Raw genomic sequence first — 72,089 nt, 5'->3', positions numbered from 1 at the left:
TTAATTTAACCAGTCTTCTAAGAAATTGTATTTCTAAGTTCCACTTCGTTTACTCAACAAATATTTTTACAGAGCTTTCATACTTCACATTTTAATAAGCCTCACTAAGAACTTCAGGGGAAACTGGCTTATAAATAAGCCGAGCTAACAGCAGCTCATAGCATCAGCATGAGTGCAAGCACAATGGCGGATGACTGTTTTCATCGCCTGCGTTAGATCAAACACTCGCCATGGTTTCCTCTCTAGTTTGCCTTCCATCCACATACACGCATGAGAGATTTTTACAATGCCGCCATCGTTTGCTGCTTTGCTACCTCCACTCCGAAGCCTTTAAGCCACTTTTCTGCTTCCCTAACTGTCCTCTCCGCCGTGACTGGCTCGGCGCCCTCAGCCCGCCCAGCTCTCCCACCACCATCTTGTCACTGCCTTGTGGGGAAGAGAGACGCGATACTGGAGAGAGCCAATCTCTTATCACTAGATCACCAGAAATCAGAACTGTCTTTTTTTTTTTTTTTTTTTTTTTTCTTTTTTGCCTTCAAAGCCAAAAGCCATCTTTGAACTTTTGTCATGACCTTTGAGCACAACAAAAAATAATTTCGAAAAAGCACACTTCGCCAGCCAGCAGTTGCCCACGTTAGAAACGACGCTGCTCACCACTGCTGGCCTCACAAGCCCAGGAGGATCACCTAGGCCTCCAGCAAGCATCAGGGCAGAGTAAGAATCATGTGCCAGGCTAAACTAATGTATTTTTAGGGATTTTTGGTTTCCTGCTGATGGTTCAAGTTGTGGTGAATGATACCTACCACAGAAGTGTCCATCAGCTTCTGTGCTGAAAGCCTCGAGGACCAGGAGGGATTCCCTCCCTCTGTGCTGCAGCCAGGAAGAAGAGGTGCCCACAGGGCCCTTGTCCCCCAGCATCGCTCCTATCCCTCCGCCTTCACCGTCCTCTTTCTCCTCTGGTGCCTCCTCCTTGTTCTGCTTGCATCGGGCACCTGGGGACTGATCCTCACACAGCACGTGCTCAGCTGTGACAGGTCACTACCCCTGTGTACTGGACAACTGCAGCAGTTTACCTTTCGGTGTAAATTCCCTTCGCTGGAAAAGCGAGGTCAGTCACACCTGGCTCACAAGGAATCCCTCCTCCACAGCGAAGGGCAGGGGTGGCCATTTCACTGGCCTCCCTCCCCTTGGCAGCCATGGCACAGGGCAGCCATTTTGTATACGGGAGGATTCGCCTGCTGGAAGCCTTCCCTCATGTTTTCATGAAACTTTAAAGAAACTCTCTAGATCTGCAGCAAAACAGCAAGTTCTGCTAACACTGGATGCACTGTGACTTTTTGGAGTGCATGCTTTGGCAGAAGACGGTAAATGTCTCTGAGAAAGTTCAGGTGCTAGCTTCAGAAATCTCTGAAGGGAGCATGTCGTCCGTCCCCAAATGAACGCCTTCCTCCCACGCCCAGAGCTGCAGTCTCCAGTGTCCACTCTCGCTTGCCTCACCCAGCACAGACACAGGTTCACCCGGTGGCAGGAGAAGGCGGCTGCCAGCTGAACTAGGTAAGGGACCTGTTTGCTGTGACTGCGATCAGCACGTAGCCACCAGACCTGTCACCCAGCCAGTCTGCCCTTGCAAAACCTGCTGAGGGAAGGGAGCAGGGATGACAGTGGAATTCCTGTGTTTATATGGGAGCTATTTAATCGAAAGAAAGTTTTGCTGTCATACCTTCCTGTTCTCAGAAGTTATCCAGCCTTTAGCTTCCTAATCAAGAGAGATGTGGCAGCATGCCATAGAAACTGGGCCTTACTTCCAGCATGTAGCCCAAAGTATTTTCAAACCCTGGGTTGCGCGTGGAAACATGTCTTGGACAAAAAAGAAAAATCACTTTAACACTACATTCATTAGGATGTACATTCATGCAAAAGACCTGTAGAAATACCATGTACATGGGCTGACATACCACTTCGGAGAAAACCCCAACAAGGAGCAAGAGAAGAAAGGCGCTAAAGAGGTCCTCTGAGTCCTGTGAGTGGTGATGTGAGTGCTCCTTGTCCTTTTATGCTTAACCTAAGGGCAATAGGAAGCAAAGTAAAATACCAAGTATCCTGGAAAACTAACAATCTGGCTTAATTTCCTGGGGATTAAAAAATGAATTAATGTTCCTATAGATTTTAGTTTGAGATTAAAAATCAATAGAGGACGTAGAAGTGCCTGTCAGCAATCTAGTTACACATTTTAAAACTTTCATTTGAAGGAACTGAGTATGCCTGACGCAGAGTCTGCTGAAGGCTTTTAACAAGGTAAACTATATTGGTTTTCTCTGCCTCGCAGGAGAAGCAGCAGGCTCCTGACTGGGATCAGCTTGCTCTCACGAGGAATGTGGAAAGGGGCAGAAAGCCAGGGGTTTGCTGCTGCTCCTTTCACAACACCAGGAGGCTGCTGCGTGGCTGTTGTTGCTGAGAGGTGGCAGCGGTTGCCTGAGCTGTTGCTGCTGCCCCACGCCCTGGCACTCACCTCTGGCAGCAGCAACTGGTAGCAGCTCTCACAGCTCTAGCAGACTGAACAGTGAGGCCGTGGCCATTCAGTCGCTCCAGCACTCTTGTCGGGGGCAGCTGCTGACTGCTTAGGGCTGTCACTGTCCTGGCTTTGGCATAGCCAAATTTGGCAAACGATTCTTGATGTTCAAGAGCTCATCATCAGAGTGAATTTTCCATGACCTAAGAAGAGAATTTGACTGTGAAAAATAATCCACCATATTTAGTAAAAAGGCATGAACTCACTAAAGTCAGAGGCCTTTTTGTTTTAATGGTCACGTGAATTAGAGTCTAATCATCACAACCTGATCATTCTGTGTTGTCCAGGATGTCAGGGCTAAGTTTCACAGCAATCCTTTCTGGTTTTAACATCTATGAATCTACAGCAATTCAACTGAATATTTGTTATAATTAAATGTCACACTGGGGTGGATTTGGCTTGAATCTCAGAGGACAGTTCTAGATAGTATTGAAGTTCAGTTGTGTATGTGAACATACATGTGAAACTTCAGTTCAACCGAGGTCATATGCACAGAGCAAAGGCTGGCAAACACTTTAATCCCTCCTGCCTTGCGCTCTGCATGAGTTCTGGAGTCCCCCTCTGCATGCACCGAAGGTCAGCTGAACGTGATGGCTTATAAGCAAATTTCAGGCTGCAAACTTACAGCGCTGCAGTCTACCTACATAGCTCATTTCAAAAACCCATTTGTGAATGCTGTGGTTTCTACAGATGCAAAGTGAAATATTCATACGAAATATTCATACAAAAATATATACCAAACACTAAGAGTCATTTTATCTAAAGCTGACCATGATCGTGTTCTGAAAAGTCACCTTGCTGACCTTGGTATCTGGATCATATCTGAGATAAACATCACTTTATGGATGAAAACATTTTCCTCATAACTAGTGATGGGCATCATGCACTTTTTCACTTCCTATCCTGGTGCACATCCAGGCATTTACATCTTTCCAGTCTAGTGGGAAGTTGTATTTTAATCATAGGGTAAGTAATTTTTCTGTATTTTCACTCTTTTATTGGGTGGTAGCAAATGCAAATGATGGGCTGCTGGCTTTTTACTGCAAGCAAAATCAGTGATCTGGAATCTGTCTGTATATTGTTGCAACTCTTTCTATCTTTACTTGTTCTTCTCCTTGAATACAAATGCAATGCATGTGGTGCTCTCTTTCAATAATATCAACCTGAACATGAGTGAAAAGCTCTTAGGAAAATTTTGACTCACAAAAACAGTATTACTAAAGCAAAGACTTCATGCCTTTACTGTCTGTCACATCTCTCCTTAGATAATTTTCATTAGATATCAACAGCATAGCATTTTTTCCAGAACTGAAATCATATCTGTAAATTTAAAAATAAAAATAGGAAGAAAATAACATATTTAACTAAACCTCACTTCCTACTCTGACTGTATCAAGGTGTAGATCTATTCTGTTTATTCATAGGAATCCTTGAGGTGTAAAAGGTCTAAGAAATGTTTCTTTTTTAATCTGCTAATGAGGAGACTATCTCTTCTGTGCAGTCAAGTGAAATTAAACATAAATGCTAAGCCAACCAACTGGAAAATCAATTATTTGCACAGTGCTATATCCAAATATATAGGATCATATTTTTAAACCTGATTAGTGAGCATAATTGTGTCCATTTTTGAAATCATAACTTGTAACACCTTAGAAACTGGATTTTTGAGGAGCTTTAAAAGAGGTGCATCAAATAAGACTCCTAAATAAGTGTTCATAAGGTTGTGAAACCTGAGCTATAATTTGTGTCGTATTTATACATAGAAATTAGACAAATAGTTTTATACTTAATGTGGAGAGTTTTTACATGGTTGTTGGATCTTGAACACTGGAAACTTTATTTCACTATCTGTGAGTATAGCTGCATCAGACTGTTTGTCCACAGTTACTCGTTCTGTGCCACTTGATATTTTTTCTTTCTAGATTTACTTCCCAGCTGATGTGACTTTTTCTACCTGCCTAGAAAAAGATTCCAATTTGTTGTGTTTTCCTGTACTTCACAGCAGTCCTCCAAAGCTATCCTGTTCTCTGGTACCTTCCTGCATATTTGCCTATATGCACCCTAGTGATTCCTCAACTTTGCTTGTTTGGGGTAATGTTTCAGAGCTCAGGATTGTGAAGGACAATACTAAAGAGATGTGACCTGGATGCTGACAAGGAGCTCTACCTTGAAAGCCGATGTTTCTTGCTAGCACAATAACTCATCCTAAATGTTGAGGACATCTGTATGGACATCCGTGGAAGGTGCAGTGATTCTTTAGCCATCTGAACAATCAAAGGGAAACTTTGCTTCAGTGCAGAGCATGAACAACATGGCAAAACTGTAGAGCAATGAGGTTCATTATGAGGCATTTCCAGTCCAGTAAGATTTTGGAGGAGTTTGTCTGGTTCAACATTATTGCATATCTCTTAATCTGCATTTAGTCTTGTGAACAATCTTTTCTGATTCTCTTAACCCTGAAGATATAATATCTGACATTGTAAGAGCTGCCTATGGACATGTAGATGCAATTACTGATCTGCTCCCATCCAGTCCACTCTCCTATTGCCTCTGACTGAAAAGCCCAAGCTTATGATCTATGGATGCTTCATTATTTGAATGCTAAATATGTCCCACTGCACAGTATAAAGACAGATGCTGGTGTTCACTGGTCCAGACCATGACTTCACACAACTGAGGAACAGCAAATGGTTCATTACAGCAAGATTCGTAAGCTGGCACAAAGAAAGCATAGTTTGTCATCTTCTACTAACTGATGGAGACTGATAAAGGATAAGTTAACACTCACAGCTAGATTTTTCATTTCCTATAAACAGTATAAACAAAGTGTCAAGACATTCAAGGTAAGGTTTGTTATTATCTGTAAAGCATTGGCCTAACAATGAGTAAGAAAAATGACAGAAGAGAAAATGGACCAGAAATCACCTATTGATGTATTGATGTCCCAGAACAAAGTAAAAACAGCTGACATAGGAAAGAAGGAAGGAAAGAAAGAAGGAAGGAAGTTAATTGGCTGGTTAATTAAGCAGCTGCCTTGCTGATTACGAAAGTTAAACTGATTTGCTTTCACTCTGGCCAGTGTTGTCCTGACATGACAGAGCATTTACCTACTCTGGAATAGTACCCAAGGGGCAGAGATAGACACAGTTCTTGGCGTTGGTGAAGAGACAAATGATTTTGCAGGAGTGCAGGTTTTTACTGTCAATTCCTCAGAGACCACAGTAGCCTGAGGCCGTTCAATGATCCAGACACGTACACAAGTTATTGAGAATAATGCCTGCTTGGAGCAGAAATTCTCTGTACAGCACCTTCTTCGGCACATCTGCAGTGCCCTTCAGGGCAGATAAGAGCTGCTGGGGGTAGGACATGACCCTCTGCTTGAAAATTCTGAGCACAATACTCAACTTACAAGAGCAACTGGTAAGTAAGAAAGCCTGATTCTCCTCAGATCCTTATCTTTTCAGTCATTAAAAAGTTTACACACATCAGATGACGGTAAGTGGATTTTGTTTGTTTGATAAGAAGTTTTCTGTTAACAACTGATTTGAGTCTCCTAAGGCAAAGTATTCCAGGCTGAGAACACAATAAATGGCTTGAAAAAGCATTGTCCTTCATGCACGTCAACAGAATACAGTGCATACTCTTATCTCTCCTGTTAAAATATGCCATTCTGTCAAAATTAATTCCCTATTTCATAAAAGTGTAATTCCTATGCTTAGAAGACTTGATGCATGAGGTCACTTTATTTTCATATGCCATGTAGGAACACAAGCCCTCTCTGAATTTTTATCCTAGCCAGTTACTATCTGCAGAGGAACACCTCTCATTCTCAAAGTCTGTGCCCTCAGCTTCCATGAGAAAAGCTTTCCTTTGTTCTCATAAAGTAGATTTCATTGAAACTACAGCAAGCAAGCAAGCACTCACAAGGCAGATACTGTTCAGTGTTAGCCACTTAAGTGCTCCTCCATCCCAATTCAGTTCTTTAAATGCATACTCCACTGTCAACTTCCATATTCTTAGGATAAACAAATACTTCCTATTATGCAGGACTCCAGTTAAAGGCTTCAGGGGTCAGGGGAATGGCAGTAAGCTGTATTTTCCAAAACAATGGCAAGGATTGGAAAATTGTGAGCATCCCTTGTGATTCTTGAAGCAAATCTCCCAGCTTTTTCCATGTGTAGATGAGTGACTGTAGTATTGGAGAAGGTATCATGCTGTGCAACTAGGCCATCAAAAACTAGATAGAAATATCTCTTTAGCTACATTTCTTTAGAACACTTCATCCTGTTGCAGCAGGGAAAGTGTAGGCACATGAGTCCTGTTAATACATCAGTATCACTTGGGAACAAGTGTGTGAAGCCACTAAGAATATATAATGGCTTTTATGTTTCATTGCGCATGTGGTAAATTCATGCAAAGCTTATCCTTCAGTGATAGCAACCTTGGGGAGCATTGTTCTATCCTTGCCAAATTGTTTTTTGCGATCTAGTAGCACCTGGAAGGAGGGACTGTTGGAGACTCCTAGAGTCATGGCAGTTGGAGGAGTTCCCTTGCTGCTAACTGACAGCAGCTTGAAAATGCTTTGGTACACCAAAAGGAGATGATCCAGTGGAAATGTGTAGTTTGACCATGAGTCCTGCAAATCTAGCTGATTCCAGCTGGCTCTGCTAATATAATTATAACACACCACAAGAGAGGATCCAGAATACAGATAGCAAGCTCACCATCTGGGAGAAGCACCGCAGGATTCCTGCCCAGAACGCTACGTGCTTACTTTGAAAAAGGCCCTTGCTGTCTGTATGCCACTGTTGTAGAAATGAAGTATGAAACAGCTGGCCCTGTGGACACAGTTATTGCAGAATATCATTTCTCTAATGGAGTAGGAAAAAAGGTCACTGAGAAAGTCCAGTGAGAAATGAGCTCTCCATATGCACATGACTTTGTCGTCTTGCAACATCCGTTTTGGAGGTGGAGCTCAATTGCTTTCACTATTGTCTTTTGCTTCCCCGATAAGTTAAACCCCAGTAGCAATGTTAAGGAAATTCTCCCACTGACTGCAGGAATAATAATGGAAGATAATAATGTGTTAAACTGATGATTGTGCATTCAGATGGCATTAGCCTTGTCTAAAGAGAGAACTGTTGCTCAGGGCAAACTAGTTTTTCATGTCTGAGCTCCCTAAGACAAAGAAATTAAACAAAGCTAGCCAGCCAGGATAAAGTAAGTTATAAAACAAAACATTTTTCTTTGGACATTTTGGGCTCGTTCAGAGAAGAGCTTGTTTCAGCTCTGTGTTCTGAAGGAAAAGTCAAAGTAGAGTAGGAAGGAGAAAGTGCTGAACTCCTTAGAAGAGTAACTTAACCTCAAAGAATGCTTAAGTATGAGGAAACTGAAGCAGGCGAATATATACAGATGGCTTATTGTTGTCTGGATTTGGATATCACTTATGCTACCAGAAGTAAGGATTAATAGATTTGGATCTTTTTCAAAGCCTGTGTCTGTCTGCTTCCACCATCATGTGTCCCTGAAGATATGAACTGTAAGTCAGACTGCCCACAAAAGGGAACTCTGTGAAGGGTTATGCTAAGACACTGGGGAGTTTGTGGCTGCTGTACTAATCACAGTGTCTAAACTCATGGACCACAGGCTTTCAAATCCTAGAAAGGGGTGATTAGGTACCCAAAATCAGAGGGAGGAACAGAATAATCATTTTACTATTCTCAGTAACCTCAAGAATGTCCAGAAGGGGTGGCTTGACCAGTTCTATGACACACATTTTGCATAAATCTCATTTTAATTTACAACCAGCCCCTTCAATTTTTTCTTCTAATTTGTAATGATGTAAAAGGGATGCTTGCAAATATACAAATGTGGAGTCTGATTTGCAGCACCTGAGATAGGGGTTTATAGTTGCAGAACAGAGCAGTACTCTCTGATCAGTAGTCAGCAATTCTCTGTCTGAGGAGAAAGAACTGTTTTTCTCCACAGTTTTAAATTTAACTCTAAGGTTGAATTAGAACAGCGTTACTGCAGACAGACAGGCCTGCCTAATTGCTATAGAATGTGCTTCAAATAAGAATTAATAAATACGCAGCAGATTTAAGAAATAGCTATACACTGAAGTCCATGCTAAGTCCACCCTAAATGATGCCTGGATGATTTGCATGCATTCCCAGAAGATAAAAAATAGATCATTATATGCTTAGACCCAGATATTTATATGTGGAAATATTAATCAAAAACAGACATTTCCTTACTCAATCAGTGTAAATACTTATTTTGTGCAAGCAATGTATGTATCACACTTCTAACATTAGGAGTATACAACATGTGCACTGTTTCTGTAGTCTCATTTTTTTAGTCCAGCTTTTTAACCATGCATAATCTTTGACTGCTGGTCCATCTGACATTCCACTAAGAACTTTGGAACCTGTTGGTTGATTTAAACCATATATGATAAAGGGACAAAAATTACATTCCTATACATTTCCTGAAAATCTATGCATTAATGCCACCACCAAGAGAAATGCTGCAGTGTGAGTTCATCATTCTTCTGCTCTGTTTTGCCTCCCAGCTGATCAGTCAGCCTAGTTGTACTGTCTGGCTTGTCAGTACCTGTTATGAATGTATTACAACGGGCACTACTTTCTGCATAAGAAGACATTAGAGAAGGTGAGAAAGAGAGAAGGTACCCTGGAAAATGTATAGGATGCTTTAAGGCAAATAGGGGTAAAAGAATCAGGATTATTTAAAGCGTAGAATAGCATACTGCATACTGCAGCCAGTATTTATTAGTTTCATGAAACAAGTTTTTTAAAAAACTAAACACAAAATAGCCATTAGTTAGGATTAATTTCTGTATTTTCTACTGTCTGATAGTAAACAGTCTAGGTTGCATTTTATACAAAGCAAGCCTCCTAGACAATCTAAGCTATTCCACTTAGAGCGATATACCAGCCCTCTATTAGTGCTGTGGGAATACATCCAGCAGACAGGAAATAATTTCTATGAGAAATGGTTAGCACTTCAGTTTGATTACGGGTAGCACAGTCAGGGTCAACTTGCTTTTGCATGGCCTGTTCTTCGGACTATCATTCTCCTTCTACTCACATGGAAGTGAGAAGTATTTTCTCACTGTAAAATTATGTGAGAAATAATCATCTCCAAAATTCCTCCTGGTATGCCTAGACAAAGACTTCTTATGACATAAAATGCTGGCAAAAATCAAGCTGCATTGCTTCATGTCCACATATTCTTGAGCAAGCTCTAAATCTGGCTTAAAAACAGTTATTTCTATCTGAGTGTGGAAGGCCTTTGTCAGTCAGGTTTTGCATCTCTGGTTGTATTCTGCTCCAGCTGTGTTAATGAAATAGCAGGAGGTGTTCTACATACACTTCATGCTGCAATAAAGCAGTAAGAGGAAAGGGAAATTGCAAGACATTTTGCAGATCATATGGATATCCCAACAATGGAAATCCAGCCCAGCAGTGCTCTTACTCCCATCCCCAAATACAATTTTTCAGAACTGTACAGAGTCACAAATGAATTGGAGCAGTGGGAAGTTGACAGTGATCTGCCCTGGGACAGAGTGGTGGCTCTGGTCATTGCCAGGTTCATACTGTGGTTGTTATAGTAATGAAGTATTTGTCTCTCAGGAGAGCTGTATAATGTATGTCATGCTACAGCCTCTAATTTTTATTTTTTTGCTCTTAATGTTAGGTGTATTATACACCAGGCAACCTTAGCCTAGATCTACTGTGATGTTTTTGCATAGGAAGCAAGTTCAGAGAGCCAATATTTTGATTGTGTGATGGCCCTTTTACACAAATTGACTAGATAATGGGCTCTGATCTGCCTTTCAAAAATACCCAAGACACAGAAATATCTGACAGAAATATACTGAAAATCCATCACAGAAAATACTGGGTTTTTTTCACAGCTATATAACTCCGTGAATGCAGTAGGAATTTGGCATGAATATAGATCATGATTTATGTTTATCTCCATAGCTTCAGGGCACAAAATAATCACTACTAACATAGATTGGGCTTCCCATTATGCATTATTTCTCAACTTTCTTTAAATTATCTGATTAATGCAGAACACAGAGTAAATGCTGTGAATCTTACTCAAAAAGGCTAGCTTCTTTCTCTCTTTTATTACTATTCTCCTGCTGAGTAATGCATATGTATCTCACTAGACATGATAAAAGTTATGATGTCTTTCAGCAGGGAGAGTCACCCTTCCTACTTGCTTTTCCTATCTACAGCTGTAGAGCTTCTTTGATACTAACCCAACATCCACATCCAGGTTTAAAAGTGAAACTTGTCTCAAGTCAATTGGGCAGATTATTGATTTCGCTGCAATTACAAAATTAATTGTTGGAGAGGAAAAGTAAAATCCCAGACAAATTAATATTCCTTAGTTTTTGCCTTTGGCGCAGAATACCAGTGGTCAGATAGCTGGTGGCTTTTCCTCACCTTTAAAAATATTACATATCCATTTATTTAAAGTTGTGCCCTTTTTTGTTTAATCTGAAGATTTCCTCAAACTAGCTGTTAGTTTGAAACAACCGAACAAGGGTCCACTTGTCAGCAAGCATTAAACAAAATTCTCAGCAGAGACCAGATCCAGCAACTGTCCAGGACAGCTGCAGAAAACTGAAGAAGCAACAGAATTTTGCAGGCCAGGTTATGCTCTCCACGTCAGCAACATAAATCCTAAAAATTGTTTCGACTGGTAATGTTTAGCAGTTTCATAAACTCTGTGCCTTCCAGAAACGCTAAGTCCTTTTAGCATGTACTCCGTGGGCCAGCAAGGCCCGTGAGGCACTTACTTCTCTTCTGGTTGCAGCAATACTACTTGTGTAACTAAGGATTTGTAATCAAAAATCTCTTGAATGTGCATGTAGGAACTTAGATGTGCTTTGTGAAGTTAATCCAAATAAAAGTGACAAATCCTGTTGCATGACACTTTTACTCTCAGTCAGCTCCATCAATTTCATGGAGTTAGCATGGATAAAAATAGCATTCAGCACTGTAAAAATTTGGTAATAGAATATATGATTTTTTTCTTAATTCTCTTTGGTTAACAATGTATTTTGCAGCATCCATTTTTTATGTCAGTTCAATTTTTAAAATCTCTGTTGGAAAAATCAGCTAAATTATTTCTCACAATTAGAGAAGGCTCTAATTTCTCTGCAATTTAGATGTGGCTGGATATCATTAGCTTTGCTTGTGCTTAGGTGCTCCTCAAGAGACCTATGGGAAAACTCATTGCTGAGTACTTTTCACCTCTTCTGTTTCACCTCTATATCAGACCAACTGTGGGATTTTGTTTGTGAATTCAAAAATGTACTTCTCTCTTTTTTTTTTTTGGTGAGTTTTGGATCTTTTGAGACCAGAAAAGAACATTAGAAAATACCTCTTGTAAACAAGAAGTAGTTAAGTATTTTGCTTGGAGACAGAGTTCCTACGTCTTTGGAAACAATGTTGCTTGAAACATTTGTTATCACTTCCTCTTTTAAACAGTTAAATAAAGAGAACTTAAACCAAAGGTTCACAGTGATATTAGCAAAAGGTTAAGATAATATTTTTAGATTTTTTTTCATCAATGATTTCAAAGAGGAAAAGCAGCATAATTTAATTTTAATTGCTGGTCCATTTTCCACAGAATGGTGTGTATTGGTAAAACAGATGTAATCACACCCTCTCTGAACACTCTTATACACCATAGTGGTTGACAAGGTAAATGAACCAGAACAGAATAGGAGGAAGTATGGGTTACAAGAAAACACTACAAAATGGTGTATAAATACTTTATCAGAAACATGCTTTTACACAATGCTGTTTGAATCAGTTGGAGGTCAATCCCCCAGAGATTAATTTCAATCACTCCCAGTCCCAGTGAGACAGCACTTCAGGTGTGCAGGAGCTCTGCAAGGAAGTGAAAGGCTCAACTGCGTCAGCAAATTATCTCCATCTTCTCTCACCTAGGGCTGAAATGGAGGCACCCTGAAGGACCTTGCAGAGCTTCAAGGTTATTTCCAGTTGGAACAGCCCCTCTGGGCCATTTCATAGGCAAGGACTGCTAGAGTACAGCAAAGCTTTGGCCATCCTCTTTCAGCCCTGATTTACATCTTACTCTGGGAACTAGGTCCGTCTCAGTGCGGAGTGGAATGGTGTCTGTAATCAGCTGCAATGTCCTCTTGACATTTAGAAAGGAGTGGTGTTTTGTCCTGCAAAAAAGGCCTTGTATCTGTGGCTTTACTAGCATAAAGAAAAGGTTATGAAGGATGGAGAACGGGGAACATGATAGTGAAAGAGCAAAAGGCTATTAGGAGAAAAAGATAAAAGATCCAAGACAAGTAATCCATGCAGCCAAAGAAACAATAATCCTGGGACAAAGTATGAAGTAATTTACCAAGATGCATTTTTATAGTACTGGAAGTTCCTGAATAATTTCTCATGTAAGAAGCTGTTTTTTCCCCCTAGAAAAAAAAAATGGGAACTTTTTAGATGTTTAATGAAAGAATAGGATTAACTAATACTATAATATACAGACTAGCTCATGTTTTATTAGTGGTTATTTAAATAAACTGAAAACTCTGGAGAGAGAGCAGCTGATTCAGACTGAAATGAAATGAAAACAGGGTTTTTTTCCCCCAGCAGAAGATCAAAATCAAAAACTCCAAAATGTTTCAGGTCATCCTAAAATGTACTGCTTACCACAAGAGTAAATGTTTCATTTGACAATTACTTTGTTCATTTTTTCCCCACTTTTCATCTGGAAAGTGTTCTCTCCAGCTGCATAGCTGATACAGGCATTTGACCTACAGGGTGAGTAGTACATTTAAAAATAAATCCAAGAAAAAAGCCAGGAACAAATGCTGAAATACTTTCTGTCCCTTCTGTTTATCCTCCCCTCAGATAACAAACCCAAAGCTTTAGGAATTCTACCTAGAAATCCAAAGAGAAAGCTATCTAGTCCAAAGAACTAACCTGACATCTTTTTCAGTGTTTCAAATCACTGCTAATGCAAGTGTGAAAAAGAAAACCAGGTATTTGGAAGCGCCTTTAAAAATGACATAGTGCAGGTATTTGAAAGTGCCTTTAAAAATGATATAGTGGATCTGTTCTCACAAATGAATGAATCAAGACATAGAACCGGTCTGAAAAATTCCTTATAAATTTACAAGTCACAGTAAGGCTCCATGGAGTTAGATTTTGAGCTGTAAACCTGTCCAAAGTACACAGATCTAGGCGGTATAGACAATGTTCAGGAGCTGACAATTTTCCACAACCAAGACGCCTCTGATACTGAAAACCAGACCTCTCTGGCTTTTTATCTCCTGTGTTATATCACACTTAGTATAGGCTTAAATGTAAATGGATAATATTAGAAAGAGGGAGAATTCCAGATAGTAGTACAAAACCAAAAATAAGTGGAGTTGTTCTCAACTTAACAAACTTAGGAGGGTTTCTTCCTTGTTTCCTTTGGTTTGCAAACTCCTGTAGAAATGATTTAATGTTCATTAGTGTTTAAGATATATTTCGCAAAAATATTTATCCTTCCTTTTCCTTGTCCTTTTCCTCTGTTTATTTCAATGCCAAATGAAAAATAATGACTCCAACTTATACTACCATTCAAAATTGTTATTATGAAATGGGCATAGGCAGCATGCCTGATTACCAGCTCAGTGCATGGGTTTATATTGGATAGCATCAAGCCAACAGAGCAGGTGAATGCTCAACACACCTTTTTATTCTTTCCATCAGTAGCTTTGTCCTTCTGTCATGCTCTCTATTGAGGTCTCTCCTATTTAGTTATTTATTTGCTTGAAATTTCTGGGCCCCAAAAATCTTTCAGCCCCCCATCCCTCTGTAAAGTGTTGATGAAATTAGCCAGCTGATTCAAAACTTGCCATGGATGAATAAACTGTTGGAGTGTGTAATTCCATTCCTTTAGTAAACTGGGCATAATGAGGTGCATAATTACAGAAACCCTGCCTTAAAGTTTTGTCTTGCTACAGAACCCTTGGTTGAAGCTTTTGAGTATTTTTCAGCAGAAAATGCCTGGTTAGGGAAATACTATCTTAATATGTTTGCCTTGCCTCCGAGTAATTTCTTTGTGTTGCGTGCTTGAAAACAGACTTGGTCAAAACAAAAGGGGTTATCTTCCCTGCAGAAAATACTTTTTTAAAAAAAAAAAAAAAAAAAAGAGTAACAGAAAACAAATCTATCAGTACAAGATGATGTAACAGTTCTTCGAAAGTTTTGAAGTAGATTATTATGAGCAGGGGCTGGCCAGACTTCTATCTCATGATGTTCTGTTTTTCCCTCTGTGAAGCACAATGTGCGGTTTATAAACTCTAGAAAAACTTTCAGATGTCATCTGCTCTGAGAGGCTTATACTGAAAAGAAAATGTTGTAAGATAGCATCATAACATATTTGAGAACCGCCAGTTAAAGCTATTGGGACTACCTCAAACTGAAGGAATGATTTTCAGGTGTTTTTAGCAAAATACTTTGTTTCCTCTCAGAAAATACATTCTTTTCAAACAACATTTAGCCAATAATTTTCCATTGAAAGTAGTACTGGTGAACGCTTTTTAATCCATACCACTTACAAAGCTTTTCTTGATCTTGGTGATCACCAAGTTAGGGGGAAGAACAGCAACAAATATGAAATATTTGAAGAAGTTTCATAACTTGGAATAGGCCTTGGAAAGATGTTTTTCACCATCAAATGCATTTTGCTTTGGTAATATTACAAGTAAGTGTTTGTGAGAAATTTTGCACATATATCTTAATACAATCTTATATTCCCATACATGTAATATATAGTGATATATTCTGTATCATATGTATTAGAGCTTATATGTATTATATCTCTATACAATGATGGAACAGTGGAGATAATTCTACTAAATTTATGTTGGCAGATCATGTCTTGAATAATTTCTAAAGCTTTTCCTTCATTCCGAGAGCTTTATTTTCCCTTTCTGAATACTACAAACGCTAACGAGGGTTGTGAAAAGAGAGGTGGTCAGGGAAGAGAAGAGAAAAAAGAGCCATCACTTCCCTTAAAAAAATATTGTTTCTCAACTATTAATTTTCTCTGCAAAAAGTGCAGACTGTAAATCTATATAGGAGGCATGATTCTTACAACAAAGAAAAGCGTTTAGCCATAACCCTTTGAAAATGACACATAAATGCACAAACTAACTGTTTCCACTGTACAGTTAATGCATGTCTTTAATATTTCCAATTTATGGTATAAGCTAAAAGAAGACAGTGTCGAGCATGAGAATGCATTGATACAATTTGGCCAGGTTAGTTAAGTCACAGCTAATGCAGTGTGTAACTGGTATAACATTACCCTGTTGATTTTGACACTGTAACCTTGATAGCAAACTCTTGGCTCTGTTAGCAAAGTGAGGCTTCCTGCCTCCCCTCTGCGAAACCAACCTTTCTTGGGAAGCTTGAATTAATCCAGTTAGCTCTGCAACCACAAGGGAGCCTAAGCAACATGTGAAACCTGGAGCACTGCAGCAGTGTAAATGTAAAGTAAACGTGTGGGTATTTAAGTTTACCGTAGCTGCAGAGCTGAGAAGTGATGTTTTGCATGAACACCTTGCTTCAAATTGCTTTTTGAATACAAGATTTAGTCGGATAATGACTTTGAGTTTATTATCTCTGCAGCAAGGTTAGTGGGCTTTGGGACTCCAGGATATAATGATAGCCGTACACAACAGCATAAAGGAAATGAATTAGGATCATTCTTTACTTTTTAATGAAAGTTGCACATGAGTTTCAATATTAGTATTGAATTTGGGTGAAAAAAATCATTTCTCGTTTTCTTCCAATATTTCAAACTTTCTTATACAGTTTCCTTGCTGTTTCCACCTAATTTCTCTTATGGAACTGATATGCACTTGTAAAATAACCAGCGAAAAGAAACTGCTTAACAGTAAGAGGAAACAACAGTCAAATTTTTAGGGTAGGGAAGGAAAAGGGTTGATGAAGAGGGTTTTGGGACGGACCTTTTTTTTTTGGGGGGGGAAGGATTTCTATTCTCCAAATGACTAGTGATTTTGGATGCCATATTTGTAGGTGGGCCTGTCTGAGCCAATTTAAAGATCTGATTTTCCCAAGGTTTTACCATTTCCCAAAGTCAAATTACCCCAAAGTATTCCAAGTTAGGCACCCTTGAACTGAGAGATTTAAAATCCCTGGTCCCTTTTTGAAGCCTTGACTGCAGTACCTGGAAGTGTCTTAACCCAGCAAGACTGTTTTGATATAAGTCATGAGGATTGTCCCATAGTGAGGTTCAGTATTTAGCTAAATCAACAGGAGAATGAACGAGCTTTATCAGATGTCCAATCTGTCATGGGACATATCCAGTTACACAGAGTTTTAGTCAAAGAACTTAACTCTACGAGGAGAACTGAGCTGGCGTTCGGTCAAAACATTAAAACGTTCTTTGAGAGGCAGCACTGTTCATTGCCAGTACCGTGCTCTGTGGCTTTGCCAGTGTTTGCACAGGAATTTTTTACCTTTGTAAAATCATGCCTAAGAGGCAGTTACCATCAGTGTTCAAAGACCACCTCTTACAATATGCCGCTCATTGTCACCTGAACACAGGGCTACAGGTCTAAAGATACTACAGCCAGCTGCAAGCGCTACAGACCTGTAGGAACAGCAAGAACTGTGCTGGCATCTGAGAGTACGTAAGGGTGTGCCTTTGCCTCCTCCGGCTGCAATGGTACCATCCTGTTAACATTAGTCTGCCAAGTTGGATACAATATGTTCTAGCAGAACACAGACTCCTAGTAAGTACTTGTTTGACAGACAATGCACTTTATTTTCAACAGATGGTCATACGTGGTTGAAGAGTGCAGTATTACAGTGCTGTGGATTTCAGTCATTCTTCCAGGCTGGAAGGGTTAAGCCAGCTATTTCTACAAAAATATGTTGAAAATGTCTTAATGAAAGTTGTGTTACCTTTTATGAAAAAAAAAAACACACGACACTGTGTGGAATTCACTAACTGATAAGTGGCATAAGGAATGTCCTCTAGAGGAATGCAGTTGATGTGTGGTTATTACTTATATGACCACTGTGAACTGGAAATAAAATCAAGGCCTCAGAGTATGAGGGAAAGGTATTTCTCCCCAGCTAGCAATCTCAGTAGCTGAAAACAGAAGTACAGAGGTGAAGAGGCTCAAGAGCAGGTCAATGACAGAAAAAATGGAATGCAGCACTCCTCAGCACGGCCTGCTGCAGCCACAGGAACGGCTCCTGCGCCGGAGTTCAGTTACCTCTGGCTGCAGGGATGGCTGAGGCTTTTTCTCCAGGGCTGGCTAATCCAGGTGGACTCTTTAAAACAAGACAACAAAAATTTTTAAAACAGCTTTAAAGAAAACACCTTGGAAAACTAGCAGGCAGGCAGAAGAAAAGGAGGTTAGGTATGGAGTAGAGGGACTAGAGAGGACTATGCAGGAAATGGAGGGAAAAAATGACCTCAAAGTGAAAACAAATGATGAAAGGAGGGACTACAGAAAGCACTGACAATGTAAAGCGGTGAAATAAAACACGATCTCTTGTACAGACGTTCATGATTACGAAAGGTTATTTCTCCTTCATTTTTATTTCCTTGGCAGAGGAAGGGGAGCTGCAGGGAGGAGGAAATTAAGTGTTTGGTGCTGGTGCTGATGGAAACTTTTGTTTCAGCTGCAACTCTGGCAGGGGAAGAATTTCAGGCTGGTCAGGCCCAGGTGAGGGGTTAGAGAGCAGTGGTGTCTGTGTTGGAGGCAGAAGCCCTTAATATCTGTATTAATTTGTCAGGTTCTAACTAAGGAAAGCAAAGTTAATGAGGCCTTAACATACTTGCCACTGCCATGTGACAGGCATCTATAAATATTCAAGGAATGATGGGATCACTTCACTCTTTCTTTGTTTCAACCTCAGCTCCCATCCCAAAGTGAACTGGAAAAATTTTTATAGACTTTGGCTTGTCTCAGTTAAATTAACCCTCCTCCTCCGCCCCACTTTCTATACCTCCTTTCCTGTCTACTTTTTCTGAATCACTCTCTCGAGCTGTGTCCAGGCTGCTTTCAGCTCTGGCGTTGAGCTGGAGCTTGTCACTAAAGGCATCCTGGCATGTACATTAAAGGGATCTGGAGATGAAAATGACCACCAGTTAAATCACCTCATCCTCCCTCTAGTCAGTGCGGGTTTGTTCCTGCTGCACACTCCCCAGAGCTTTGGGTTTTAATGCCTTGAGCAACAGAAATTCAGCCCCCACCCCCTTTGGGAGGGGTGTCTGAGAGCTAATAGATCACACTCTTACACAATTTTTCCTGATACATAGCCTACATTTTCCTTTGTTTGATGTCTTTACTTCGTTATTCCTATTTATAACTAGTGCTGGGTGAATCCCAGGTGGTACTGAGGTTTATTTCTGTTTAAGTAGGCATGCAAAAGGGCAGGGACTAGTCCACATTCATTAAACCTTTTGGTGCCTTCCTCACAGGCTCCATTATTTCTTACTTAAAACTGCCCAAGTCCCGTAGAAAGCCTTGTTTCCCTCTATCCTAGGAGGGTAGGAGGTTGGATCCTGGCCAGTCCTCTGCTCTGGTAAATCTCTTCTGAGAACAGAGACCACATCCCTGATCTTCTCTATCTGTAATACACCTTTTTGATGCCCAAGGAATGCACATGTACTTCTTAAGCTGTTGTTCCACTTGATATCCCATAAAACATTATAATAATCAAATGGGAGCAAAATGGGATCCTTTCCTCTCTTAACATGAAGAGATTTTGCATGAAGGGATTCAGTCAGGAGCAGTGAATGTTTCCTTTTGACTTTCCAGGAGAAATGTGCTGCCTAGGATTCTCAATAAAAGCCATACTCCAAGGCTATCCAAGCAATAGTTCAATATAATTGTTTTTTACTGGCAATCCTTCCTTTTCAGCAACAGCATATTATACATCTACGCAAATTCATTGACAGACAGTGCTGTCAGGGCTCTGTCTCTCTAGCTGATTCTTCATCAGCTTTCTGTTTCTTGAGGTTTCCCAGCCACTAATCCATTCCTGGATTTGGGCATCTAATTTGGCCAGTACATATAAATGACAGAGAGGGACTCTTCTCACTGATGTTCTTTTAATCAGTAATACTTACCAGGGTTGTAGGAAGTCTCAGATCAAATATTTCTTCTGCTTGATTTGAACAGTAGTTTAAGTCCAGAAATTCACATTCCTGGCAGAAAGGCCCCTAGGCTATGGTATATAGTCTCTCTTCTTACTCTTGCCTTTTGAAAGCTAAATAATAAATGAAATGTTCTGCTGCAGAAAGAGAAATAAGAAATGACACATCCCTGCTGTGGGCTGGTAGTCTAGGCATGCATTTAGGTTTTGGGAACATTATTTTAAAATGCTTTTACTGAGGCATTTTCATTTTTTTATGTAACAGTATATGAGTTCAGCAAGATACCAGTTCACAAATAGCATTCATGTTGAGGGCATCCCCTTAGGAAGCAGAAGAACTAGGGTCCTATCCCTGATCCAGCTCCAGCAGAAGAGAAAACTGACACTGGTTTTCCCTAGTCATGACACTACTAATCTAACACTAGGCAAGAAGCAGGAGGAGGAGGGACCACAGCTTGGGTGATGAAGAAGTAAGCAGTTGTGAAGCCTGTTGGCTTATAGACAATGCAGTAGCATTAGGTATTTGGTGGTTCACTTAACATGTGCTAGGAGTAGAGCAGGCTGGGGAAGCTGTCTGCTCTGGTGCTGTGAGAAAACAGGTAGGAGAAGAATAGGACTTCCAAGGATATGAGTTTCCTATGTCCTCTTATGAATCTAGCAGCTGAGCCTTAACAAACATATACTCCAGTATACCCCAGACAGTTTTCACCATCAGCCAGCACCTATACACACATATATATATGTATAATTTGAAAGCAGAGGCATATTGTGTAAATTGAATGGCAGTATCAAGAAGCAGTGGAGAGTGGTAATAAAGCAGTATACAGTTAGAACAAATAGCTGTAGTGGACCGCATAATTACTGATAGAAAGGGAAATAGAAAATATTTGTTCTGAAACAAATGACTGAAGGCCATCAAATCAGCCATCAAATGACCCAGGAAAATTTACCAAAAGTAGCATATGTACACAGGGAGACTCTTCTGCCATTACAGGCTGTAAATTACGGTTATTCCTAGGAGGTAACAAAAGAGGTTCTGTCAGCTGTACAATTACTTTTTATTGGCAGTGCTCTTTTAAGTCAAGAAAACATTGGCTGAAGTTCAAGACCAAGATCTGGCTCAACTGCCACCATAATTTTTGAGAAATGTGATGAATGTTTCTCAAGAAATAGTTTCCTCAGAAAGCCACAAAAATGTGTCCAGCCAGGTTACAGGATATCTAGAATGATATCCAGAAGTTGCTTCCCTTGAAGATCAACTGCTGTAGGTAATTGCAGCAAATGAAATTTTTACCTGGCAGACTGGCTGATACTCTCAGACAAAAAGGTTCTTAATACATAGGAGTAAACTGTTGCATAAATAGTGATGTACATACAATATTGTGTATGCATGCACAATTCATCACATAACTCTCAGGCATTCATTTGGAAGAATAAACTATGCAAAAAAAATTTTTTTAAGTCATCATAGCAGTGGAAGAAAGTCCTTCCAGTATGGAGGTAATTAAATGTTGGGTATGCAGTAATAGCTTCAGGGTTATACACTGAACATAAATTCAGTGTATACGCATGCAGTGTATTTATGCAGTAAATTCAGTCAATAAGGTCTCATGCCATACTCCCAAGCCCAAGTGAAGATCTGATTTCATTGAAGACAAGGAACTTTTTTTCATTGCCATCAATGAAGGCAGGATGTCAAAAGTTCAGATTCTGTTGCCGTCCCTGACAAAGTATCCCTGGAATATAACAGCAGTAAAGCATGTATGGTTAGTAATCTCAGTTCTAGCAAACTGTGTTAGTAAACATTAATAAACTAATCTTTAGTTTACCCTAACTAGGGTCTTAAATTAGCTGCAGATGAGTCATGTGAAGTGTGGACTTCTAAAGGAATCACTGAAGATCTTTAATGGTTGCAGCGGTTATTCAGAACACAAAAACATACTTCTATATTTTTTTCTATAGTTCTTTATAAATAAACATTGGAAAATCTCTAGGTGTTTCCAGAGAATTTCTGTTTATAATGTGATAAAAATTTATGACCCCTAAGAACAAAACAAAAGCCAACAAACAAAACCAGGAGAAGTAGTAGTATGTGTCTATGCAAAGTACGTACAAATAGAAGCGTATCTGTGAGGATGCAGATTTAAAATGATCTGAATTCTAACATATATTGGGAATGTTGTACAAGTTTAGGAAAGGTAATCTTTTTGCATCTTATGATTTGATCAGCTGTACAAACTGTCAATATTCATTTATTTGCTGTTAGCATGAAGTTAATTAATTTAGTAACATATCTGGAGATTTACAAGTGAAAGGAACTGCAGCTAAAAAAGTAGTTCAACCCTTTCCTAGCTGAATGGGCCTCTGCAAGCCTGTATTTCTATCCTTTGCTTTATCCTTTCCCTGGCTGCAGAGAGATTTTAGGTTGTTGGATAAATCAGAGGATGTTTCCATTGAATTCTTGATACTTTTAGTTTTGATATATGTGTGATCAGATATTTCTTCCTCATACTCATTTCCAAGTTATTTTAGATTTTAAAGGCCTGGCATACTTTCAAGCACAAATCTTAAATTTGGCAACATCACTACAACAGATACATGCTTAAAGAAAGCAGAAGGCTAGACAAAACAGGATAATAAAGACTCTATTTAGAAGAGCAGGAAAGAAACAGAATTAAATGTCCCCAATTTGATAAGATTGCTGCAAAGAAATGGACTTGTAGGTTGGTAAAATTTGCAAGTTTTGCATCTGTACAGGCTGTAAGAATTAATAATTACTAGCTAAGGTTCCAGTGTTTTTAAAAAATACTGTTCCTGTTTAATTGTATTTCTGGGGGACAGTGAATACACATAAAAATGTTGTATATGTGTTTACACTACCGAAACCTTTCCCAGGCCCTGAAGCGTTATGGCGATTTTCCTTCCCAAAGAAATGTTAGATTGCTATCCTAATTTAATTAATTGCTAGTCATCATTAAAACCAGGGTTTTATATGGTGTTTTACACCCAGATGACTCCTCCTGTTATTAACTTCTAAAATCTGATTGCATTCTCTATACAAGGCTCACATCACAGACCAAGAATGTAGTGAACAGGTGACAAAATACACCGGGAAAACAGGAGATATCAGATTCCTATTTCTTTAATGGAAACATGTTGTTACAATTTACATATGTGATATTCTTGCATTTTTTAAATGTTTAAAAGAAAATGTACATAATAAAAAGTCAAAGGACACCAATGAATGTAGATATTTTAAATGACAAAGTCATAAAAGAAATAAAATACATTACACAAATAAACAAAGGTTATATCCACAGTCATGAATACTCACTTTCCTCTACACAAAAACAATAAATAAAATCACATTATATGCAGATAGTTCTACTTACATCAGTACAATATACTGTGCAGCTTTCCATTCGTTTTCTACTAGGCTAATACTAGGTTTTTCTGTTGTCCAGTATTTTTACATTAATAATGGACAGTATCGCCCAAAAAGGGGGACAGAGCTAATGTCCACAGTGTCTATCCTGAGTCCTTTTAGTTTTGTGATAATTACAGCCTATGCACAAGAAACACAGCAAATTCTAGCGATCGCCTTCATTCTGCCACTCTACCCAAGCGTTCGCAGCACTTTAGATCTGTGCAGTCAAGGAGACATTGTTGCTAGATAATACCACAACTTTTGGTCTAGTGCACCCTGGCCAGGTGTACTACTTAAATCCCATTTAGAATTTATGGAAGGGGGATTTAAAAGGTGAATAGGCTTACTGCTGAACCTTTAAGAAATCAGGTATGGAACAATAAAGACAATGTACTGTACAGAAAGAGTTTGATCCCAACCTCAGCAGAGTCAACAGTATCTTCATGGGAGTCATCCCTGACTGACCAATCAGTTGCTATTTTCCCTCTTTCTTCTCCCTAACTCAACTGCACAGATACTTTCCCTATATTTTCAACACATCTTTTCCTTTCTTTCTTCTCCCTAACTCAACTGCACAGATACTTTCCCCATATTTTCAACAGATCTTTTCATTTCTTGCATCTTTTGCTGCAGAAGTCATTACAACATCTGCCACAAAGCTACTATATGGAGGTACTAAATGTGAGAGTATTATTCACATGGCACCAAAATAACTATCCACAGATTAGTAAATGTGATACCGGCTTTTCAGAGATGGCTCACTCCTGTGTCACACTGCATATGCAGTTCACAGAGAAAGAAACATCCAGATTCTCAATTAGTATGAATCAGCGTAGCTGTACTGATTGTATCAGCTGAAGGCTTAGAGTAACATTAGCAAAACCTCTGATCAGAGTCTGGGGAGAGAACTGTGCGTTCCTTGTGCATACCAGTTAAAATTACAAAATAAATCTTAAAATGATTTTTTTAAAAAAAAAACTTTTTGGTACATTTCCTTTGTTCACTCAAGTGTCTTCTAGAAACATTCATGTGACAAAAACACCAAGCAACAGTTCACAGAGAGTGGATTTTAACCTTTCAAAGCTTTAACACCTAATGAATCCACATAAGATTTCAGAAGTACTACAGCTTAACATACAAACTTTAACAGTCAGATTATTTAGAATATTGTGGCTTTGACATAGAATATTAACTTAGTGGTTAGTGAGAGATTTTGAATGAACTTTAAGCCTCACCCTTTGAAAGCTAGTTTTCTGTGCTGTAAATCTGGTGTACGTCACTTAAGAGGCACTCTGAAATGTAAATTCTGGAAAGAGTAATAGCATAATAAAAAAAAACTATGTAATGATATACTGGACATAATTAAACACTAGTCCAAGAAAGCCTCAAAGCCATGGCAGCATTATCTTCTTGATCAAAACCAGCAATATTCTTGTGAAAGCAGCTGCCATAACCATCATCCTTTCTTCTTCTATGGGTGAGAAAAAGGGAGAGCTGCATCTATGCCAGATTTATAGCTTTACTGGGGCAAACCAAAGTGCTTAGGCTTCTTGTCATTCTCTAGAGGAAAAAAAAGACACTATCAAAGTCTACTGCATAGCTTGCTGACCCCGTAGGCAGTCAGGTCTGAGATCTCTCACAAGTAGCTATTTGTTTTAATTTCAACAATCATTTTCCATCAGTCTCAGAGTTACAGTGTTAAAAAGTATCTGAGAATGGAAAAAAATACAGGCCTTTTGTCATCTGAACTCATTTCTGCCTCTAAACAGGGATATGCACAGTGCGAACGCTTGCATTCTTCCATTTGAAAGGTTTCACATACCCACAAATCTTCTTGTGCTTTCAACAGCAAGAAAGTAAGGAGGGAAGGATTGGGGGCATGTGCAGCACATACCTGAAGGCAAAACGTTTTCCAGCATTTCTTTAAAAGTATATTTCAAAGAGTAACCTTTATATGTCTTTGTTTCTGAAAAAGACTACAATTGCCTCCTACAATACAGACACCTTGCTGAAATTTGCCCCTTGATAGTTCATTGTTGTGACAGAAATTACTAGGACAAGTCCCTGACCAACAGAATACGTAATGCACCATTAGAACCCACCTATCTGTTGCTATCTGTCCTGCTTTCAGGGTCACTAAATTTGGTGTCATTATCTAGCATCAACAATTAGGGCAAAAACAAAAGACATCAGCTGACATCACCGCACAAACAGATATCATCCAACCGCAGGTGAACTATAGCCCAGTTCTGCGGCCCAGTCATGCCCAGCAATCATACTGGCTTTAATGGCACTGCTCCAATGCTCACAATATGCAGTACTAGTCTTGAGTGTTCTTAAAAGGAAAAGACAGAAGCTGCAAATTTCAGATTAAACTTCAGAAAGCTTTTGGTCAAGCCAATTTTTCAAATTCACTTAGTTACAAAGACAGGTAACATCTGACAATTCTGGGTCAAGGTCTCAGGTAATGGCTGCTATGGAAGAAGGCCAGTGCGAGCTGTGCTGGCAGTCGTAAGCGAAGGCTGAAGCTATATGAAAGCCGCATCTCAGTGAAGAGGAAGCATTTCTGAATAAATGATGGAAAATGGCTGTCTCTCTGTTCAGAGTACTTCTGAAGCTAGAGAAAAAGGCAGGAAAAACTAGGGAATTCAACCCTAGTTGAGAAACTGAGAAAAAAAAATTCATTTGTGTTATTTATAGAAACAGAATAGTTACATAGCTACTCTGAAGTGTAAAGGAGGGTAGTGAAGGATGTGGGACTGTCTTGAGCTCCAGAAAAGGTGGACTGAATTGCCAAAGAAATTTATGACCAGGACTATTAGCTTCCTGTCTTTGATGTCTATTCTTGGCTTTCCAGGAGTATTATGGCATTCATGAGGTGAAAATTGCTCCAGAGCCAAGGTCAGCTAAGGCTGATGCAGCCTGTTCTATTGCAAAGCTGAGAAATTCACTCTGAACTGCTTCAAGATGCTGAGTTTGAAGCCTGCAGACACTTCACTAAGGGCCTATGCTTGCTTCCATTGAGTCAATGAGAAGTTTTTTCATCAGCTTAATAGGAGTGGGATTGGCAAGTCAAAAAATTAATCAGAAATTAATCTCTCAGTAAAACACCCTGTCAGGGGATGTTCTGATTTTGTCCTGCAAAAATCTCATCCTCCTAGCATTTTCAAAGCATTAGCCATATCTTAATAGTTCTCAATCAAAAAATAACAAAAGACTTAAAAAATGCAAGAAAGCATCGCTTAAAAACAATCTGAAAATAGATCATTAAAGTTTCTTTTATTTTCAGAAGTAAATGAATATACCTCTTCAATAAACTGAATTCTAGAGACAATCCTGTAAGGTGCACAGCATTCTCAATCCTAATTTTTAGCAATGGCTCAGTGTTCTCAGAACATAGCTGGATCTGGTCTTCAATGAAGAACATCACAGAAGGAACTATTTATAAACTGCTGAGACAAATCAGGACAAATTAACTGACCATAAACAAACCTTCCAGAAGCACCTATGGCCCAAACTAAAGTACCTGGACATCTGACTCTAAAGCTGGGGGTCTCACAGACTAAATCAGAGGTACTGTTGAAAATTCTGTTTCATCTTTGTCTTTGGAGAGTAGTCTGCAATAGCCAATTGCAACGGAAGTCTGCCCGTTGAAGATAAGGGGGTGGAAGTCAGACCACCTGTGCCTGGAATTCTCAAGAAGAGACTCTATTAAGATGAAGAATATTAAGTAATTTATGGAAATGCTAAATTAGCAGAAGATGCCACTTTGACAAAAGCAAAAAGCAAACCCACAAGTATAGTTTCAAGTTAAGAGCCACAATTTTAAGACTTAGCAATAAACATACATACTGTGGGTCCAACCTTTTTCTGGTTCAAGAATATGGAGAGATTCCGTTTGGTTCAACCAGGACCAGGATCATTTCCTTTGGTCCCACGTGAGCAAAGCACTTAGAAGCTGAAGTTGAGCACATTTTAAGTGTGTTCTAACGTACTGGGTTGAGTCAAGGCCCTCCTTGTGCTGCTGTGTAATACAGATGTATGTTTGTAATATGGGCAATTTGTTGCAGCCAAAAATGTAGGTATTGAAAATTCTTTGGGGAATCCATTATTATTATTTTGATTAGACATTCCCTTATAGAGGTTGAAGCCTAAACATTGTGGCATTGAGCTAATGCAGATGAGCCAGAAAAGTGTATTGGGTGGTAAAGAATCTGCTAAATAATCTAAACTCAAAGCAGTTGTGATCTATGGTTCTTGGAAGATCTGGGAACTATTAGCAAGAGGCCTGTGAAAGGCAGCTAAGAAGAGCAAGTTTATTTCTGTCATATAGGAATCTACTTATGTGAAATGTCTTAAATCTCTACATCTCTGTGACAAAAATGTAAAGGAGTTCCCAAATTCAGAAAGATTACAACCCATTGATCTAAATGTTCTAATGTGCAAGAATGATTCATCCATGGAGAATGGTGGGAGATGCTGGGATGTAAAGCTGTGACCAGACCTCCATCAGCATCCCACCAGTGGACTTCTCATGACGACACTTCCTGAGGTCATGATTAAAACCACTTCATATAATTGGAGATCAAAATTATTATATTTTTAATTTAAGAGTGACCTTTCTACTTTTTATGTTTGCTTTTTTTATTTAGAGTAAAATGGCACAATAAAAAATTTGTCCTAACAATTTGTTGTCCCAGATAGATCTATTCTGGCCCAGATCTGCCAGTTCGACCTAACAGTGCTTGGCACAGGATAAAAAGCAGACCTACACTACTGCAATGCTCCCTAACTAGGGACTGGGGGAGTACAGATTCAGATTGCAAGGCAAGTCAGGGTAAACATTTCCGAAAAAGTTTATCCTTGAAATCATATCCTCTTTTCTCTACATTTCTAAAAAATCTCCTCTCTTTTTTTTCCTCTTTTTTTCCTTTCCTAAGCTAAATAAAGTCAACTGCTTGAAAAAAAAAAATCCAAAAGCAATTTGAAAGCCTTTTTTTCCACTCCCAACGCTACAGCAGTATGACTGCTGCTCTAGCCTATGTCCTTCTTTGCTGCCCATGGGTTAAGGAGGGCACTCCAAAAAACAGAATCCATTGGCCTAAGTGCTACTTTAGCCAAGGCGCCTTTGTAGAAGTCATACGCTGTAGGTCCAGACAAGGAAATGGGATGATGTGAATCTACCATGTGAATGACAGCTCTGTAACTGTGAGGCCTAAAGACACCACATCTACCCGCTCTACAGCCATCATCTACTCTGGAGCAGCCCTGAGATTCAAGAAGCCCTGCCCTAGGACATTGGACAATATTTCAAGAGGGTAGGCAATGAACCACTACATACGTTAAGAGACAGTGCAATGTAAGAAACAGTGAATCCAGTCCAGGGAAATATCCCAATAGACCTGCACATATAACATTAACAGATAAAATTTTGACAGCAGAAAGAAAATGGAGCTTTCTTTCGCTCTTCGCTCACTTCCAGCCACCCCAAAATAGTTTATCTGAATTTTCCCTCTAACTTCTGTGTAAAAGTTTCATAGAACACGGGCTTCGGTGCCAGTTTTAAGGATAACATTCATGTAAAGTATAACTATGGTATAACCTCAAAGTTCTGCTTATGAATTCAGAATAGGATAAACCAAAAGATTTCAAACATTAGAATCATAGTTGTAGTTGAGTTTTCTCAGACAATACTTTTATGGGTCTTACTCATTACTTTTATAATATGTATTGTTTGCTTCCATTTGTTGACTAGAAAGCATAGAGCTCTCCTCTAATATAAAATAACCTATCAGTAGCTAATTCATCACAGATTCAGTCATGCTTCCAATAAAGTTAATGGCAAAATTCCCAGGACTACTGATGGCGGCAAGATTAAAATCAGCTCTACAGTAGTGCTTTACCACCCCAATCATGAAGGTAGCTCTCTGTGGGTTTAATTGCACATACATGAATGATTAGTCTCACTGACTAATGTGAGATATCCAACACAGGAGAAGTTAATTATTTTCAGGATCAGGGCCATCATATGGACAATTGTATAAGCACATTTATATTGTTTAAATAACTATTTGCATGTTGTGCATGCCTGAAGAACAGAGTAGGGCAGAAAGCTTGTTATTATCCATAAACTCCCTTCTCCTCCCCAAATACTGATTTTTAAAATGTATTTACATCTATTGATTTTCCCTGTATGTTACTCCTGTCATAAAAAATATGTCTTCAAACGTTCACTCCCCTTAATTTTTAATCCTACCAAAGCAAAAAATAGATACTTTAATAGAAAAATACAAGATAAAAATTATCCTAAAAATAAAATGTTAGCATGGAATGTTGTTTTTTACACAAAAAAGACCCTCTTTTGAATTGCCTCTGCTATACAAACACTTCTGTATCTTTCATATTTACATATTTTGGATATAAACCTGTACTCACTGAAGTTAATAGGACTTTGCCATTGACTTCACTGGGAACAGGAGCAGACTTTACATAGAATATATTTGCCTCTCTGAAAGGCAATGGTAGTGGAGAGAAAAGAACATGATAAAGCACATATAAGTCTGAAGAATTAGCCAGTCCTCTCTGGAGGCTTGATTGTCTTCTCCCATGCTATTTTACACCAGTGAAACTCCATGTCCTTCACTGGAGCTGTTCCTGACTTGCAGTGTGTACGAGGGAGAATCAGTGCTTTTGACTGCGGTTCTGTACGCACAAGGAAGGGATGATTTCTGTGTGTTTCCACCTGCCTGACTTTCTCAATAGAGTTAATTACGTCCAAGTGCCAGTTCCCTCAGGAGTGAACTCCATATATCCAATCCTGCATCCCCTATAACCAACAGCAATCATTCAGCACTGCAGGATCACACCCCAAATGAACTCCTTTTTTTTCATTTTGACAGCAAAGCAGCACCTGTATCTGTGAAACCACATTCGATACCCACAAGTCAGATGTCAGTAAGGAAGGAAGCAGTAGGAGCTAAAATAAAAGGGAACAGAAAGAGGCATCCCCATCAACCAAGCTCAAATCTGCTGCCCTTAGCATATGCCTTAAGAAATATTGTCTTTACACATTAAGTACATCTTACAAGATCAAACTGTGTCATTTTCATTTTGCATGAGATGAAAGGCCATGTGGCGTAATGTGATTAGTAAATCATTCCTGAGCTTCTGAAAGAAATTAAGATAAAATTACTGCTTAAAAGAGCGAGTTCTTCGAGAGCCTCTTCTTTTTACACTGATGTCTTTGGTTATGTCCATTTCCCTAATTTCTTTTTGCAGGAAGGATGGAATTATTTTTCTTCTTCTTTATGCAGCAGAAAAATGAGATCTAATGGAGTCTTCGCGTAACTGCCGATGTTTCCCCATGTTACAGTCCTCTTGTCTAGTTCGTCTTTCAATAGTTATTCTGTATTTCTTTCTGCATGAAAGGAGAAAAGAATGAGAAATTCTTCTCTTGCTATAGGATAACAGAACTTCCCTTATAAAGAATGCCTGTAGGGGACAGCTGGGTTCCAGTTGAAAAATGAAATGCGACAGAATATGAAACCCTGGTCAAAGATTAAAGTAGTTTGCCTTGAAACATTTTACCCAAGCCCAAGAATGCCTGTTAATTTCTACACAGCAGTCTCAAAGCACCAAGACACAGACATTTCTTTCTTTGAAAATTTCTGATCTAAGTGATTAGGAAGTTTTTGTGAAGTGGCATGTGAACTGTGTCGTATCACTGCTTTATACTGATCAAAGCCAAATTTCTTTCCTGTAAACAGGGGCACTTTCTGCAGAGTTCAAACAATGGAGCTGACCCTGTATTCAGTTCTATTTCTCATTGAAACTATATATTAACTAACCCACCCTTCCATCTCCCTCTGAGGAAAGCTTCTATATTTATAATGTCAGTGGAGGTAGTAAGATGAATTAAGAAGTGGGATGTAGAGGATAGATAAGGAGTAAATACAACTGCTCATGCATCACACAGTTTTTCCTGTGCATCTTCCTCCATATCCTTTGAAGAATTCTGTTAACAGTAATTTATATGTCAAACAGAAGCCTTCACATTGCTTTTCTGTTCCTCTTTAGTACCCAGACCTCCAAAAAAAAAATCATTAGACTCCTTACATTTATATTTTATGTATTTATGCATATGCAGGATTTTGGGACCCATTTTTTAAAAGGGTCTTGGAATCCAGCCCCCTCTGCATAGAGAACTGCTTGTGCAGATGCATGACAAAATATTTGTATGCCAAGGATATCTCTGTTCCATCTGCATGTGTAGCAGGAGTCAGAGGCAGACATACAGCAATGAAAGATTTTCAAAACATCATTTTTTTAAAAGGTCTCTAGCCAGATAAGGTGGTTCAATAGAAAGTAGGTACCTACACATCCTGAAAAACTGGATACATCTGTGTCTGTATCTGTAGACTCCAAAACTCCAAAAAATTCACCTGCATGCCTTTAGACATCTCCAATGTGCAGGTACATCTGAGATACCTGCACCTTGCTTAATAGTCAATAGAGGGAAATAGGCCTTTCTAGGAGGCATTCTTCTGACCTATTTTACATGAGGTTGATGTGAACTGCACCAAAAATGTGGCTATTTCTCCCCTCTGACCATAGATAAGGTGACTACGTGTTAAGCAAGTGTGGATACCCATTTGTACAGACATCCAGCTTTGCTCATGTGAATTTCCACCCCAAATCTTAGTCTCAAATGCTTAAGAGTTTAAGAGCTCTTCCTACACTCAATGCTTCATATAGTTTTATACCAGCTAAGGATGAGTCTTTTGCCACATTTCCTGTCCCCACCCACAAACTCCCTCTCAGTATCAGCTATGCTATAAAAAAAAGCACCTAGAAGTTATCATCTCAGATTGAGAAGGTATTAAAAAATGAAAGAGTCTATGGTGACATTATATTTTCTTATATTTTCTCTTTTTTTGGTTTTTCAAAGACAGAAAAATCTGTTCCAACTATCTTGCCTTGTCTTAGACCGAAATAGTGTATTACATTAGCATTAAACATGCAAAAACCCCTTTTTCTCTAGCCATAGAGTTTATATAGCATGGACAGCAAAGGTCCTCTTCTTTCATAACGCTGCATTAATAGGCCATACAACCAGCATCAGTCTGGAATCTCAGTTATAAGTACTTGATGAATAACCTTGAGCTCTGAGACATTTTGAAACCTTGGATGCAGTCTGATGAATTAAAGCAGGTTTTGCTTGTTTCATTTTGTTGAAGTGCTTATAGGTAACTATTTTCATTGAAGAATATGATTTGATTGTTATATGCAGAAGTTAATTCTATTTTCCTACTTGTCTTTTCTCTTCCATGCCATAAGAGGATATATCACACCATATATAAGATGCTGAACAGGTGTTATAATAATTTGGTTTGATAGTGCAGGAGCAAATCCTAACACTTTGGATTTGCTGACCAACAGTATCAGTGTAAGCATTATTTTTCTTAAAGAGGCATGAAACATCAATCACCCAGTACTGACACTATATGTTAGGTTAAACATAAAACTTTGAAATTCAAATGTTCTCTTACACCAGAACAGAAATCTCCTCCTAGCCAGCTTCCAGTAGAATTCTGCTCAATAATCAAAACTAAGCATGATACCAGGCAAGTGATAAAAATCTCTTGCATGATCACAGACTGCACAATTAAGCTGGCAAGGAATACAAACAAAGGCAGCTTTCAAGGCCAAGACATTGTATCAAGGGAGTTGTGAATGAATGGAACACACTGGAATTATTTCCTCAAGTAAAGTTACTCAGAGATGTAAGCATTTAACAGGACAAGGCTCTGAATCTATAAAATGATTTGGATATGCACAGAAGATATGGACAGTCAAAGTTTGTTCACAAACTTGGCGGGAATTTTAACACAGATTATGGTGCTTCTCTGTCTCCTGTCCTCCTCACATCAAGGATGTGCTGTCAAGAGCTGAAAGGTTTAGATAAAGAGTTAAGAGTTTAAGAAACTTTCAATTAATTGGACTGACCTGAAAAAGTAAAAAGCCATTAACAATCCTGCTCCAAGCAAAGCGCCCACAACTATTCCTGTAACCGCTGATTCTCCTAGACCACCTGCTTGAAAAAGGGAAAAATAAACAATCAGGGTTCACATTGAGAACTATTTGCATTCACATATGCGAAAATACACAGGACTAGGAAATGAATGACCAGCATCAGACAATAACGAAAGCCATTGAGAGTTCAGGACTCCGTGGGAACCTTTTCTTCAGTTCCAATTTCTGCATGTTTATTTTTTGTTCCTGCTTTCCTTGAGGTTAAAAAAGCCCCCAAGGTTAATGCCAAACAAAGTCAGAATAGTAAAGATGTGATATGCAGGGATGTTGTTAAGAAACTGGTCTGGACAGGTTGGTCTGAATCATAACACCTGGACTGTGATTATAACAAGTCATGTAATAGGAATCAGCACTGAGTATCACCTAAGAAACAATCTTATTTCACCTGGTTTAGCATCATGACCAACTATCAGCCAGACTGTACGATTATTCAGCAGCTCCACAGACTTTTTCTGAACCTATGCTGTTTCAAGTTAAAGCCACATGAGCTTTGCCTTGCCTCAGGTGTGAACAGGGGCAGAGCAGGGACACAGTGGCTGAAGCGGAGCCCTAGCAGGGACTGTCATTCTAGGAACTGCAGGGCAGCTAAACAACAGCATTTTCAGATGGATTCAGCCTGCTCCCTTTCTCCATGCCTAAACTGGGGTTCATGGAAAGGAACAGAGAAGAAATTAAATTAATAAGCAAATTAAACAGCTCCCTCCTCTTCATTTATCCTTGACCTTTTGAGGAGATTGTCTCTGCACACCGAGATGTATGTAGGAACAATGTGCATAGCTACACTGTGTATCTGGGCTAAGCATGGAGGGCATGGCCTAGAAGCATCTCTCCAGCATTTATATGAATAGGGTTTTTCAAGGATTGATGAATTAACACACTGCAAATACCTTTTCACTGCAGGGCTAGCAATTTGTTTCATGCAAAGACCTAGGACCACATTTTGCCATTCAAGCATCCCCATCTTCCTACCCTTATCTCCCTGCAGTGCCCTGCTCAGTATTACATGATCTGCCGACTCAGTATGGTGGAAAACAAGGACATCTGCTCTGTGGAGGGCAGTCCCAACCTTCAGGATTCCCGGTGGTTAGCCTGTTCAATCTACTTCTTTTCTCACCTTCTTTGACATCTCACAGTGCCTCCTCTCAGCACTGAAAAATCATTCTGCAGTGGGAGAGCAAACACTGCTCCTGTCACACTGGGCTCCTCAACTACTAATTATCAATACGATTTCTCTATTAGGAGGTTCAGTTATATCCTTTGTTTGCTTCTTTCTGACTAAAAGAGATTTTACCTTTGAGCCCCTGGTCCTAGAGCCTCCAGGGCACTGGGCCAGTGCCTCATGCAGGCATCATGATTACTATCACATTTAAGTTCAGGAGAGTGATTCAGACCACGTACTATCCCAGGCTGCCAGACTCTAGCTTCCTTAACGGTCAGCAGAGAGACACAGTCACAATGTCTCAGTTGGACAACTGTGCTAAGCAATCTAATATGGCCCATTACACTGCACTACCACATGGATACCTCCCTCTGACAGCCTGGATGCAAGCATTACATCACTAAACTTACATGATTTACATGGTGTATTGTTTGTATGCTCTGAAACACGGCTTTCATCTAGTCTCAGCCTGCCGTGACTCCAAGGATATTTCACATTTGATCGAATTTCAAAACGCCCCTGCTTTCCGTAGTAGTCCCCGATCACCTATGCAAAAAAAGAAAGGAATGAAAGGATTTTCCTATTAACTATGGAAAAAAGCAGGAGAGGTGCATCACTTGAACTTTTGTGGCAGGATGTTGAATGATGGAGAATAGGGCTGAAGGGGTCTTTGAGAGGTCATGTAGTCCATGCCCTGCCCAAAGGCAGGATCAGCTAAATGAAAGCATTCCTGGCAGATGCTTATCTAACCTGCTGTTACAAGCCTCCAAAGATGGAGTCTTGACAACTCCTGTAGGCAATTATTCTGGAGCTTAGCTATCTTTACTGTTAGTGGTTTTCCCTAACATGTAACCTACATCTCCCTTGTTGTAATCATCCATCACTACTTACTCTGTTGCCAGTGGACATAGAGGCTTTTCCTTTCTGAAACATCTGTTTACATATTCACTGACTGCTATTATGTCTCCCCTCAGGCTTCTCTTCTATATAAACCTGGTTCACTCAAGTGTTTTAGCCCTCTGAATATTCCTGCTGCTCTCCCTGGACTTTCTTCAATTGCTGCACTGTGGGCTGAGTGCTCAGGACTGGTTGTACTGCAGTGGAGGTCTTCAGGACACCTGGCCAACTGAAAGCTCTGATGTTCGTGACTGCACATTCCCAGCTAGGCTTTTCTTTTTTGCATGGACCTGGAGGTACTTGAGGTTCAGCTAAAACCTTCACATCTTCTGCAGAATTACTACAGAGTCAGTCGTTCTCTACCTTGTATTTCTGCAGTTGTTTGTATTTACATGGAAAAGGCATTTTGGGTTTACCCAATGTGCTATTATTTCAGACCAGTTCATCAAGATGCTTTAGAATTTCTGTCCTGTCCTCAAGAGTAAATCCAGGCTTTATTCAAGATAAGATACACTGAATCTACAGCAAAGTTGCAGGACTAAATTGTGGTAACAGTAGTAGGTCACTCATCTGAAAGTAGTTCCCAAAAATCTATGTACTCAAATAAAGGTAAAAGGCCCTATATGATGCACAGACACTGAAGCAGTCATCAGGGATGGCAGAGGCACATCAAAAGGCCTAAATTTCCAATTATGGATAAGATATATCTATAAATACATTGGGTTTAGATATTAGAGTAACACTTCTTTTATTCAGATAGCCAGTTCAAATCTTACACTTGAACTCCATTTTGAAGAGAAAGATTTAGAAAACACTTAACATTTGCCCTGGTTAGATACAGAGGTAGATTTCACATTAAATAAGGGAGCAGATTTCTCTCCCAGTATTGCAGCTGAGAGTTAAGACCTTAAAGAAAGGCTTTTATATTAGTTCAAAAAATAGGCAAATTCAGTAAACTGGAAAAAGTACTGAAAAAGTTTTGCAGACCATTTGCAGGCAGCACACAATTCACTCAGAGACTTTGATTTATCAAACAGGAGTGGGAGAGGTGTCTTAACTACAGTGTAACTCTCCTTAACTACAGTGTAAGTATGAAAGCATGAAAAGCTTAACAAGATCAAATGGATAGCAGCAACCAAACTGATTCAGATGAGAAACAAGATACATATTTTTAAAGAGCAAGTTTGGTTAAACACTGGAATAAACACTGAGGGAGCAAGTGGGACAGACCTTGTTTTTCAGTGTCTCTTAGAGGGTGAGCTTTAGTCACATGCAAACTGCCAGGCTCCATACAAGGGTAGGAGACTGTGCCTGCCTGTGATGCAGCAGAGGTCAGACTAGGTAATCTGATGTTTTCTTCTAGTTTTAAACTCTATGAATGGATTTAGGAAAACAGCTCTGACCAAACATGAATTCGTCTGGCTCGGTTCCATTGAGAAACAAAAGTTTTCATGCTGACATGGAAGGAATTGGCAGAATGAATAAAACAAAGACATCAAAGAAACCATGTTATTAGTCAGAGTGAAGCATGAGGGCAGAAATGAATGTAGCGGAAACAAGTAATAAATAATTACATATTGAATATGTTACTTGTATGTATATTTATATGTATCATCATAAAGCAGAGATAAATTAAGATGAGAAGTATGCTAAAAGGAAAGAGGAATGCAACATCAAAGAAATGAAAAATAGTCTGCTTTGGAAGTGAAGGAAAGCACAGTAGTGAAGGCTGGAAGAATCAGACTAAATTGATAAACATGAGAAAAAGCTAACACACTGAGCAAAAAGAAGAGATATACTCAGTTCCTATCAAACTTATCCCAATCAATTTGTCCTATTAAGTAATGATGATCACTCCTATCCCTGGGAGTGTCTGTAATTCACTGCTGGACTTTTTCAGTCATTTTTACCATCAAAATGCAGTAGTGATTGTAGGCATTTAAAAAGACTTCCTGAGTTTGTATTTCCTGCAGCATTTATATGAACAATAATTTGACGGTTCCCTTCGTTAGATTCAAATCCACACATAAAAATGTCCAGCTCAGGTATACTGCTGCTTTGCATTTGAGCTTGCTGGCCTCTGACAAAACGGGGAAGGCTGGCAAAGCTCAGGTTGGTGCTGACACTGCAACTAACAGTGCAATGGTAATGTACCTATATGCTTCAGCTGGAGTGAGGGCAAGGTATGTAATAATAAACTTGGCAATATCATTTTAATGTGCATATTTAATAAACATGCCTACTAACTAAACAGATGATGCGATGTTACATCAAACTGGTTAACTCATCAGTGATCAGCTGAAATAGTGTTTCTTTCCTTACCTCCTGTGTGCCTGCCTCTGGGTCTGTCATTGCAATCACAGAGAAATCCCCGTATCTGTCTCCATTGGCATCAATGGACACCTGCCCTGCAATGCCTAAAGAATGGCATGTGAAGAATTAGAAAATTAATTAGTTAAAATACTGAGCCTTTCCAAGGAAAACAAGAAAACAGTGAACAGGTTTTACAGACTGATACGACAGGAAATCTCATCAGTCTCCCAGCATTTTTGTTGACATTCCAAAAGAAATTGTAATTTCAGCTTGGTGTCTGCATTCCTGAATTCTTAACATTTCTCCTTTTTAAATATCAAATGTGTGAGACTAGGGAATATGTGAAAAAAATTCTTATCCAGAAAGCCAGTAGGCCACAATAAAACAAAAACACTTTTAATGCAAATTATCTACAGAGAGCTCAGTCCCGAAATAGCTAACGATGCCTCAGTAAAGAGAGTCCAGTTCACATGCTGCAGACACCTCCAGGGCACAACCAGAAGCCCCACAGCCTGACGGAGCTTGCTGCACCCATGCAGCTAATCCAGCATTGTATCCTATCTGATGGGATATTGGGGGGGGGGGGGTGAGGGAGAGGGAAGTGGAACTACATTCATTAAATGTGCATTAAATCCTGCATTCATTTACATATGATTAACTGCATAATATGGGGCTGTTCATTTTATATTTTTGACCCCAGTTCACTTCCTTCCTTTACACGTTTCAGGGTAGAATCTGACATTCCTTTGGCCAGTTGCCAGTCTTGTTTCACATACTTCAACAAAATTTAGACTGCTAAAGACCATTCTAACTGACAGATCATGGCTTCATCTTAGCAGCCTGTCATACAATGAAGTCACATTAAAAATTCTATACATTAAATCATGTCTGATTCCTGATGATTTCAGAATTTGTTTTTAATAATGAGGAATAAATTAAACACCTGTATGTATTGTGCCTGCCTTAGTAACAATCTCTATCTGTAACTACTACTAATATTCTAGGAAATTTTGGGAAAACTTATAGCATAATTCAAGTGGGAAGGGAGATCAGGAGGTCTCCAGTCCAACCTCCTGCTCAGATAGGGTCAGCCAAGAGGTCAGAATAGGCTGCTCAGGGATTTATATGGTCTTGGAAAACTCAAAGCTGGGAGACTGTACAACCTACTTTAATGCTTAACTGTCCTCATGCTGAGAGGCTGCTGAAATGTGATCTTCCACTGCCTGACACCGAATGTAGCAATTTACACCTGTGCAAAGCAAGTGCAAGTCGAACAAGCATCACTTTATATCTACGTTACCCAGGTTATGTGATTACACCAGGCACAAAGCAGTAGAGAATCAGGCTGCCAGTAACTATAATCAGAAAAGAGTTGCAACCAGAGTGCAAATTCCCCTCAACATACCTAACAATAGTAAACTTTCAATAGATGAACACACCTATGCTTATCTGTTCTCTGTTCCCACTTTAACATAGTGCTATCAGGAATGTTCAAGCCTATTACGATTTTCAGCATATGCCCTGTTAATCGAAAGATTTACTGTCAGAAATCTAGTTTTAAGTACAGTAACCAAACAAGTGCAAATTTGATTATTGCAGGAGGGCAGAATGGGCATAACTGATTGGCTATGAAAGCACTGAAAGAGGCAGCTATAAAGAGCTGCAATGTCCTTGCCTACACGGCAATCAGGTTGCTGGATCTGGCAGGAGGCTTTCTACAGAATAGACACCTTCCTGGACTACGAAAGCCAGAACTGAATTATTGGAAGTAGGTACTAGAACTTGCTAAAGTTCAGATTTCTATGGGATTTCTTTAATGGGAAACACTTTTTTTGACTTGAGAATCAAAACAAAGAGTTGAAATTTTAATATTTCCTAAAACATTTCTCCTGAAGAAGCATATTTGGGAAATTTTACAACAGCCTCAAAGAAGTTCTACATTAGGATGAATCTAGAAGAATTTTATCTGGACTATCTTTTTGTTATGTTATGGTAAATATTTACATACTGAAAATGTTGCTACTACCTTAATGAAATAAAAATATTGCCCACAAAATGTTCGCTTCAGTCATATCAAGGTGTCTGTAATAATCCCAAAATCCTGGTATTTCCTCGTATTTGGTATAATCCAAGAAATATTTTGATCACTTCAGCTTTCTTTTCTGAGGTACATGTTGTCTATGCAGTTGTGGTTGGCAGCTGGGACTGTCTCTGAATGCTGCATGAAAAGACAGCCACATCCAGTTGGGTTTCTGATGGGTCACCTACTCAGAGTCAGCTGTATGATGAGGTGCACTGGCAATTAGAGATCTATATTTCAGCAATTAAAAATTAATGGCAGTAATTATTTTTCTGATGCTTAAGGCCTGCAAAAGTTTAAGTGAATTATAAAGCCTCAGTCCTACAACAGACCTGGTAACTGTATGCTGTGATGCTGTATTTATTTTAGAGAGGTGCTTACAAACAGGATAAAGGGATGTGATTTTCCTAAAAGGACTGGAAAAGAAGCCAGGTTGAAGGCTTCTTTTAAAATCAAGCTTATCCTTGTAAAATTAAGTTCAGCAGTGTACTGCCACAGGGAGGAGATGGCATATAATTTATATGGCATTTTGACCTTGCAAGCTGTGCCCTCACAACCCAAATTGGCAGTTACCTTTTCAGAATAGCTCTGACAGGTCACCCAGCAACAACAAACTGGTTTTCACAAATGGGGAAAGAGAACATTTTTTTCCTCCTGGCTAGCACTAAAAGTAAAGTGTGAGAACCTATCGTGTAACCTGTGGTCTCCTCTGCATGGAGCACACTATAAAGGACTTCCATAGGCACATCATCTGGTGGCTTTCTGATGCAGAAAATTAGGCAAGAAAACACAGACAGGCTGTGCTGGGAGCATCTGTTCGTACATAGGATGGCCAAACAGTGAGAGACCTCTTTAAACACCAGGTTACCTCTGTTAAAGGAGTGTGTTTTGGGAAGCCATGAATGAGACAGGAGGTAACAGGGCATTCAGCACTGCGCACAATCTGCAGTCAGTGCAAGCATCCTGATGGGATGACTGCAGCCAGTATCATTTAAAGCAATCTCAAGGTTGTCTAAAGCCCCACTGTAGGCTGTTTTGCCTTCTGTTCAGCCATAATTTGAGAGCATATTCAGCCACTGCCCTTCTTGCCTTCTCCACCATGTCCAGTGTGTGTTCGTAGAGCAGAGAATCTGGCCACTGAATTTTCCTTACATATTTAAGTTAATAATTGGCTTCCTATATAGGGAAAATGTTTCTTTCTCTTAGGCATTTCCTCTTAAAATCTCGTCAATTGTACTCCAGAAGACTGGAATACTATAAGAGATGACAGCCGAATCCAACAATGTCAGAACTCAGTTTCTTTATTAATATCCCTGCCTGGCAAATGCACTCACATAGCTTTACCTCAGTAAGGTGACAAATGTGCCAGTAGCACTGTGAAATCACAGCCTTCAGGATTAGGCACAGAAAGTCACTGTACTATTCAGTCGCTGGCCTCTGAGATAACATGCAAAAGTTCTGAAAGGGGAGGAAATCCTTCCAGGGCCCAAAAGGGCCTTGTCAAGAAATTAAAAAAAAAAAAAAAAAAAAAAAAAAAAAAAAAAAAAGCACCTGCTTGCTTCAATCCACTCTTAGCCTTTTAAGATAAAAAAGTCAAATGGAAAGAATGAGCCAATCTGAGAGGTAATAGATGCATCTGAGTAGAATGAGCAGCTGTAATCTTTTCAAAAACAAAGGAGCCTGCGAAAATTATTAGTATTTCTTTACAACACTAGTGAGGGTCATTAAATTGTTAGTTCTTTGAGCTGAGTAACACCTCAAGGGATGGAGCAAGAAAAGTTCAGACTGGTATGTGACGCAGCCTTAAAGATGTATATGGTTTCATATCGATATTTGCTTCTCATTTAAGAGTTGTATAGGCACTGGTCCTTATTCTGCACACAGTAAAGATCTGATTATTTTTGACTCTGAAAGCTGGAATTCCACATTAACTCCTTACCTTCATAGGTTCTGTTCCGCGTTTGCTGAACAATTTTTTCCCCATCTTTCTTACTGAAACCATACTTCAGGACTTCCTGTAAAGCTAGAGCATAAAGAAGAATAGCATCATGGAATCCTTCCACAAACATGTTCACCTAAAAAGAAACAAAAAGAAAGTAATGGCAATTGACACATGAAAAATTCAGCCACTGTCAATCTGTCTTCCCTACGGAATTGATTAACTGCAGAGAATATCCAGATTAATCAAAATAACCAATTTGGAGGGTTATTTTCTCAACTGCTGGAACACAAAGGAATGTGTCTGAAAGAAAAAGCAAGAGAAAAAGGCTAACTTTTGACCCACTTTTAAAAACAGTTAACTACTATCTGCTATTCTGAACATTCAAATCACACTTTAATGTTGTGTCTGAATAGTTCTGCTGATAGGGGAGAAATTTGCTGATCACGGTTCCCATGCCAAGCTGCACAAATTCTGCTATTGATGGTGTGAGGTTCTGTAAGGTGCTGAGCACCCTCATCCTGCAGCACCGAGAATGTCCTCCTCCCTCTGCACAAAGGACTTAGCACCCATCAGGATGGGGAAGTATATTTTGCCATGATTTTTTTGGAGAGCACAGAAGTTTTTCTGACTAGTGGATTTGCTTGTTTAATGATTACCACTTCCATTCCTGGCCCTTACTCAGCTGAGCATCCCTCCACTAGTGAATGAGCAATGGAGGAAGCTGCTTACCCTGTACAGTAATGCATTCTCTGGGACTGCCAGGAGAACAGTTTCCTGTCTTTCACAGTTTTTTTCAATAAATGACATGAACTAAACAAAATGTTGTTTTCTAACACTAATATAGGGAGACTGCTGCAAACTGGCGATGTCCTCTATGAGTCAACACAGATAGCCTGCAGCTTTTGTCCTGCAACACTCTGAGTATCAGCAGATGTTATGGGTTTGTTCACCCGAGGCAGGTGCACCTCAGCGGTGAAGCCTGGAACATTAGGAGCTAAGTTCAGATCTGGGCCCATCACCAAGAAGCGGACATGCAACTGGCTAGAACAGCAGAGGTATTCCTCTCCTCCAAGCAACAACCCACATCTTCGTCCTGCTTGATGCGCATCCCGGCTTGATGCACAGTAATTCAGAGTTAATTATCTTCTCAGCTGAAGGAAGGAAGTTCCCATTCACTCACAGTTTAGTTATGCTGGAAAAGAGCCTGATGTGCTGAAACTAGCAAAGGTGTAAGCAAAGACTGTAACACATTATGAGGCCTCTTGTTGCCATTTCCAGTGAACAACACCCTTCTATAAATATTCTCCTGGTTAGAAACAATATTTAGCTTATCTTCAATTTCAGTGTATCTAAACAGCTAAAAAATGTTGGTAAATAAAGCACTGCTCAAACTCCCACAGTTCTAGCTGGACATTAAAAGAGCTAAAAGATGTAGCCAGTTAAGTAAATAACTGTTCCATAGATAAAAAGTATTACATAGTTGATTGGCTGAGCTGAACTAGCCAAGCTCCCGGTTATGTAATTACATACAAGACATTCTTTCACTCTTAAACTGGTTGCCAACAGTAAGGAGAATTAAACCCGCTCACTGATAATATGAAAGTTTACATTTCTCTGACATTTAAAATTGGACTTTTAGATAATTTTGACCTATGTTTCATTAAGAAAATGCACCACAAATTTAGGGAAAAAGGAGTCAGTGTAACAGAAAGCAGAACAGCTCAGTTCAGTATGACAGCCAAAGATTAAAAGGCAGCTGAAATTATTTTGACCTAAAAAGAAAGCACAAAAGAGAAGGTGGAAGTCAACCTTTTGGTAGAAGAGTAAGAGCTGACAGAGAGAGTGCATACTAGGACAGGCTCTGCCAGTGGGGGATTTAATTTTTCAAGACAAAAAACAAACAGACAGACAAAAAAACAACTCACAAGGCTGGACCACTGCTTTATGTGCCAGTCTTAGAATGCAAGTGGCCTGTGGATGATCAAACATAGGCTTTCATGATGTGACACTCATTCTCTCAGGAGGAGAAGGAATGAGTCTCTCTGGTTGCCTGCTGACTGATTTACAGCTTGTGGTTGGCATGAGTTTCGAGGAAAGCTATTTGTTGCTTCCTTTGTCTACAGCAAAGACCTCTCAGTGTAACACAGCAACCATCAAAATCTGTTTTGTCAGCTAACTTGCTCAGTCTGAAATCTACTCATGCAACCAGCCTGAAAACCCTCCCGTAGATGCTACAGAAGATTTGCCAGATGAGCCTTGGCAAAACTCGCCTGGCATTTTGGGATGGAATTGCTGCAGCCTCCTGCCTTACCCCTTTGCCAGGAATCCTGACATTGCATAGGCAAGTCATTAGAAAATCATCTGTGCCACCTCATAGTTCCTCCAGTAAAAAATCCAGCATTTTGCCTTACATTGTCAAGGAAGGTAAAACTACTGGTAATTAATGTTACTTCAAATCTTTTCCTAGAAGAGTAGTAATTACTAATTGCAGCTAGAAAGCACTCCCTACCCAAGCAAATACTATCTATCAGGACACCAAAGCTTCTCAAGATGTACATCCCCAAATCCCCCCAACATCCCCACATTCCCCCCCAAATGACCAAATTGACACCAAACTTTTTTCCACAATTTTTACATTTTTTTGGTCTCTGTTTATTTGAGGTTTAGAATATCTATCAGTAAAAGCAGATCACACGTAAAAAAATAACATTCTTCTCTTGCTGCAAGAAATATACTATTGTGGGAATGAAAGGTTTAAAGGGCTTAAAGTGGATGTTTCATGAATGTGTCAAGTGGGGACCAGAATAATTGTGAAGATGTCTTTGCAGGTTGCTCAAAGGTCTGCATGGTAGCTAATAATGTGTGGTTCAACCTCAGAGAGCCCTCAGGAAGACACTACATAGCTTAAGATTTTAAAGATCTCCTTTATTAATAATTAATAATTCTTTCAGTTGAGTTTGAATAAAAGCAGGCATTTTTGATGATAGTATTTTCCAATTTGTTTTATGCTGACTATTGAATTACAAGTGAGAGATTTACTCCAAATGCTGTGATTACCATTGACAAGTCAGGTCTATTAAAGTCTTGCTGGCTCCACAGAACAGCCACCCCACCAAAACGTGTCATGAGCAACAGGAGTAGCGGCAGAGAAGCTGCTGCTTTGCTGAACCTCTTCGGAGGCTGCAATACAAATATGTGGAACTCCCCATCCTGTAATACCTTCTGTATCACAGGCTTGTCCCACTCAACCTGCAGTATAATTAAAAGCAGGTAAGTTAACTGCATAGCTGGAAAACATTTGTTCTTCTTATTTTCCTACCTTTCTACTCTAATTAACCATCATCCATTAGAGAAAAACCCTCTGCATGGAAATCACATGAATAAATTTTACACAGTTCAAAGTTATAGTTCCCCAAGCAGCTATAGTGTGACCACACTATTCATATATACCAAGGTGTTAACAGCATACACAGCAATGCAAAATACTACCGACATGGAAGACAGCCAAGCTACAGCTACACAGGACCCATAATTTTCTGTATCCTGCCCACTGACTGTTAAGTAACATTACTCTCTTCCATCTGGAGCTACCCAGCTCTGAATCACAGCAATTACAGCAATCCGTACCACTCCAGTGCTAGGCAGGGGGGATCTTTACTTTTTTTTCCTACTGCAAGTCAGACAACTGGCAGTCTGAACATACATCCCAGTATGTCCAGAGTGACTTTCAGGTTCTGTTAAACTACAGTCTCAGCCAAAATGCCTGAGGACTCTGGGGGATTGCATTGGGTCTACCCTGATTTTTTGAAAAAAAAAAAAAACTTACCAAGTTACACACCCGACATGGATACAATAGTTTGAGGTAATGCACATGTATACTAATGCCCAGTACCTCTTGGATTAATCCACAGGGATGAAATTTTAAAGGCAATCCAGCTATGTGATGCTATGATCACATAAAACTTTAGAACTATGAATATAGTAATAAACCCTTGTGAATTTTAACAATACTGTATCATGCTATTAACTATAGCATGACTTAGAAAAATAATAGCAACATAGTTCAAATATAGTAATTGTATTTCAATTATAGATATATTTCAAACTAGACTCCCATCAAGTTGGTTCATCTACTTTTTTGACCATAGATTTCTGTGGCATGGCAACACATCCTATGTTTTAGGGTGATGTTTCTTCCACTACCTCCTTCTGTTTTAATGTATCTCAATGGAATAGTCTTTTTACAAGAAGCTGTAATTTAACTCTCAGGTCCCTCTTCTCAATCCTTCAACAAGTCAACTGTTGTCCCTCCATTATCAACCTTTACAAGAAATTTACAGAGTAAATTTTTTCATCAATTTCTGGACACACATCTTCAGTTATTAACTGTTGAGTGACACACTACTTAGCAATATAATCCTCATTTTATCTTTGATGCCGTTCGCTGACATCACCCATTCCCACTCAGCACATTGCTACCGCTGTTTTCATTGAGCCAAGTGCTCCTGGGACACTCTGGTGCCCTCAGCAGCTCCTTGATCAGTTGCCGTACTCACGCTTTGAGATGCCCAAACCCAGAACGAAAGTGCTCATGATGTCCATACAGTAGACAACTGGCAGATATAACTGATTTGGTTCTAATGATTTTATTTTTTTTTAAAAAAAAGGTAAAATATAGTAGTTACAAAATAATCTTCCATTAAATTTTTGGTTTGCATAAAAACTTAACAAGAAATTCTGAATGGAAATGAGATGCAGATTGAGATCTGGATGCTGAGGAAAGAATGCTCATATATCTGAGGATTACCTGCAAGTATGTGAAGCACATTTCAAAGCAGTAATGCCATGTCCTGTTTCATTTTTGGAGTAACACCTTAGTCCTACCATCTCTAATATTATCATAGACTGTCCTGCCTGCCTCATTAACTCAGCTCCTCACATCCTTGCATGACTTCTTAATGCTACTATACAGCAGACACTCGCAGAGTTCCTAATCTGATCTACAGATTAACAGTTAGCTCTAGCTATCTGAATTGGGATTTCAAAGACTCCCAAGCGTAACAAAGGCAAAGCCACAGGATTCACATATCCAGTTGTCATAAACAGGTGTCATGTCTTGCAGTGGAGGTGCCCACTGACATGGGCACACAATCAGGGGCCTGACCTGCTCCCACTGCAATCATATCACTGAAACCAGAACAGCACTGGAAAGCAGGATAAAGCTACGAAACAGTTAATCAGAGCTGTATGTTTAAATTCCAACATGTTAAAAATACAGTCTGCTCTCCTGGGCAACCCAACTGCTTCTCTAATGGAGCTGCACCTTAAAGGTTCTCACCTTAGAGAAAGCCAGATGCACTGCAGGCTCTTGGCTGTAGGAGCTCCTTTGCAATGGGGTTTACCAACGTGCTGGAGCGCATGAAGCTCCCCAGAACTCAACGGCACTAACTATGGGAGGTGCGTGGCCAGGAGATCCAAGAAAGCTCCTCTTCCAGCATTGCTTTCTTTGTGATTTGGACACAGAGATACTCTTCCGTGGCTAAGTCCTTTTCCTTAAGAAAGGGACTGTGCCTTTGCCTGCCTGCCCTGCTCACCTGTGCATCTGACAGAGCTCATACATGGGCTGCCGGGTACCCCAGATACACCAAGCCATTGCTAGCCTTGTTACACCTGGACAAAAGGATGCTTAATCCAATAGGACTGAAATACTGCCTACAATAAATACTGTAACAAACTCCTTATCTGCTCTAAAGTCAGATGTGGACCAGAAGCTGACCCTTTGTTCCACAAAACGTTATGCTGCAAAAAAAAAAAAAAAATGTTTGGAATTTATTTTTTAAAAGTTGCCAATTTCAAGGAGCTCCGGGATTTTGTCAGTGAAGGTTATTTTCTTGTTTAGGAAAGAAAATCAAATGCAAAGTCTGCCCCTCCACTCTCGTATCTCCTACCTATTCTTCCTGCTCTCTTTGTTTTTCTTAATACCTGTTTCTTGAAAAACTGGTAGATTTACTTGGTATCATCCAGCTGGGGCAGCCACAAGTTGCTCTTTTGTCTCGGCTGTGAATTGAAGTCCAGAACTATTCAGTCCTAAGCTGCAGGGGAGCTGGACTGTAAAATACCAGCTAAAACAGCACAGTGACAACTGATACACAAGTCCAGGGAAGAACCTCTCCAAGACAGTACTGATGAGTGCCCCCCATTGCCTATTTATTTATTGCTTGCAACCCTCTTGTGTGATTATCCAGAAAACAGCCTTAAATCTCTAGAGCCTACTGTCAACAGGCCATGCAGAAAGCCTTCTAGATACAGCCAAAAAACTGTTCCTTCCAATAAACACAGAAATGAGAATCTCAACCTCAGCAGGTTTAGAGCCTAATTCACAGTCAGCTCACATCAAGGGGCTCTTATTGCTGCTGATTTGCATGAACTTTGGACCAAACTCATGCCTTGACATCATCAGGCCTCAAACTCCCCTTGGACCTCCAAAAGTGTACCCAAAGTGCAGGGAGTTGAAAAATGCCCCATTCCAGGGACTGGGAACTTCGCTGGAATCAGATTTCCCTCCTGCAAACCTGTATGGGTTTCGTTCCTAGCTCTGTCAAATCCACTCACTGATTTCTCATGCAAGCTGGAATGGGCCATTTTACCCCTCTGTGCTTTGGTTTCTATATTATTCTGTAATAATATAATTCTATTATAGAATAATATATAGAATATATATTAAATTTATCTCAATCTATATACATATATAGAACATATAACATTAGTCTCAAAGGACTGTAATCAATGTAGCTAATGAGTAGTGCTGTTTTGTACCAGAATTGAACCACCCACAGAATAATCATTTTAGGGGAATTTTCCCTGTATTCATATTTTATATATATAATATTCATATTTGCAATTCGGCTGTAAGGACCCTAGACCAGTTATCAAGGAAAAAGAACCAGAGAATGCATTAACACATTCCTGTAGCTAAGGTGAAATATGCTTCACCATATTCATAATAGATCTCCAACTCAAGATAAATGACAAATGCAAAAGGTCTCTGGTAAACGGTATTGTATCATCATGGCTTGACCACTGAAGGGATTTTAATCAAAAAAGTTACAGCTGTCATTTAAAAACTAAGCATTCTAACATTTAAGTTTTCATGTCTTGTGACTAGCTACTTAGGTACACTTGTGATAAGTTACAAAAGTATACTTAGCAGTCACACCTCTATTCATAATGGCAAAAGAGGAGGGATATTTAATAAGTTAACTCAATAATAAGCTGAATATACACAAAATATTACGTATTTCTGTTTTACATAGATTTTTCTAAGGACCCCACTGGTATTCTGATGATAACTGATCCTACTGTTGGAACAAATGCTTACATTTTGAAGTTAGCATTACGCAACAGTTAGAACATTTTAATTGCAGATTAATATCTTGTAACCAAAAACAGAACTTTCATTAAACTTTAAGTTTAAAATGTCAGAGAGCAAGTTTGTTTTGCAATAGGAACATATTTCAGTTTTGTAGGATGACAGAGTCACTCATCTGAAAAAATCAGTTCCACTTGCTAAAATAAACTAACTGGTTTAAATAAATGCAGAGGTAGGACAAACAGGAAGAGCATTCATGCGTGATTGTTTTGGACTCTGGCTCTCTAACACCACGCAACAAAAATCATGGAAAAAACTTATTTTTTTCCACTGAAAACTCTTAAGATCACACCAGTTCTCATGCAAAACTCAGAAAAACTACCATTGTAGAAAATGAGGCATTCAAACTGAACTTGACTATGCTATGCCAGCTTCTGAATAAATACCATGAATGCAGGCTGGTGAAATTCTCAGTAGGTAGGATAAAAAGCCACTCAGGGTTATCATGAGTGCCTGCTCGCAGCAACGTGAAAGGATCGTAGTATTTCTGCTTTGTAATAGGCTAGCAAAAGCCGTCCAGCAGAGAATTTGCTTTAAATACAGTCTTAAGGGCTGGATAAACACAGATGATTTAGGCACTGCCAAACGTGGTGCTTAGCTCTAAAGTACCCTTGGAGCCGGGATTAGTCATCTAAGCTTCTTATTGAATAGTGGGAGAAATTTAGGCACATAAAAACAGGATTCAAAAGCGTCAACACGTTGCCTCACCCTTGCCAGCAGAGAAGGTGGAGAATGAGGGACTGATTTTACCCTGTTACTCATACACTCGGGTAATGAACCACATTGCTGGTTGAGGACGCTTTTTTTTTTCTTTTCTTTTTTTTTCTTTTTTGGTACAAAAACCCTGCAGGGAGCCAATCTTTTCAAATCCCCTGAAAGAAAGCACCACCACCTGCCCCCTTTCATGTCAAAAGCCCCATGGCTGAGACTGCTGTGCCAGCATGAGAGAAATTCAGGATGAAATCCTTTTTTTGAGAAAATGTGAACTCCACCCTTCCCCTGCCCAGCACCGACCATCTGGCTGTAGGGCATGCCGGGGTGTGTGCACCCTGGAGTGGAAAGCTAGGTGCTCAGGGAGCAGGAGGATTTGTGAACACCTGTGGGTACCTCACTACTAGAAGTAAATCATTTGCCAGAAGAGCCCACCTGAGGCTGAGGTTGCTATGATAAGTGATCCTTTTATTAAATACCAGGGTAAATGGGCATACTAACCTGTAAACCTTAATGGCATGGAATTAATACAAACCCTCAGGCTGCTGTTAATCATGTTTCCATTCCAAATATTTTAAAACCCGATGGCTTGTTTTTGTTACTTTCTTTCAGATACTGGATACTTGATGGAAGGTGTTCAGCTGGCTGCTTAACCACCCCTCTGCTGGTGTACCTGCAAGGAATTCACTAGCATGCAAAAGGGAAGCTACAGGAGCTACCTCAGATGATGTTCATGCATACCGGTCAGGAGGTAGTGATATTCCAGCTAAGCACCTGGAACATATCTTCTCAGCCCCCAGTAGGAAGATGTTTAAGCCTCAAAATTTGAGGATTTATAACCCTTCCAAAAGGCTTATAAATCCTCACTCTGTTTTAGCTCTCCTTTTACACCTCTAGGCATTTTTGTTTCCCTATTAACTGCCCCATCCATGAGCTCCAACTATATTTTACTTCCTAAGTTTCCTGTGGTCTGGAGTCTGGTGGGCTAACCAGATGCATTGTGAAAACGCATGTCCTACCAAATGCAAATGTCCTGCCTACTGAATGTCTCCTTGTTCTTGTATTCTGAGCAAAGGGCGACCAGAGGTTCTCACCTACCCTCCTCCCATTGTCCCACATGCCTTTCTCATGCCCCGTCTTATTCATTTGCTCTGGGACATAGACAATTCTTGTCTTTCCAATCTGCCTTGATATATTAGTTCTTCTTGGAATAGACTAAACCTTTTGATTTTGTTTCAAACTTCTCTTCCTGATGAAAAAAGTTCTACTGAAGAGAGAAGGAAAGTTGGGAGTTTCCTCAAGTGGATTCCTATGGCTCCTTCTGTACATAAGGACACCACTGTCTTTATTCACACAGTCAATCCTCACATATTAACCCCTCCACATTAGAGGACTTGCTAAATATCCACTGGGAAGGGGAAAGAGAAAAAAAAAAAAAAAGGAGCTGGCAGAGCTGATGCTGATCTTATTTCACATCTCAGGCCAACTAGATCCAACTTCTGCTGCCTGCCTTTTCTCTGCTAAGTCATACACCTGAGTAACTTCACTCACGCACGCTCAGACCCCGATGTGTCCGCATATTTGACCTACAGCTCTGCAGAGTAGGTCTTTGTCAGTGATATATTCAGGTTGTTTAACCTCCTCACATGCAGCGATAAGAAATGAATGTGCCAGTGTGGCAGAAGATCACGGACTCGGAGTATTACCGCTTTCCACCTGTATTCTTTCAGGAATCCTATCACCTGAACGTCACAAAGTCAGACTTTCTTCTGCTGACATTCAGGATAGCCTTCTCCAAAGTTATAGCTAAAACGAGTACAGGAAAGCTTTCCTGAACAATCTCCATGCAGGATCTAGCCAGAACGCCTCTGTGGAGGCAACAGGTCTTATTTCCACGAGTTTTCAAACAAACATGTATGTAGTGCTGGCCTTGAAACATCATCTGCCACTTCATCCACATCCTTAAGGGAACAAGCTGAGAATCCTTTCTTCCAATGTCTGTCACCCTCCTGATTAACTGTTCGGCTCCAGCAAATTTCAAATACTGAAATCTTAACCCAGTGTATTTTACTGCGGCTTTGGGCTACCCATAGAGGTAATCCTCTGCAGTGATTGAAATGCTGAGGCGGGAGCAGCCAATCCACTTTCCAAGCAAGAACAAGGTTGCCACAAGGAAAGGGCTTCCAGCTGCTGGCTTAAGATTCTGCTTGTGCCCTGCTGCTTGCTACCAACAGCCTCCTGACACAGGCCAGTCTCACCCACACCTTCTACTTTATGCCTTGCATAGTTTAGAATCTTTTTCAGATAAAAAGATTCTAACTGAGTGCTATTTCCACAAGTTACAGGGAACATGGCTTATAGAGAAAGGTATTAGCTGCTGGAAAGTCAGTTTGCAAGTGTCTTCCATCTTTTAAATGTAATTTTGTGCAGAATGAGGTACATAGTCTTTTCTTGCCTTCACCACAGAGTCAAACCTAAGAACAATTTAAAATCCACAGCAAAAATCCTATGAATTTAAATAAAAACAAGACCTCAGTTGGACATGCTAAGCTAACGAGCATAAAGCTAGCAATGCAAGTAGCACTGAAGAAATTACAAACAAAAACAGATTATGAACTTTACTGGAAGACATATTTTTCACACATTTTTAGTGGAAAATAAGATGTGTTTCTAGCAAGAACTTCAAAGCTAGAGTACCTTGCCCACAAATGTCTGTGTGTCAGTTTAGTAAAGTGGAATGTGAATATCTGTGAAACCGAAGCAAAAACACGGAGCTATGGAAAATATACAACATGTATATGAAGATCAATTCTAAACTTTTACATTCCCACAGAGTTCAGATGTTACTATTTTCAGATACACCTACAGTTTTATATTATCTCATTCATGGTTTAAGACACCTTCAAAAATATGCTTAGAGTAGAAAAACTAAACAGAAACACACTGGAAGAGAGAAGAATAATTTCTCTCTTTTCCTGTCTTTTATGGCATTTGTTAACTCCAAATACCATACTATTACTCCATATTTTTGCCTAAGATCCCAATGTGGAAGACACTAGTCTTTCATATCACTGAGAAAGCATTAACTTCAGCAAATAAACAAACAAACATCTGCTATAGTCACCAAATTCAGCAATCCAGAGTTCAGCTTTGCTCTTAAGGAAATTAAATAAACTCATTAATTCCAGAGGGTGAAGGGCTGGACTCAATAATCCTAAATATGTTTTACTAATAGAATTCTTCTTATTAATAAGCTGGCATGTGAACCCATTTTCTCCTGCTGCTGAGAGCAGCTTGTGTTTTGCTTTTATTCTTTCAAACACAATTAGCAAAGCACTCAAGCAGCTGAATAGATCTATTCATTTGAACAAATTATTCCCTGGCAAAGTGTTTTTTTTTTTTGTTTTTTTTTTTGTTTGTTTTTTTTTTAATACCCTCAAAAAAACCCTCTCTCATTCTGGTGCAGCAACACAAAAGCCTGACTGTCATTAATCTTGCCTGGCTATGCCTGAAAAAGACAAGTGGGACATACACTGCTGAATATGTTACATTTTTACCATCTCTCTCAGTGACATTACTGAATTGCTTGCTTCTCCCAACTCTTATCTTAGCTGGTGTACAATCCTAATTAAAAGGCTGACGTAAGAAATACACATAGGGAAAAGTCTGGCACGGATGTTATGGATGAGATGATAAACTTTATGAGTACAGCTACCTCCCACGTAGCTTTTGTAGTTAACTGTTGGAGCGCGAACAGTTGCTCTTATGCTGGCCATTTCTCATTTAGGAGGTCTGAAAATGTTGAATGTAACAGACTTGCCCTTTTTAATATGTAATAGCACCTCGCTATTTAATTAATCTGTGTAGCTGTGACTCTGCACACATTCTTTCACTGAGATAACTTGAAAGGCAAATCGGACTCCAGTTCCCTTTTCCTCCTTTTCATTTTCAGTTGTGAAAAGGGCTGTGGATAGGATAAAACCCACACGTCCACCTAGTGAACAATGCTGCCATGTAGTTAACACAGCAGAGATTTGTTTAATTAGTTAAATTTTCAGCTTTTAAAGGAGGGAAAAAAAAAAAAAAAAAAAAAAAAAAACAAGCCATGAAGCCATGGGTGGTCTGTAACCTCAGAAGAGCAAATATCCTGGGCTATAAAATCATCCCTGCTCAGAATACTGGGTCAGACATAAAAAAAAGCATTTATTGAATTCTAGACCTGAGTCAGAAACAGAAGGTGCATTAAGAACCTTCAAACTGCAGCCTACCACCAATTCATCTAGTGTTCGGCATTATTTAATAAAAATGGGTTACGCATATACTTTAACTGAAATGCTATTTATTCATAAACATTTTTAACTAGAGCATCTGTTGGGACCTATTCACACACCAATTCAGAGACAGCTTCAAATTCTTCCTTCAAGCAAACGCACGCAATTCCCAATGCTGTCTATCTGATCACCGGTATAGATCTGTAAGCAGAGTTTGTTCCACATGTTGCTGGTAAACTGAGGATCTCAACTGCTTTATAAATTCCAGGACATGTTGCTGTTAATATCTTGGTAATGTATTATCATTACAGAGGTAACAAAAATGCTGTAATTTCTGTAACAACATTAAAGTGATTCTACTGTATGCCTGAACACCCACTCTAAAGAGATTTCTGGAATAAATTCCACATTTGGTTAGTTTATCAAAGAGGTCAGCCTTCAGGAAGGTACAAAAAATGGCCAGATCTTCTACAGAACAATATGATGTTTATTGAAAAAGTAATCAGGCAGCAGGTTTAGCTCAGTTGGTCAGTGTGGTGCTGCTAATGCCAAGGTCACAAGTTCAGTCCCTGTATGGGCTATACTGAGGGTTAAACTAGATGATCTCCAGAGGTCCCTTCCAACCTCACCGTTGCATGATTTTATGATTGTTAAACGCTAAGTGAGAGCTGAGCAGATCTGATGCTTCAGCCCAGTTTTTGGCTTATATTAACATGACAGTAACAGCCTTCAGACTCAAAGTGATAAAAAAAAGCAAACAAATATTATTTATTAACAGGCACTGCTGACTGTCAAGCAACTGTTGCAATGGGATGTTGCAGGCAGGGAAAATCATTCTTCAGGCCTATTCTGTGCAGTTACTAACTATCCAAATACTTCTAAGATGCCTTCTCAGAACTTCTCTGAACCCCTTTACACTCTTATTTTCACTGTTGGTTAGTTAAAAGGTGTTTAAAGAAATTTATTCCTTCAGAACAGAGATTCCTTGAGAAATAGAAATTGCCTCTCCAACACTCTCCTGTCCACTCACAAGGGGCAGGTTCTTCTACCTCCCCCATCATTATAATAAAACATCCCTACCAAAAACAGGCAATTTCTGACTTGGGAAAGAAGTATGCAGAACATGCTTCCTGAATTTCACTTCTTTATGTCTAATTTCACAGCTGGAAATGAAGATGGCCAACACTGTTTGACCCATTATTTCTCCAAGGGTCATATGTGCTCTTCAGTTCAGCAATATAACAACTGTTCTTTTAGGACTTTGCCCTTTGTCTTTCTTATCTTTCCTTCTGTCATCTGGTTATTTTCCATCTTTATTATGTTATTTTTTGGTAGATAATAATGCCTTTAGGATTAGTGTTGGCAAGAGGGCAGGACAAAATGGCAGCGCTAACTGCTTTTGTTTTAGTTAGCGTCACTGTGAGACAATTTAGGCCATACATCCAGGTCCTCGTTTTCCTGTAACACCGGAAAAATCCACACAGAGCAGCAGAAACACTGAATGCTTCAAATCCAAATTTCTCTGAATCTGTCCTCCAGGGACATGGCTTGCAGAAAAAGATGAGGATTGTTTCAACACCGGCAGATAGGATTTGACATAAATGTACCAAAAACTGTCTTCTCCCATAGATTTTGTTTTTAGAAGCAGAATCTAACAGATAAAAATCAGTCTTTCTCACTTAGATTCAGCTGAATGTCCTCAGTCTCTCACTCAGCTGAATGACCTCTGCCTAGCAAGCTTCCCCTGGAGAAAACAGCCATGGTCAGCATGCCATGAGGCTAACATTGCCACTTTCCTTCTATGCTGCCAGAAGTACTATTAATGAGATGCCCACTATCCATACATCCTTCAGAGAGGAAGGGATGGGATCTCACTATAGCTTTTTATTTTGCCTTACTGGATTAAGCCTCAAGACTCCCCCAAGATGTTCCTCCTCTGAATGTGGCAGCAAGACAATCAGTTAAGGGAATTTGTTCCATCTCTTTCTTATTGTTCAAACTGAGAAAATGCAAAATTCATCATAAACAGTGAAAAGCAGACCAGATTATTAAAATTCATACATTGTTAATGAAGTAACACAGCTATTTTGCTATATTCAAGCCAAGAATATCCCTTCTAAAAAAGGTTTTATATTCCCATTGTGTTAGGAGGCTATAAGAAAGCAGGTATGGGAGGGTCTACTGAGATCTATGTATGTTAAGCATCAGTGCAATACCAGGAGATTCTGCATTTGGAACCAAACCTCCTTTCCTAGCAGCCAAGATCTGCAGCTGCTAAACAGGCAGTTCCAAATCCCTGAATTCTCCACCATGAGTTATTCAAGATTTCACGAGTCAAGAACTGCCACTGCAAAGAGCAGGAAACTACAGTAGGCATAAATACATCACAAGTTCTCTCTCTGCCCCAAGGCAACGAGAAGAGAGCAGGAAGGGCGCAGGAAGCTAGACAGAAGAAGAATAGGAAGAGGTGTAAAAGTCAGTGGCAATGACAACAGGAATCCAGTGCCACTGCCTGGCCCTAAAAAAGGCTGGCATTTTGGGGAGAGGCAGTGCTTGGAGCAAGGTGAAAAGCTCTGGAGCAAGAAGAGGTGCCCAGCCAGGTGGAAGGGGAGATGGGGGAAGCAGTTAGCAGAGCCAACTGCAGAGGCATCTGCAGCCAGGGAGGAAGGAAAAGTGGTGGGGAGCCAAGCACCCATGCAGCTGCACTGGGACAGCCAGCAGCGCTGCCAGCACAGAGGTCTGACTGCACAAGCAAGTACGGACTGAAGAAGAGAATAGAGGACTTCTGGCAGCAGGGGCACAGATTTGCAAGGAATGTCCCCAGCAAGCATGTTAGCTAGCAAAACCTTTCCCCGCCAGCACTGTGGAGATTTGATCTCTCGCGGATCCAATTCTGCATGAATGTAACAGGGCTTGTACTTACCCAGTGACACCGCTGCTTGTCAGCATGCACCAGTGCTGAATTGGTGCATGACCTGAGGTGGGTCTGCATCCTACAGAAGACCAAAGCATCCCTCCTCCCTGCTTCAAACTGCCCTCCCTAACACAGCCCATTGCCTGTGAGCTAGGCAATTTGCCTAGGATCCTGAGCTCTTGGCTAGTTTAACAGTGCTCCACATTTGGGAAAACTTCACACTGCCTGAACCAGAAGTGCTACAAAACCCTACAACTGGAAGTCTTTGGGGGTGACTGGATCTTTAATATTCAAAAATCACATTTCTCAACAACCACAACCAAGAGCAGGTGGCAAGTTTTCATGGTAGAGGTCCTGCCAAGTAACATCTGCAAAGGGGCACACAGAGGGAAAAGGGAAAAAGGGAAAAAACAGCACAAACCCTGTGGTTTCCTTGCCTTGTTCAAAACTAGCAGGTTCTTCAGAGAGCAGCACCTTTACTTTGTTGGTTGGGGTTTCTCTATTTGCCTGAGTCCAAGAACGCCAACAAAAGATTGCTTCTGCCTGCTTAAACTCTGGAAGCTTTACAGCAAAAATGCAAGCCACTAATGTGATTCAGCATTACATTTTAAATAAAATATAAAATAAGACTCACATAGGTTTTCTGAAGACAGCTGAGGTTATGCAATAAACTGCAGGAAGGGTCACTTACTAGCACAACCTTCAAGTTCATCAGCTTTTGCTTTGAATCGAAGACGATGCATCCACCGGGGCGGGGGGGGGGGGGGGACACAATGCTTAAAGCAAAGAGCTGCCTAAGTGGGAGCTGGCAAATGAGGGGCTCAAATTGTTTTGTTTGTTTGTTTTTGTTGTTTTTTGGTTTTTTTTGAGTTTAGGACCTAAATTCCCCTCAAATCTCACTTCAGTTGTTAAAGCAGGTGTTCTAGATACCTCAGGTCTCATCCTTTCACTCAAGAGCCAGCCTTCAAAGCAAATCTGCTCTTGCTGCAGCATCTTAATTTTACAGAACACATTTCACAGCAACATTTGAATTAGCCTGAGAAAATATAATATACTATCTTATTCTATGAAGCCAAAATGACTGTCTTCATCAGTTCATTGTTTTCTCTATTGGTAGGCATATATGATAGTGAAAGAAACTTTGCGCCACTCTTAATTGCAACAAATTCAAGTTTTTCCTCTGACAGTCATTAGAACGTTAGAACTGTTTGTATTACAGTTCTTGTTTCCTATAGCTAAGTAGTGGCCAAGCCTCTTTCAAGGCTTTTTAAGTGCATTTGAGAAATCTCTCTCCATTATGGGGAGGGCTGACTGTCAGGAAAGTACTTGTATCAGCATGCAGAAGGTATGTGCTATAAATTCTTGCTTTAACAGAAGACTTTTCTATGAATTTGCCTAAAGAATTAGATTTGCTCAAAAGCAATTTTCAGAGGTATCTTCCTCTTACATTTGGAGAGATAAAAAATAAAGACGTACACTTTCCCACATCTACCTCTGGAAGACACTGGAACTCCAAGATTTAAAAGGGCTTGCAATGACCACAGTGACATAATTGGACAGTTTAGAATAAAACAGTAACAGTTTAAATATGCATACTAGGGAAACAAGGCCATATTTCTCACTATCTTCAAGCAAAATTTCATCAGATGCAATACACAGTGTCTGTATTTTCAGAGATCTCTTTTTACCAAAGAAAAATACTGGGAGAAGACAAAAAAAATCTTGTCCTGAACACAGGACAACTGTTCATAGATGACTGTGCATAGGTCTATTCTAGCTGATATTTGCTTTACCCACGGCAGGGGGGAAGCACCAATATTGCCAAACCAAGAAAAAGGAGATTACACGGGCATCAGTGAGTTTTCATAAATGAAACCAAGTGTTTCTGACCTGAAAAGGGCTGAGTGCTGCTTTTGCTTTAATTAGGAGGTATTTATAAAGATGCTAAAACCCAAAGCCTGTAAACAAGTACTTACATAATCATCCTCATGCAGCCCTTGTTTCTGAACAGAACTTTTCACTTCCAAGGAAAACTTCTCAAACTCAGGCTTCACTGTCCTTAGCAGAGTGACAGTCTGGAGGTATGAGTACGCCTTCTTGGCTTCAAGGTCATGTTTGTCTCCTCTTTTCCAAGAGCCATTTCCTAGGGGGAAAACAAAAATATTTCCAACATCAATTTGGACACCATTAAAGGACCATTTTCCTTTCTCCATTAAAAAGTCCCCTCTCATTTGCCTAGGGGAGAAGAGGAGATGGCAAAGTATGAGGGAGAACTGAACCCACTTGAGGAAGTGCAGGAAGCAGGGCAGGAATGGCTGATGACAGCTGTGAAGTAAATGTGCAAACAGAAAGACAACTTTACTCCCATGCTGTGCTTGCTTATTTTTGAAGGTTAGATTCAAATCTAAGCATGAGAAGACATCTCCCAGCGAAAAAACATTCCAGATCTCAAACTCAAAGATATTTAACTTAAAACAAGCAAGGGAGGGTCTGACAAAAAAAAGCTTTTACTCCACATCACACCATCAGTGATGCTCTTTTCAGTCTTGGGCAGTCAGAAAAGCTCCAGAAAATACAACAGCATGATCATCACCCTACATGGGAGGCAGATGGTATAGCTACTTCTCCCATAGCAGTCAAGGAGAAAGTCACATGTGTGGTGGCTGCCAGACAAGGCCTGTTCTTAATGGAAAAGAAACCACAAATAAATGGGATTCTGCCTATGCTGTTTACATGTGCTCTGCATCACAGCACAGAAATGATTACTCTATTGGTGTTTTGAGTTGAATCAGATTTTCAGATTTTTAAAAAGCAGAACAGCTGACTGGACGTTAATTGATAGAAGAAGCCCTTCTGCCCAATGGGGCCTGACCCTAAAAGGTGCTGAGATTCTGATCCAATGCTTCATGAAATCAGTGGAAAGATTCGCATTGACCTGGATCAGGTTTTGTGCTATTGTATATAAATGATAGAGGAACCTATAAATAGTGCTTTTAAATAACTGCAAACAATTAAAAGCTAGACGGTCTTTTTATTTTTGAAATAATAGCAACAAAAACTCATGGCTAAATGTGCAAAAATGAAGACTGTGGAACATGCTCAATTCTGAAGTGTGACCTGCAGGACCATGAAATGAAGGAGGATGTGGCTACCCTGCTTGGTTAAAGGACCTTAATCATGGTGCTGTTTAGACCAGGAAAAGTGAATGGTTTAGGAGAAGAGATGCTAATGGAGACAGAGCCCAGGGACCAAACCTTCAGTGCTCCTTGCACTGCACTCCACGCTGTACCTGGCCATCTGTGGGAGCAAGGCTTTATGGACAGACCTCCAACCTCTCTCAAAGCAGGTGAATACAGAGCTTGTGTTTCACGTTTCACCCCCTCTGGTACCTAGACACTGCTGGTAGGACTTTTTTTTTTTTTTTCATACTGAAAGCAATTAAGGAATTGCTCTTCTTCCTCAGAAGAGCACAGGGGAAATACAGAAGGAACTGTTCTCTTCAAGAGAGCAGCTCTTTCCTTGTGCTGCTTCTGCTTCTATGCCAGCTCCTGTCACTCTCAACACACGGAGCAAGGCACAGTCCCAGTTAAGCTCTGAAAAAGATTCACATTAAATGGATATTCCCTTTAGTTCTCTTCCACCCCAGGAAAACCTTATTTACCACAGGTCAGCACTGGCAGGGATTGCAGTCTTTACAAAATTCCTACATGACCTTAGTAATACTTTGTTTTTCTTTTTTCCTTTGCCATCTATTTTTGGAGCTTTTTTGTTCTCTTAGATGAAATTCTAGATATTTCTCCCTTGATCTAGGGATTTCTTTCCTGATTCAAAGATAAATGGTCAAGATTACTTGTTCATCAGACCTGACACTGGACAACAACATCTTATAGCCTAACATGCTACTAACATGACTGCAGTCAGCAGTAGCACTCTTAAATGTGCACTCCTGCTCTCCAGAAGAAAGATATGCATGTCCAGCAACAGTCTTCTAGCTCAAGGGACAAAGCTAACACCTGAAGACCTCAGTCTGTACATGGAAACAGATGGAAGGCTCCCAAGCCAGCAGTGTAACTATGGGTGGCTTCCTTTTGAGAAGACAAGCCTTTCCAGAGCACTGAAGCTCAGGACATGAATAAATCTGTCCTGTACAATATACTTACTTATTACTTTAAACAAACTGACAGTGGGAACAAGGAAGCTAAACTTGCATAACAGTTACTAGAATAATTTACATATTTAAATTCCTCCATAGATAATTTTATGGGATGTAGTTCTCCTCCAGTATTTAACTGCAATTGTTGCAGCCTTAACATTTAGTAAGTCTGCTCTTCTGAAAAATTAGAAACATTCAGAACAGAGGGCAATAACAAAATACAGTCATATGAACTTGGCTTGGGGGAATGTTGATTTGTCAATCACATTCGATGTTAGATTTTGTACCTTTTGTAATTTCACTATCTCAAGGCACTGGGAGGAGAAATTTGGTGCTGGGGGGGGATTTCTCTATGTTTCTCTGCATGCTTGCTTTTTGCAGGTGATGACCTGCAAACAGAAGTCAATTTCTGACAAAAAGTCATTTTACTCCTCATGGAAAACACATCCAAAAAGAAAAAGACAGACTGTTTCTAAAGAGCTTTGTAAGTGTTAGGAAATGCCACAATTTAACATCGGAGGGTAGACAGTTTTAACTACTTACTTTGAAAAACCACAAGTAGATCGGACTTCCTATGACCCAAGGAGGGCAATGTTGAGATCCCAACACAACCACAGGCGAAATGGTACCACCACCCAGCACAGCACCATGGCAGCACAGCACTGCCCAGTAAATGACTGAACAAGTGCTGTCTACCAGTGGCTGTGTCACTTCAAATACCCATCCCGCTGCAACACTGCCTCCTGCAACCACTGCTACCTCCCAGCAAATACCATTTTGAAACATGAACAGATTGCAAAATGCAGTGTCCCAGCAGCGTAGCCACTGCACTCATTGAACATCTCTGTGCTCAAAGAAAACTTTAGGTAACATCTATCCCAGCCAGCTTCAGTGCTTCCCTGGTAGACCTCCAGAGTTGAGCTAGTCATCTTGGGCTCTGCTTACAGCTAAGGCAAGGAAACAGTGAGCTTTAGGGAATGATTCATCCGAGCCATTTCAGACATCTAAGGTTGAGGTGAATCACTGCGCAGGAGTGCCTGTTTCTCTACTGTGATTCTAAAGGGAACCTAGCTCAGAGGCAAACCTGTATCTGAGGTCAGATGAATCACATCTGACATTTTCATTCCACAAGATGAAAGGCAGCAGTAGCTCAGCTATAATGAGACACCACCAGCAATTACTTGATCTGTAGTGTGTAGGAACAGGTAAAAATCATGTCTACTAAACTCCTGTCGTCTACAGAAGGGCTGAAACTTCAGGGTTCTGTGACTGATGACATGGGTAAAGCCTTCAGCTTTTACCCTGGTCCTGATTAGGGCTGCAATGCCAAAAAGTTTCACTTTATGTCATGAGGGATGAAATCACTGCAAATTTAAATCAGTAAACACAAAACTTTGATTTGAACTGTTGGTTTTGATCTTGTTCTGTGATTTTACCTTTTAGTTATTTCAGTAATTTCCTTTTTAGCTGGTGAAACTTGGCACTTCTTTAGCTAACCTGGAAGAGATACATAGCTGTACTTGCACTTCTGTTTGTATCTATACCTCTGGACTTAAACAACATATGTTTATCCTAGAGCTTTTCCACAATGAATGATATCCATTGTAAAATGATCTCAGAGGTCCTACATGAGTAATCAAAACTTTATTTAAAAGATTTTCACTTAGGAATAACTTACCTATTAAACAAAACATGTCATCCTTTTGTGAATTCAATTGTTTCTGTTCATCAGGGTTTATTAAGGCTTAAAAGAAGAAAACAAGTTTTCCTTCTTTTTCAACTCCTGCTTGATCTTCAGTTTTAAATGAATTTGTTATCATTCTGGATTAATTAAGGTAGCCTGCATATTTCTGACATTGTTTAAAATTGTCAGCAAACACATTGCTCAAGTACTAGCTTTAATTTAACTGAGACAGCTATTAACAGCTGATACGAGGTTTGGTCTCTAGCACACATTGCCATAATATCAAACGTGGGTATAATTCAAAATGCAAATTAACTTAATTTTACATTTTTAAAGTCTCCTAGTAACTTCACAGATCAGATCACTTTTCCTTAGAAAACAAGGGGTGAAGTCAGCCACTTTTATCCATCCATTCTACCCTAGGATATTTGGACTGCCCATGTTCCACCCAGTATCTCCCCTTCAATGCTGAATACTTTTGTAGAAACAGTGATCAAAAGCTGAGAGAGAGAGAGAGAGAGAGAGAGAGAGAGAGAGAGAGAGATGGATCCCCAGCACAGCCTAAAGCTAACTAACTAAAGCTCATACTGCAGGCATCCTATATCTTGTGACCCACTCCGTGGTAACCATAGCTAAATAAAAACTAATATCTATTTTCTTTCCTGCAATATCATAACCCAAGGGGAAGGTAATTACAATAACACAGAGATGGTAGTGTATTCTGAGATTCGGTAGGGTATACTTTGAGGCTAACAGATCTAAAAATATTAACAGATTTACAGAAGACCTTGCAACATGCTTGAGGGGGGAAAACATTACCATATGATGAGCTGTTGAAGAGTTCAATATTGAAGAAAGCATAGTCCCCATTGGTCATTCCTTGTCGATGAGCAGCTAACATGATGTTCCTGATTGTGTCACCACTGGCACACATGATTATAACTGGTGGAGAAAAATGGAAAACACAGATAAGAAGCAATTCAAGAACTTTCAAGAACAGTCTGTTAAGCCTGTACACTGCCAGACACAGTGACCCAAACTGTCCTCCTAATGTTGCAACAAACATGACAACTCAGCTGGCAAATAAAGCTGATTTCCCAAAGAGTCCACAAAAGAGAGGTACCAAACACAAAGCAACTTCATACTCCCTTATCACCTCTGAAAATGAATTTAAGGAAAAAAAAAAAAAAAAAGAAAAAGAAAAGAAAAAGGATATAGCCTTTTACTCCTGCAACAAACAATGAAGTTCTGGCTTTGCATTTGTTCAACTGCATATATTTGTAAAGTTAATTGCAAAAATAAGCCACTGGTGGCTTCATAGTGAAGATGTCATCTGAAGATGAGGAATGAAGTTGATACAGTGATATTACCATTGTAGTTTCCAGTCCACTGAAGAGTTAGGTGTTGATTCATCTCATCTACACCTTAACTGCCTAAAGTGTAGACATCTAGTGTAAGATTTCTTGTCCAGAAATCCCCCACAGTCAATGGAGAACAATATCTCTGCAGCAGATTTACTCCATCCTAAAGCAATTGCCTAAGGTCAATGATATGAATCTCTCCAGCAGATGACTTTCTCTCCAACAATACAGTGAGCAACTACTTTTGACTGGATGCTTAGTTGTCAGGTAGCTACAAATGGAAAAAATGGAAAAAAAGAAAGTGTGTATGCAGACAAAAGGTGGTTACAAGATTAAATGCCACAAGGCCTTGTTTGCCATGGACCAAACACTAAACAGGGGCTTTGGTCTTGCAGTGGGATCTACAAGCCTGCAGATGTGCTCTATGCAGGACTGTGATCCACACAACGACAACTCAAAGCTCAGGTGACAAAGCCTCCAGGTACCCTCACAGCAGCCTCCACATCACTGAGGATCTCTAGCACAGCAGCCCAGCTCACCTGCTGCCTGGCAGGGGAGAAGAGACTATGCAGTCACAGCCCTACATATTGTTATCAGGTGCCCAAACAGCCACCAGTGATTCTCAGGGGTGCCAAATTGCTTCAGACAACCCAACTAAAAGCCTGCCTGGTGCCTGAGCCATGAGTTTAAGCACACAAGCCAAATTCACTATGTCCTATCCTGAAAGATGCTGCAGCAGGGGCTCGGAAGTCAGGATGATCTGCTCTCCGCCACACGACAGCTGAGGGCTCTGTGCAGCCCAGCGTCCCACTGCTGCCCTACTATGTCCACTCCAGTGAGGGAGTGGACCCCAATGTGTTCTTCTACATTAATCTAAAGATGCTCCTTGAGAGGTCACTTCTCCAGCATACTGGACTGGGCAAACTGCCTCTAGTCCCTCCTTCCCTTTGCAAGGAAAACAGACAGTCCCAAGCTAGACCTTTAGCAGTGCGCAAATAGCTCCCACACTGGACACTACATCATGAACTTTCATACGCATTCACAAGACGATGGGTATGAAGCTAGTAACAGAGAGCTCAGTGAAGTACTGTATCAATGCACGTAGCTATATCCTATAGCAGAGTCATAAGGGATCTCATCAGAAGAGCAATTCAAAACCAAGTGCACACACATTTCCAGGAATGCTGTCATGCATGGCAGGACTTAAATCTACAATAATGTACGCAAATATTTTCACCCAAACAATAAAACTGAATCAAAACCACATTCAGCTTCTCTGGTTAAAAGTTTTTTTTTTTTTTTTTTTTTTTTTTTAATAAAAAAGGGGAAAAAAAAAAGAAAAGAAAAGGCCAAACAGGCCAAATCTCTTCTCACACAATGAATCTTCTCCCATCACTTTTCTGGTTTTATGCCATCATAGGCATAAAGTTCCAGATGCAGCCCTGGTATAAATCACATTCTGTTAAATCCACACACTTCAGGAAAGTTATACCATGCATACCTCTGTCCAACTGATTATTGCAGAGTAATAATAATAATTTCCAGAGCAAGAGAGCAAGACATATTTCACGGCTATTATGAGGTATCAACATGAAGGAAAAAAAAATCTTACAATAAAACTTGGATCAAATTTTTTCTAGTCTTGCATGAGGAATAGATTTGTCTCCCTGTTCCTAATTTCAGTATAGGTGAGAGTTTTCCCTTTGAAATGATTTCTTGCTGTCCTCTCAGTTCTCCCTTTATAATTCATACCTATCATACAATTATAATCTGTAGATGGAAATCAAAGCAATTCCTGTAACACCAGTAAAAGATGTTGAGTAAAAAGGAATAAAGTGGGGGAAAAAAAATCTACTCTAAAATACATTAAGTCATATTTTGTAAGCCACTAAAGGAAAGTAGGAGAATTGATATTAACTATTTGGATATGGCTTTTAACCCAGTAGGAGAGCAAAGATTACGTATTTCAAGATTTTGAGGCAAATTAGCTATGGGTAGATCTCTTGCAAACTTTCAAAAATGTAAATTATGTTTACTCAATCTGCATCTGTACACTACTACTGTATTTACAGAAATGTACACATGTGCACACCAAGAAAATGTTTTCCTTCTAGTGTAATATACACATAAAATAATTCTAATACTAGTATTTTCAATTTATTGACAAAGACTGACTCAGTCTGCAAATATTTGGTGTTTAATTCCAGTAAGAAAAGAGTCTTAAAGGAGTAAGCGTTCCCTCTGCTATGCACTTGCCTCCTTACATAAAAAGTGTGTTTAAGCCCAGTACGGGGTTCACAATCATCGCAGCTAGCCTGAGTCTTCAAAAGTGAGCTTCAGTTACTAATGACATAAGAGTTAACCACCTGTCTTTAATCACCATATTTTTCATTTACAGGTTGCCCAGAGAGATTGTGGAGTCTCCTTCTTTGGAGATACTCAAAGCCTGCCTGGATGCAACCCTATCTAACATGCTCTAGGTGACCCTGCTGAGCAGGGATGCTGAGATGTCCTCCAGAGGCCCCTTCCAACCTTACTGATTCTATGATTCATCATGATTTTGTCTTGGCTCTAAGGCTCCAGGCTTTTGATACGGCTCCAGGGCCCAGAGATGTATCTGCTGGCAAAACTCTTTGTGCAGCCAGGTATGCCCCAGGCTCCAGCCCTGATAGCTCAGCACAGTGGGGATTCAACCTCCTGGGCCAGCTCAGGCCACTCGCAGGCCTGGAGGCTCTAGACAGGGGTCACATGGAGCACATAACACCTTAAGACTCCTCCAGTCAGACTCACTAGAAGATGGCTAGAAAGATAGCTTTAAGAGTCATATTTGATGGAGCAACTTTTCTCAGCCATAAGATAGTTTCTAGCATGCATCCCATATCTTGTCTATACATTTGTACAGGCAAGAGAGAGGGTGTAGAGTCAGCGTGGGATGATATTGCCATAGGTATGATACAGTAGCCCCTAAAAACTGGTTAAAAAGAGGAGTGAGGAAGTTATTTGGACATCACCTTGCCCACCAGCGACACTACGCCATTAGGTGACCCCCAAGGAGAAATGAAGACCTAAGCTAGAAAGCTGAGGTGCATGGTGAATCCTTGTCATGAATGACTTATATTTTGATGGTCTTAGCATTGTGGGCATCAGGAACACCACTCAGGCCAAAGGAGACATGCAAGGCAAGCCATGCAGTCAGTCCATAAAGTCAGAAACGCACAAATGGAGGTGGAAGATTGCACTGCATTTAGCAGTAGCAGCATGAACCAAAGGACAAATAAAGCAAGTGGGATAGAGGGAGAAGAGAGAATCCACCCACGCACAAAAGCAGAGAGAAGTAATAGATGATTGCTTTAATCCGGTAATTAGCAAGTTAAAGAATTATACTGAAACTCAAGATCAAGCTCAATAAGGTCTCAAAAAAGCATTTAGGTTTAGTAAAAAGCAAGCTTCTGCCTGGGCTCTTGGCACGGCAATACCAGAGTTTGCCTTTAGCTATCACTCATGATCCAACAGCACAGCCAGAGCTCCCTTTAGCTAAGGGTTAACACTTATCTTTTCTTGCAATAATCTTATTTTTATGCTCTGAGCATGAGCAAAGGCAAATATGTACATAGCCTAGTTGATTATATATATATAAAAAAAACCCAACACTTTCCGTACTTAGTATTTTCCTTTAGCACTTAAAAGTTTCTTTCTCTTCATTCACTACATTGTCGCAAAAGGTGCTAACAGGAAAGCTCTATTTCAAGCACCTGCTTACGTATTTTCACAGAGAGGATTAAAGATCCCTCTGTTATTAGACAAATACAGTCCTGTGCATATTAAGAAGGAATTTCACACCAACTTAACTAGATCACCACTGCAAAGCTGGACTGTTGAAGCATGCCAGCCTACAGCATGGTGACATGAGTTATGTCAGCAATATACAGCATGATTTATATCTGCTCAATTATTATAATATTGTAAGATTCTGCAACTGAGGATGTAAAAATAGTACAAAACATTTTTAACATTTATATCTCTATTGAAACATAGAGAAGAACTTTCTCTGACTTGATCTCCAGGAGTCCGCTGCTGAAATACACCTTTCCTTTTTTTGGAACAACTTAAAGAAATCTGTTGCTGGTTATGCCTCCAACTGAAAATGCCTCTTGATGAACCCCCAGATCTGTGCATCAGTTGGCAAGATCTCATTTCAAATTTGTAATTAAATGTATTTTAAACGTTCCAAAGTTCTTCAAGCATTTTACTACTTTATGCATCCAGCCCAGGAGTGATTTTCCAACATGTTTTACAAGCCATTTATCTCCACAGTGTTTTGCTAACAGTTGGTGGCAATATTACTGCACGCACTCAAGGGTTTAGAGTTCACACATTCGCCCGATACGACCGCTTCCACAAAACGCATTCGTTATTTATGAAGCACTCAAAAGGGCTCCTAATGGCAGGAGTGGGGAAGAAGATTGCCACGGCAAGACGCAGCAGGGTGAGAAGAAAACATCTCTGCTCAGCCTTTGAACTTGCACAGAGTCACTTAAAGAAATCTCACAGATGGAGCAACAGATTTGCTGCTCTGCATCTGCGGGCGGACACATGCGATTTCAGGCTTGTTGCCGTCACAGCTCGCCGGGGAAAGCTGATTTCTTGTTATACCACAAAACCACCCTAATAAAAACCACCGAGGGCAACTCCCTCCCCACTCCGCAAGGGCGGGATTTCATGGGCTGAGCTCATGCGCGGCTGGTCCTGCTCGTGGCCACCTTCTCCAACAGGTGGAGAAGTGCCATCCCCTCCGGGGAGCCCTCCCTGACAGTGTCCAGCATCGATCCTGAGCAATGACGGGAACACGCTTTGGGCACGAAGCCAAGCCTGGCACGTGCTACTGCCCCAGCACCGCCCCAGGAGACCCGCAGGTGGGAGAAGGGCAGCAGCGCGGCCGGCCTCACGCCAACACAACGCGCGGTGGGAGGCGAGACCCCGCGCCCCGTCCCCGCGCCGCGGACTCACCCCGCTCGCCGGCCTGCAGGGCGCGCACCACGTCGTCCAGGTCGAGGTGGCGGCTGCTCTCGTCGAAGCTGTGCACGGCCATGTGGAAGGCCTCCTCCTGGAAGACCACGTGGACACCCTCCATGGCGAAGTAGCAGCTGCGCTCGGGGTTGCTGTCGCTGTAGAGCAGCGTGGCGCGGCTCCACTGGTGGTGGCGGAAGAGGGCCAGGAGCATCTCGCCCATCTTGGCGTAGGCGGGCGCCACGCGGGTGAGGTGCGAGTACTCGCCGCCCTTGGCGCCGAAGCCGGCGGCCAGGGCGCCCGCCGACAGCATGGGCACGTCCCAGTGGGCCGCCAGCCGCGCCACGGGCGCCGCCGCGTACTCGCACACGGGGCCCAGCAGCAGGTCGGGGCGGCGGCGCTGCAGGGCCACCATGTCGACCAGGCTGAAGAGCGCCCGGTTGCCGCACGCCGAGTCCTCGTAGGTGAGCTGGAAGGCGTAGCCCGGCGGCAGCCCGGAGCCCTTCTCCCGCAGGCTCCGCACCGCGTACTCGATGGCCGGCCGCACCCGCCCCAGCGAGAAGAGGTACGCGTCGTCCTGCGGCAGCAGCACCAGCACCCGGATCAGCTTCTCCTCCGCCGCCGCCTCCTCCGCCGGCTCCGCGCCCGCGGGGCCGCCGCTGCCCAGCGCCGCCAGCACGCACCAGAGGCCGCCGAGCAGCCAGGGCGGCATCGCGGCCACGCGGGTCGGCGCGGCGGCGGCAGGCTGCTGCCGCCCTCCCTTCCCTCCCGAGTTGTTCCTTCGTGCTTTTATTGCTCAGGTGCTTTGCAAAAAAAAAAAAAAAAAAAAAATCTATCTATATATATATTTTTTTTTAAATTAACAACCTGCCCCCGTGCGGCGGTGGCTGCTCTGCTACGGCCGGCGCATCGCCCGCCCCCCGCGGACGCCCCGGGTCGCTCCGCGGCTGCCGCCCGCCTGTTTAAATAGTGTGGGAGCGCGGGCGCCCGCACGGCGCGGCGCGGCCGGGCTTGCGCGCAGGGCGGAGCCGCCCGCCGGCCCGGCCCGGCCCGGCCCGGCCCGGCCCCCCGCGCACCCCCGCGCCGCCCCCCGCGCACCCCCGGGCGGCTTAGCTAACACATGCACACATGCCTCTACAGCTGCGCGTATGCGTATGCAGGGAGATTTATCCCTGCTAGGCTGCTGCCCTCCCGCGAAGCGGGACCACGTCGGCGATGAAAGAGCCCCCTGCATTTTAATTTTTTATCTTCATCGTGTTGGGGGGGGGGGGGGGGAAGGGGTCCGTGCACGCGTCCCAGCCCGGCGGGCGCAAGCTGCGCTGCAGGCGGCGGAGCGGCGCGGCGCGGCGCGGCGATGCTCCGGGCTCCCGCGGGCGCTGCCGCGGCTACGCGGACCCTCATTGCCGGGCGGCGGCTCCGCAGGGCTGGAGGGTTTGGGGGGGGGGGGAAGGGGGCGAACGCGGCCCTCGGGGGCCGCCCCGCTCCCCGCAGCCCCCCACCCTGGGCTGCCCCCGGGGCTCCGGGCGCCACTTTCTGCCCCTTCCCCTCCGCCGTGCCGCGCCCGGAGGAGCGAAGGCCCCCCCGGAGAAAGGGGGCAGACAAGTGCTGCTCTGAGATGCTTTTCTTGGGGGAAAAACGGGGGGAAAAAAAAGGAAAATAACTTTTTAAATTATCCTGACAACGCTGCCTGACAGCGGCGTGTTAACTGCATCCTCGATCTGCTCTATCTACTGGCTGTAAAGCTCCTATGCTCAGATTTTGGTGTTGTCCATTTAAAACGAACGCTCGTTTTTTGGAGTAAGGAACAACGCCAGCGCGAAACGCGCGAAGCGTTGCGTGAAAGAGGCTTTGGGACCTCTGACGCGTTTGGACGTCCCTCAGCGGATGCCTCCGTGCGCCGTGCGGGCAGAGCCGCGCCGCTTCACCCGGTGGGGTTACCGGAGAGCCCCGGCTCCGAATTAGTGCGGTGAGCGAACGCCGCGCCTTGCAGAAGGGGCTTGTTTCGTTCAGCGCCCAGGTCGTTACGTGTAAACTTAATTTGTTGCTGCCCTCACCGCACAACCTCGGAAAGGGAGACCCAGGCTGCCCGGGAGACCCGTCTGCTCACCTGGGCCATTACTCGACTGAAAAGAGGAGAAAGCTGGAAGCGCTTGTGCAATTACAGCTGTGAAGTGGAATGAAAACACCAGATAATACTGTGCACAAAAATAAGCATCAAAAAAATCTTTTGGGAGGGATCATTTTTCTAATGCACCTCAGTAAAAAAATAAAGCTCCGAAATTCATAGACAAGGAGCTTCTCTGAGAAATGTGCCTTTAAAGTAGTTTTATTTGCTTACTGAATTGAACTTCAGAGTGTTCTTGAAGATCACATAAACATCCACCCTGGTGAAGCTCATTTTGTATGTTCCTGTACTGTAAGTTATGTCAGGCATTTTTTGTTGTAAATGACTATGTATAACATAGTCGAGATTAAGCACAATGTTACAATATACAACACGTCAGCCATCTTCACCACAGAGCTTGCAAAAACATTTTCTTAAGACACGTTTTGAAATGCTGACCTTTGTAGTTACTGCTTTATGGTGACCCTACAGATGTGTTTACAACACTGAAATCTGGAAACATCTCTTTTGATTCCCTCCTTCCCCCGCCAGAATATTTTTTTTCATTTTACGTGTGAGCTCCATACTGTCCTAGCTGTCTTTTCGAAGCGTAAGCTGTGTAAACACGAAGGCAGAGATAGCAAGCGCATAAATCACGGGGCTGCCGTCCTTTGTGCTGGCTGCTTCTTGTGAGGTGCAGTGCTGCGGGACCAAATGAGAGTGCGAGGAGCAGGGCCAACGTGCGGGAGAAGGGCATTGAGCC

At 40.8% G+C, this 72,089-nt stretch overlaps 1 protein-coding gene across 1 annotated transcript; it reads right to left on the bottom strand.

The window, feature by feature from the left end:
• Positions 1-29,565: 29,565 nt before the first annotated feature.
• Positions 29,566-69,934, bottom strand: NPR3 (natriuretic peptide receptor 3). The gene is made up of 8 exons (XM_062599393.1): positions 69,223-69,934; positions 63,674-63,796; positions 58,994-59,160; positions 41,690-41,825; positions 37,680-37,774; positions 34,871-35,006; positions 33,215-33,302; positions 29,566-30,626 (listed from the first exon to the last, which is right to left on the bottom strand). Exons 1-8 carry the CDS (start codon positions 69,932-69,934, stop codon positions 30,515-30,517), a joined length of 1,569 nt encoding a protein of 522 aa, XP_062455377.1. The 3' UTR covers positions 29,566-30,514.
• Positions 69,935-72,089: the final 2,155 nt, after the last annotated feature.

Source organism: Rhea pennata, chromosome Z, assembly GCF_028389875.1.
Source record: "Rhea pennata isolate bPtePen1 chromosome Z, bPtePen1.pri, whole genome shotgun sequence".
NCBI lineage: Eukaryota > Metazoa > Chordata > Aves > Rheiformes > Rheidae > Rhea > Rhea pennata.
This window is presented reverse-complemented; position numbering and strand designations above follow the sequence as displayed.

What these genes read in the sequence shown, in the direction of transcription:
- NPR3 (XM_062599393.1), bottom strand. Translation starts at nt 69,934, where the DNA reads ATGCCGCCCTGGCTGCTCGGCGGCCTCTGGTGCGTGCTGGCGGCGCTG. An exon ending in GCGGAACAGAACCTATGAAG is followed by an intron (nt 37,775 to 41,689) that starts GTAAGGAGTTAA and finishes GCCATTCTTTAG; the next exon opens with GCATTGCAGGGCAGGTGTCC. An exon ending in ATGGCTTTTTACTTTTTCAG is followed by an intron (nt 30,627 to 33,214) that starts GTCAGTCCAATT and finishes CCTTTCATGCAG; the next exon opens with AAAGAAATACAGAATAACTA.